Source organism: Helianthus annuus, chromosome 15 (genome assembly GCF_002127325.2).
Source record: "Helianthus annuus cultivar XRQ/B chromosome 15, HanXRQr2.0-SUNRISE, whole genome shotgun sequence".
Lineage (NCBI taxonomy): Eukaryota > Viridiplantae > Streptophyta > Magnoliopsida > Asterales > Asteraceae > Helianthus > Helianthus annuus.
In genome coordinates, this window is record NC_035447.2 from 113,032,266 (window position 1) to 113,104,354 (window position 72,089).

Genomic DNA, 72,089 nt, shown 5'->3' on the forward strand with positions numbered 1-72,089 from the left:
TAGCTAAATTGTATGTAAATGAAATTGTTTCATTACATGGAATACCTTTATCAATTGTTTCTGATAGGGATAGCCGTTTTACCTCTCATTTTTGGTCAAGTTTCCAAAACGCAATGGGAACCAAGCTAAATCTAAGCACCGCTTATCATCCTCAAACGGACGGACAAAGTGAAAGGACAATTCAAACAATGGAAGACATGCTTAGAGCTTGTGTAATTGATTTCGGAGGTAATTGGGATGATCACTTACCTTTGATAGAATTTTCTTATAATAACAGTTATCACACAAGTATCAATGCTGCACCATTCGAAGTACTTTATGGACGAAAGTGCAGAACCCCAGTCTGTTGGGCAGAAATTGGGGAAAAGCAACTATCTGGACCTGAGATAGTACAAGAAACTACTGACAAAATTATTCAAGTCAAGGAACGACTGAAAGCAGCACGTGATCGACAGAAGAGCTACGCTGACAACAGACGTAAGTCGTTAGAATTCCAAGTAGGTGACAAAGTGTTATTAAAAGTCTCTCCTTGGAAAGGAGTGGTAAGATTCATTAAAAGAGGAAAGCTAACTCCCAGGTATATTAGACCCTTTGAAATTATTAGAATAATAGGACCTGTAGACTATCAGCTACAACTGCCAGAGGAAATGGCAAGAATACATGAGGTATTTCATGTATGTAATCTCAAAAAGTGTCTAGCTGACGAATCACTCGTAGTACCTCTTAAGGATATAGAGGTTAATGAACAACTCAAGTTTGTAGAAAGGCCTCTACAGATTGAAGATAGAAAAATTAAGAATCTCAAGCACAAGAGACTAGTTCTGGTCAAAGTGAAGTGGGACTCCAAAAGAGGACCTGAATACACATGGGAGCTTGAATCAGAAATGCAAAAGAAATATCCACACTTGTTCCAGTAGATCTCGAGGACGAGCTCTAAAACAAGGTGGGGAGGATGTAATAACCCTCGGTAAAACCGACACCCTCATAATAGTTCTGACCCCCTAATATAGTCTCAATATGTCTTGCACCCCGTATGTGAAAACCGAGCCCAAAGTAGATTATAATATATAAAATAACTTAAAAACAATAAATATTAAGTTGAGGCGGGCCGCATAGACCCACCCCAACCATTTACGCGGGCCGTGTGAGGGTGTAACCGGACTCCGCTGAATTCTTTAGTTCATGCGGGCCGCGTATGATCCCATTTAAGTTTATGCGGGCCGCGAGAGACCTAGAATGTGGCGCAGCCCTGGGCCGCCACCTGGCCCAACACCCGGCAAGCCTACATAGTGACCCAGCTAAGCTACGCATTGACCGGAGGTCAACGCGGGCCGCGTAGGCCCTGTGCTCATGTTACACGGGCCGCGAGAAAGACAGAATCTGCAACTATAAATAGAACGCATCGGATCTTCAGTCTGTTTTGTTCATTTTCTTTCTTTCTCTCTTAATTTATGAAGTAGCGTTATTATAACCGGGCGTTATACCCACTAATTAGCGAGGTTCTGCTACGATGTAAGTATTATAACCCCTGGAGACGTATTAGATACACTGCCCGATTGATCTAGGGTTCCGTAACGGTTGTCGTGGTTCTGCCCGACGTAGTCGTTGGAATGCCGTCTCGGGGAGGGTATTACTAATGTTAAAATGGGTTATTATACTAACACACGTGCATTTGTGTAAATTATAGATTATTCCCAGGAAATCATTACTGAAAACCCTAAGACAGCAATGTGAGTTGATCCACTTTTTGTAAATCTTTTTGTTAATTGTTTTTACAAAACCTTAAATTTCCATGCGAATAACAGTTATTGAGTATTTGTAAGAATACAATTACAGACGGTAAATTTGGGGTTTTGTATACAAAATTTGCTACCACCTGGTAAAGGAGTAACATGACCATAAGTCGGAACGACATTACCGTGTGGTGGTAATTGATATAACTTGGAAACAAATGTAATTGCGGATGCGCCCTCAATACTGTTCACTGTGACCTTTTTACTTAAACTTGATTAAACTGGGATTCACTCACCAGTATTTCCCACTAACAAAATTTTTTCAAAACGCGTTTCAGGTAACAAAATGTGAAAGCCAAATAGAAGCCAGCTAGACAGCACTGAAGGCTTGGAAAAGTGGCAATAAAGTTACCTAAGAATAAAATAGATGTTTTTATTAAATAAAATAGGATTTATTCCTATGAAATTTATATGTACTGAAAACTTGGATTTTACCCATGTGTTTAATGTTATAAATTGTGGTGGTTTACTTTGATAACATATTTCCTAACTACGGTCCTGATGAAAATTTCTGCTGCCAAATTGAATAAATAAACGTGATACCACCGAAACTGGCTCGCGACCGCCCGTTCCCGGGGATATGGGATCGGGGGTTGTGACATAATTGGACAAACCACAATAATGAAAATGGCAATCAACTCATGTTTTTTTGACAAAACTTGCATGTTTCAAGAATATCAGGGACAGAAATGGTACAAATTTGAAATTTGGCGTGAACTAGCATAATTGGAAAAAATTCAGGGACGAAAATGACAGTTAAATCGAGAATTTTTATCAAGTTCTTGTCCTTCACACACTATTCAACTTTGTTTATATTAGGCTAAAGGGTATGGGGGTCATACTTGGGACATGTTTCGCCATGAATAGAAGGCGCTATACCACCCCCTTCCCTAATCCACCATGGTTTACATGGATTAAACCATGGCAACCATGACCCTCTTTTTCATTTTTCAAATAATCATTTCTTTTTTCTTTAGATAAAGATAAATTAAAATAAATAATGGGTTTTCTTTAGACAAAGATAAATTAAAATAAATAAGGGGACACTGGTTTGTGTCATAACCACACCCTTAGGGTAGTGATTTTGAATTGTAAATCAGAGGTGGGTGACATGGCACTGACATGAAGAGTTATGTTGATAATAAGGGTCATAACTACATCCTATAGCCTTATCTCTTGAGCAACCCATAAGTAAGGAGGAACAATTCTTCAAATGTTTTGGACAAAGACAAGGAAATTGAAAGACTAAAGTGGCAAGGTCAAAGGTTACCATCCAAGCTAATTGCTTTTGTATAACCTTTTTGCACACATAGAAACATAGAGGAGAAAATTTCCCTCCAAACTCTTCATAATCTTTAGCCACCACCCTCCTCAAGATGTGATATATTTTATAAAACTATCCAAAAGGTTTTTATAAAACTTGGTTCAGTTATATAAATGTTTCATCTTTTTTTATAAACAAATAATTATGCTTTGTACAACTATGCATAAAATATAGTAAATTAACATCAGGGTAAGGTTCATGCAAGAACCACCTTTATTGCGAGAACCGCGAGAACCAATGTGAACGCAAAAAAATACCTAAAAAATCCAAAAAACACACAATTTTTTTAAATATTTTTCTAAAAAAATCGCTATATTTCGTTACCAAAAAAAAACTTTTTGTTTTTCGAGTAACAGTTATGGATGCACATGTGCATATGTATCATTTCTTGGACAAATTCCGTAACATATTACCATTAGTAGAAAAATGCACTTTCATTTACATTACCATCCGCAATACACTACTTTTTACATTACCAATATTAAAAATGCACATGTGCATCATTATGTATAACCATGATATAACATATTTTGGTATAAAAAGTTTGTGATTTTAAATGATGAAGTAGACCCATATACATATGTTTTGGTTAGTTATATCTAGTGATTGATGGTTTGATTATATTTGTCATTTTATGATGTAATGTGTTGTTTGAATGGTATAAAGGGTGTTGATGTACAAGCAATAAAGTGAAATATTGGTAATGGTATTGTATTATGGATGGTAGGACGCAATATTATTGTATTACGGTTGGTAGGATGTAACGGTAGTGTATTATGGATGGTATGATAGATGAAAGGGAAAGTGTATTCAAAGTGGTGTACCAAAACACGTTATAACATGTTCATACATATAGATGTACATGTGCATTTCTAGTGTTGTTAATGTTATAACAAGTTCATACATATAGATGCATATGTGCATTTTTAATATTGTTAATGTAAAAAGTAGTGTATTATGAATGGTAGTGTAAATAAAAGTGTAATTGTCATATTAGTAATGTATTACAGAATATGTCAAAGAATGATACATATGCATGAATAATTGTTACTCGAATTTTTTTTTTGGGGGGGGGGGGGGGGGGGGGGTTAACGAAATATAGCGATTTTTTTTAAATATTAAAAAAAATTGTGTGTTTTTTTATTTTTTTAAAGTATTTTTTGGTTGTGTTCACACTTGATTCTTGTAATAAAGAGTGGTTCCTAACGAATCCTTCTCCATAAACATCAATAATCTATCTATATAATTAGAGGTGTTCGGAATTCGATTCGAATTCGACTCAATTCTAATTCGACACCCCTATATATGTTGCAAAAAAGAAAATACAAATTAACAATCACATGATTTAATTCACCTGCAATATATCATCAATCTATTTATGTCTTTTACACATCTAATATTTTACATACTAACAACACCAACAATCTTGACTGTGATATTGTATTTAAACGTGTTCTTGATGAGATTGCTTAGTGTGTGGCTAGGGGTGTGCAAAAAACCGAATTAACCGAACCATAACCGAATTAACCGATAAAACCGAACCGAAAAAACCAAACCAATTAAAAACCGGTGGGTCGGTTAATGGTTTTTTTGAAAACCGAAAGTAGCGGGTCGGTTATGGTTATCATTTTTCCATACCCACCATAACCAAACCGAACCGACATGTAATAAATCTTTGTAGAATTTAGGACTTTTCACCATATTTTTAATATTTGATGTTTTTTACTGAAGATTTTTAGTACTTATCGGTTTTTCATATCATTTTGTGATTTTGGTTGAATGTTTATTTGAATTTATGGAATGTATCATATCACTTTATTTGAATATTCGACAATAATTGGTATTACTATTATAGATTATTTGTATTTTTTAATACTATGTAATATACTAATATATACAAATATGCAATAACAATTTATTTCATGTTAAAAAAATGAAGTTATTTTTAGCTAAGCTAAATACACGGTTAACCACCCATAACCGACCCGCTATAACCATCAAAACCGAATAACCATAACCACCATAACCGATCGGTTATGGTTATGGTTATCCAATAACCTACATCGCGGTTATGGTTATGATTTTGGTCAAAACCGACCTAAACCGATCCATGCACACCCCTAGTGGCACCTACGGACCCCATTCCAATGGCACCATTCTGATATGTTGATCATTGAGCATATATATTGATCTAAAACCTTTGTGAAAGATCGTGTTGAAACTATCTCTAGTTAATAGAAATTAACTATAATAGTTGTTTAAGCTAACACAGATGAATATGATTAGGCCTGTAAACGAATCCAACGAACACGAACATAGGCATGTTCGTGTTCGTTCATTTAACTTTAACCGAACACGAATACGAACACGAACATATAATCGAACACATTTTTTTGTTCGTGTTCGTTCATTAAGAAATCGGGCATGTTCGTGTTCGTTTATGTTTGTTCGTTTAAAGCCTAAACGAACAGTTCACCGAACACAAACGAACATAAAAAAAAATAAATGAACATATTTGAATAAACATAAATTAACATGATTGAAGAAATGACGGGTGGTCCATAGGACAACCCTTAATGATGTTAAAAGACTAGTTTATCCCTCACTTGATCGCGTAATTGTCTTGAATGGGATGACTACAGTTGCTTATGTTTCAGGTACACTTTGGAGCTTAAAATGGAGAAAATATTGCTTTGGAGGGATTGGAGAGGAACGGGTCAAGCATGGAAGGAAAGAAAAAACAAAACACAAATTTCAGGGGTCCACCATAACTTACGGTGGCTACCGTAAGTTACGGTAGCCCTGAAATCCATGTTTTTCCACCGTACCTCAGTCTTGATCCACCGTAAGCAATCTGAAGTCCACCGTAACTTACGGTGGGTACCGTAAGTTACGGTGGAGGCGACGGACAAAAGTGTAACTGCTCATTAAAACCGTTTTTGGAGGTGTCTTTTCACATTATTCATCATTGGACGTTTTCTTTGCACTTTGGGGGCGATTTTGGCTGGTTCTTGTTGGTTCCAAACATTTCTAAACATTTGGTTTGTGTTTTCGATTCGTATGAACTTGCACTTTGATGTTATGATGATCAACCGAACAATGTCCGGCTAAATTTGTGGTGATCATCTTAGGTGAAGGTTTTCTTAGACTCTTGTGTGTTTGTTCCTTTATTTCTAGAATGATAACTTTGTGTTTGCTTTGATTATCATGGTGTATGAGTAATTGATTGTAGCTTGTTGATTGGTATTGCAATTCTAGTCTAACGTACGTTCTTGGTGTCGTTGACAATCGAGATATCACGGGAAGGGTTAGGGTTGGATATTGATTGATTGCAGTGGCGGATCTAGGAATTTTTCTATGTGGGTTCATTTTTTTCGATACTCTATAATCATAGGACCGGATATAAAAAAAATTCGGGTCGGTCCAACGATTCGGGTCGGGTATAATATTAAAACCCTAGGATTATTTTAGATTTTAAAAAAAATCGCAAAAAAAGGACTCAAACAGGAGTCAAACCGGAGACCTCTAAGTAGATAGACAACGCCTTAACCTCCCAGCCATCACTCAATTTCTGTAATGGGTTCGTTCATTCGTACTTTTCTACTAAAACTAACACTAACATTTTGAAACCAAGTGGGTTCGTGCGAACCCGTAACTTGTAATGTAGATTCGCCCCTGATTGATTGATCATCGGGAAACAACCTCGCATTCATATAATCCGAGTACTTTGTTCCCTTTTATCACAACAACTGTTTATACATGAGTTATGTCTATGTAACTCTTTCTAGTTGGAATTTCACACAAGTGTTAAAAGAAACTGAATCCTAAGATGGTCATTATTCTCATAATCTGAATTAAAAATCCAATCTTGATTAGTAAGTAGTTGATAATTTAATTTTCTAAAACAAACAATCCAAATCATTGATCTTTAATTTCTGCATATTAGGTTAATTGTAGTTAAATTGCAAAGCTATAGAATTAACACATTTTCCACATACTCCCTGAGTTTGATACCCATTTACCACTATCTATTAGGTGTTATTTGGATTAAATTTGCGTGTACTTCGACAGCACGTCAAATTTTGGCGCCGTTTCCGGGGAGTAGTGCGCAACGTGTGTTAATGTAGTAGTTTTGTTTGTTATTTTCGGGTTTACGCTGGTTGTGTTTAGTGTGCAGGTACTACAAGTGTATGCATACTAGAGGCTCTCACAAGTCGTCACCACTATCGTTTGATCCGAAAATTGAAAGAACTCTATGGCAAAACCGAGTCTTGTTAAGAGAGAACAAAATCATTGGTTTACCCACTTCACCCATTACACCAAGAAACATCATGCAAGAATCTCAAGTACCACTCACAACGGGTCAAACGACCTCGTCTTTCATACCTACTGCCACACAACCATCACCAAACAGCACCATACCTAATACCACTACCGAACCTACTCCACCACTTGAAGTTACACCAACCAATACCACGCAACCGATCACTACTCAAGTTGAACCCACTATTACCTTTAACCCCTCTACCACAATTCCACCATTTTCACATTTCTTTCCCCCAACTATGGGTCAGTCATCCTCTAATTTTACAATAGCACCAAACTCAACTATTGTTCAAGCTACTTCATCCTTTAGACCACTAAACCAATCGGGTTTTCAATACTCAACTCTTCCCTTTGGTCAATCTTCGGGTATTCAAGGGGATGGATATGATGATGGTTATGAAGAGGATTTTAGAGGGTATGAAGAGGAAGGCTTTTATTATGGGGGTGATGGAGGATATTTGGGACCTCAAGGAGGAGCGGGTCAACAAAGTCAACCGATTCAACAATTTCAAGACACGAGTAGATTACCGGTCGGGGTGCAACATATTAGACCGCAAGGGCCACAATTGCAACGCCCTACACCGCTACATCAAGTGCGCCCTCAAAATACACAACCACAATTTCAAAGACCGTTTCAACAACAACCGCCAATGCATCAATACCAATATCAACCACCATTTGCTCCTCAAGGGCCTATGCAAGGGCAAATGGGTCAACCAAGAGCACCATTGGGTCCCCTCAAAGACATCATCGAGAAGTAGTATGGGGAATTGAAGCTCACTTCCGGCCTATTATCACTAACAATCCTTCGCCGGTAGTGATTCCTCATCATGCGGATGGAAGAACTTTTGAAGTTAGAACAACCGCCCTCCAAAGTCTACCAAAGTTCAAGGGGTTAACAACGGAAGAACCTTACTTCCATTTGGAGACATACGATTCTATTTGCAACACAATTGGAGGCCAGGGTTCTCTTCGGATGATGTCAAGTTGGTTCTCTTCCAATTTTCTTTGGAAGACAAAGCAAAGAGATGGTTTCACACTCTACCCTCCGCATCGATCTTTACATGGGCCGATATGCAACAGATTTTCTTGGATGAATATTACACCTCTCAAAAGACTAATGATGCAAGGAGAGGTTTGAGAAGCTTCCAACAACAATCGGGGGAGATGTTTCATGAAGCCTTCGAAAGGTTTAATACGATGTTACGGAATTGCCCTCATCATGGGATCTAACTATGGGAGTTGTTGAACGCATTTCACGAAGGGTTGAGTTCAGAGGATGCACGTGATTTAATGTCGATCACTAATGGCACATGCGGTACGAATTATGAACATGTTGATTGGGCATTATTAGAGCAAATGGCGCTGAATTCCAAGAGGAAGGCTCAATCTTCAAGAAGGGCAAGGCATGTGACACAAAGGCCACAAGTGCATGGAGTAGAGAGTGGCAATGTTCAAACCACGAATCAAGTGTACAATGTGTGCACTAATTGCAATGAAATAGGCCACACGGCGGAAGTTTGTGTAGTGGGGGTGGTTGATGAACAAGTAGAAGAAGTGAATGCAATTCAAGGGGGTGGTTGAAATTTCAATATGAACTCCAACACATACCACCCCGGGTTACGAAATCATCCTAATTTCCATTATGGAAATGCGGCAAACCAAACTAACCCAAACTTTCAAGGAGCTCAAGGTAACTTTGCACCTCGCCAACAATACAATCAAGGCAATTATAGGGGTGGAAACAATTATGGGTACCAAGGGCAATTCCAACAAACGGGTCAAAGTGGTTCGGGTCAAAATTCGTCAAGCGGGAATGAAGTCATGGATATGCTTCGGGCTATGCAACAAGATATGCAAAAACGGAATCAACTCGATGAAGTCCGGATGCAAAAGGATGAGGTTCGTGACAAGAGCATCCAATCACTAACAACCCAAATGGGTCAATTGGCAACCGACGTGGCGGAGTTGAAGAAAAACAAAGGCCAACTTCCTAGCGACACCAAGGTAAATCCTTCCCATGGTCCGTCACGAGGTAATAATGTTAATATTAGTCATGTTAGTGTGTTGAGAAGTGGCAAAGAATTTAAAGCAAATTTGTCACCGGGTTTGGTTGAGGGGGTAGTTGAGGATGTCACGGGTAATGAAAGTGACGATGATGAAGTTTCACCGATTAAACCTAAAGAATCAAATGTTAAAAAACCGGGGTTGGGTGAAAATGAGAAAAGTGAAAAAGATGAAGGTGAACCGAGTCAAGTCCCGTTTCCATCGGCTTTACTTGACCCGGGTAAGAAAAATTTTATTGCATCAAGAGGTCCCCAAAAAGAAGAATTATGGGAGATGTTTAAACAAGTTAAAATTAACCTTCCACTCCTTGATGCAATAAAACAAGTACCCGCATACGCTAAATTTTTAAAAGAGTTATGCACACAAAAAAGGCAACAAAAGAAGAAAATGCCTAAGCGGGTAGACTTGACCGGGCAAGTAAGTGCGGTTTTGAATGGGGAGCTTCCTCCTAAGCTCAAAGAACCGGGTACGCCAGTAATCGTATTGGATAAAAAAGTAAAAATGAATGCAATATATCTTAGATTTACTAGATCTTGGAGCCAGGGTGAGCATTTTACCAGGGGGCTTATATGACCAATACGACTTTGGTCCGTTAGCAAGAGTAGAGACAACGGTTGTTTTGGCCGATTTGTCTCATAAGCTACCCCGCGGGATGGTTCAAAATGTGATTGTAAAAATTGATGAGTTTTATTACCCGGTTGACTTTTTAGTATTGGACTACTCATCCGTGGACCCAAAACAACAACAAAATGTTATTTTGGGTCGGCTATTTTTTAGCACCGCGCATGCTGTGATCGATTGTAGATTTGGTACAGTCAATATGACCTTTGGAAACCGGAAAATGCGTTTGAATGTTTTTACTAACAATTCTAATGTTGTTGGTGTTGATGAGTGTTTCATGGCAGATTTAGTCGACGGATGCAACCCGCATGAGTATGAGGAGGATGGTATGGATGTTTGTTTGTGTGATTTTTCTGAACAGGTACATGCTTGTGCACTACGGGTTGAAGAGGAAAAACATGATGCTATGGCTTTGAAGGAAGGTCGACCGCCATGGACTCATCAATTTGAAAGCTTGCCGGTGGAAATAAACTCGGGTACTAGGCCATCACTAGAAGACCCATCAAAGTTGGAGCTCAAAGATTTGCCAAGCCATTTGAAGTATGCTTTTCTAGGGGATAATGACACACTACCGGTCATTATTGCCTCTAATTTAGAAATGCCGCAAGAACAAGCTTTGTTGGAAGTTTTGAAAGAGAACAAGGGAGCTATTGGATGGATGATTGCCGATCTCAAAGGAATTAGTCCATCAATCGTCATGCACAAGATCATTATCACCGAAGATGCAAAACCGACAAGAGAAGCTCAAAGGCGATTAAATCCGAACCTAAGGGAGGTAGTAAAGAAAGAGGTAATTAAATGGTTGGATGCGGGAATTATCTATCCGATTTCGGATAGTGCTTGGGTAAGTCCTACCCAAGTTGTGCCTAAGAAGGCCGACATTCAAGTAGTCAAGGATGAGAATGGTGAACAAGTCGCCACCTGACCGGTTACCGGGTGGCGTGTTTGTATTTACTACCGTAAATTGAATGCCGCCACTTCTAAGGACCATTTCCCGCTACCTTTCATTGACCAAATTATTGAAAAATTATCGGGTCAAAAATATTACTGCTTTTTGGACGGGTACTCGGGTTATAATCAAATAGCAATACACCCGGATGACCAACACAAGACCACCTTTGCCTTTCGGCGAATGCCATTTGGCTTGTGCAATGCACCGGCAACTTTCCAACGATGTATGATGAGTATTTTCTCAGACATGGTTGGAGAGTCGCTTGAAGTGTTTATCGATGACTTTTCAATTTTCGGCACTAGTTTTGAATCTTGTCTCAACGAATTACAAAAAGTTTTAAAAAGATGTGTTGAGAAAAATTTAGTGCTTAGTTGGGAGAATAGTTATTTCATGGTGCAAGAGGGAATTGTGCTAGGTCATGTGATCTCGGAAAGGGGAATGGAGGTGGATAAGGCAAAAATAAGGGTAATATCATCTTTGCCACCACCGAAAAATGTTAAGGGTGTAAGGTCATTCTTGGGACACGCGGGTTTTTACAGACGTTTCATTAAAGGTTTTAGTGTTATCACGAAACCTTTATGTAATTTGTTGTTAAAAGATGTTCCATTTGACTTTACTGACGAATGTTTGCAAGCATTTACTGTTTTGAAGCCATTCGAAATCATGTGTGACGCAAGCGACACTACAATTGGTGCAGTTTTGGGTCAACGAGTTGACAAAAAGCCGGTGGTAATTTATTATGCGAGCAAGACTTTATCCGAAGCGCAACTAAATTACACCACAACCGAGAAGGAATTACTAGCGGTGGTGTATGCTTTGGATAAGTTTCGTTCGTATATTTAGGGGGAGCAAAGTGGTTGTTTACTTGGATCATAGTGCGGTCCGGTATTTGATGGAGAATAAAGATGCGAAGCCCCGTTTAATCCGGTGGGTATTGTTATTACAAGAGTGTAACACCCCAAAAACGGGTTTATTAATTATAATAAAGTAACCGGAAATAAACGGGTAAAATACTGTAGTGGTAAAAATAAACGCGGTAAATATTAGGATCTAAATAAGTAAGCCTAATATTAACTAAAAAGTGAATCAAAGCTTTGGAGGAAATAAAGCTTATAAAAGACCCGAGGTAACGGGGTGTAACACCCCGAAAATATTAGAAAACGATAATTATTTACACATGGTAAATATATTGGTTCTACCGAGTAATAATGTAACTAGGATTTACTAACCTAGTTAATCATAAATTGCTAAACAATAAGGAAGCTTGAAGCAAATTGGCCCGAATTATAAACCTATAAATGTTGAGGGACTAAACATGCGCAAGTGGGATCAAGTTCTTGTATTAAAACAAAAAAAATATAAAACACACATATGTGTGTGTGTCTGGCGAGTTCATCAGGAGCCAAAAAGGGGGGGTCTTGTTCACAACCCTAAACCACAAGAAACTCAAGAAAACAAGAGCAATCAAGCCAAAAGAATTGGGGCTTTAACAAAAATTGTGATCACCTAAGTTAGTAGATCACAAGGTATGTTGAATTTAGTCTTTTGGTTTCGGTTTGATTTCTTGATGAATACATGAAGTAGAAATCTGAACTTGCATGTTTGATTCTGGAATAAAGTCATGATAAATTCATGATTTAGAACAAACCCTAGTCAATAATTTGATGCATTAGTGTCAATAGATATGAGATTTATAATCACCCATTTATGTGTTAAATGGGTTTTGTAAAAAGATGATGAACACTAGAATTATGATTATTAATCTAGTGTTATTTGAGCTCCATGAAATAAGTCTAGGTGTTGATGTATAACTAGACATTTGAATCTGTGAAAAATGTTCAAAATTGGCTAAATGACTAGTTATGAAACTTGGTTATTGATTTAGCAAAAGTATGCCCTTTATGTGTTTGTTGAAATGCCTAAAGAAAACTAGATGTTGAAATTTTGAGTAAAAATGCATTTTGAATGTTATGGTGAATTATGCATTATATGAAATAATACGAGTTCTAAACAACTCATTGAATGAACTCTATAGGCAACGGAATTGAATCTTCAAGCGGACGAGCCGGAGTTGATGCACGCTTGAAGGAAAAGCACTAAAGGTACGTAACTTCGGTTTCGTTACATTATGCCATAAACAATAGTCTTAGAAATGTTAATGAGATTGTAGTGTCAATTGCGAGTTTGGTATGTCATAGAAGTGACGAAGTTCACTCGACAAACCAAACGCGGCAAAATAGTTAATTAGAAATGTTGGTTGATAGTATTGTTTAATTAGTCATGTATGGAATGTAAATAAAGTGATGTAACTCACTAGATAAAGAAACAAGTTAAAATATTGGGGGTAATGAATTTGGTATGTTGATAAAATGGTGAATTCCATTAGACAACCAAATGGGTCAAATAATGGTCAAAATGGTAGTGTTCGAAGTGACTTAAACGTCACTCATTAAATTTGAGTTATAAAAGCGTAAACCACGGAATGGACGTGATACGCTAAGATTGACAAGCCCGGAAATGGGTAATTATGGTTAGAAACCAATGTTGATGAATTATGTAAGTATGTAACTTGTTTCGTTACATTATGATAATTTGATATTGTAGTTATTCGAAGTTGGGTTTTAGAATAAGGATTTGTATTAGTTAAAGTGGCGATGATCACTACTTAATTGAACGGTCAAAACTAGATTAGAAAACGTATGGTTATTGTTGAAATGGTGGACTCCATAAATCGGCCAAACGGGTCAAATAAATGTGTGTTTAATCGATACTATGAAATTATTGAAAGATCCCTTGGCGATTGTAGATCATAAGAGCATAAACCATGGAATTGGTAATGAAACGCCAATGATCTTAAGCCCCGGAAGATGGGTAAAATAAGCCTTGTGGTCATAAAAATATTGATGATAGTTTTAGTGCAAAACTATGCGGGTCGAACAAATATATTAGGGATTTATAGACTTTCAGCCCGTAAACCAAATTTTCGTTATGATAATTGTAATAGACACGTCGGTAATTAAATTACATACGTATAGGAAAAAGAATCACCTAAAACGGACCTACGGGTAAAAAGTTATGGGCATTTGAAGTTAAAATTGGTGAATTTCGGAGCTGGCGGGAAATGTAGGTCAAAAACCTGCACCTGCTGGAAAATGGTTTCCCCCGCGCCACGCGACAGGATCCTTTGGATCTGGCGCGATACGCGGGAGTCCTCGCGACACGCGAAAAGTCGAGGGAGTTCTGGCGCGACACGCGACAGGACCAAAACTGAAATTTTATTTTATTTTTGATGATTCGATACTAGAACTTGTTTATATGCATTATATCAATGTCAAAACTAACTTTTTAAGTGGTTTTGACTCTAGGTAAGGATGGGGTCTTTCCGGATGGCGATCAAGCATGTTTTGAAGAACCGAACACGAACTTTTGAAGCTTACGCGTTAATTTAACTTTGTTTAGACAATGTTTATGTTGTAATCAATTCACTAATCGTGTTTTGAATGTTTAAACTAGTTGGTATTTAACTAGTATGTGATCACTTTAAAACTTCAATTTTGTACTTGTGTTGAAGTAAAATATTTTTTATATAAAATCATGCATATTTTTATTAAATTCAAATAGAAATTAGATGGTTGTTACAAGTTGGTAATCAGAGCCCAAGGTTGTCAACAAAGTGTTCGGTTTAAGCTTGATCAAACATCCGGTAAGAATTTATTATTTTAGTAAATTTTAGTGAAACATTAGAAAATGAATACGATTAGATGTGCATGGGAAGAGTGTGTAATACACTCAAACCCGGAAAGTGCACCAAACATGAATGGTCTAAGCAAGTTGTGAACTTGGCTAAACCAAAGCGAAAGATGCAAATGATATAAAATGAAATGTTTAACAACTAATATAAACATCCAAATTCAAGATGACTGATGAAGGAAATGATGATACGGTGCCGAAAGTCACCGAACAGATGAAAGAAATGTCTGGTGTAACCGGGGGCGAATTAGCATCTCAATTAACTGAAGAGATGGAAGCTAAAATTTCTGAGGAAGTCGGAAAGGCAGTAGAAGCCAGTCTACCGCAGTTCTTCGAGAGACTACAAACCACAATTTTGCTAGTAGTGGAGGATATGATGACTGAATTAAAAGATAGTCTCTCACAAGAAAAAGATGATGGGAGAGAGTCGGATGTGGACCCAAGACCCGTAAAGAAATCAAAGCCTGATACCCCGTAAAAGAAGGCAAGGTCTTCCCACACGACAGCCGCAGAGGCTAAAGCTGAACCTGATATCGTTTCAGGTATGTTTCTTACAAATTTAGTTTCAGCATAGATTTTATTCGATACGAGTGCGAATAATAGTTACATATGGGCATACATGAGTAGTAAAACGAGTAAATTACGTAAAAGGAATATATATATATATATATACACATATGTATAAGAAAATAAATAATGGTGAGCATGTGAAACCGGATCAAAAGTAATCACGGTAGATATTCCCATGGGAAGGGGTGCCCGCACACTTGAACCTGAGAATGTAACGAAAGATATGTGTCATAATAGGAAGGAATGTGTGCACACTCGAACCCAGGTACTTAGTAAAGTAAATAAATGATGTATTGAGAAGGAGTGTAATAACACCCGAACCCGAAAATTTGCAATAGTAAAGATGACAAGGGCAAGGTTATAGACTTGCCCAAAACAAATAAAACATGTGGAAACTTCGTTTATATAAATAAACGATGTGGATAACTTCCATACAACAATATGGAATAATAAAATGAAATAAATTGATTTGGTTATTGTTAAAATGGATTAAGGCTAAAAAAGTGTTGGAACGAAAATGGGTAAACCCCAAAAGCTGTATAACAATAGCAGTGGTCTCACCAAATAAGGCTTAAGAAATGGACCTTAGGGACATTGATAAAAGAGACTAATCGAAGGGTCACTAATAAAAGAGAAATGGTGTTCGAATCAAATAAGTAAAAAAAAAAGTGTATAAAAAGGAAAATGCAGACCAGACAACGGAAGCATTAAAACATTAGGATAAAGAACCCGGGTAACGGGTTGTAAATAAATAAATGTGTGAACCGGGTAACGGTAAGTGTAGGACAAACCGACATGTAAATGACGTTAGAAGTCATAAAATCGGAAAAATAGTTCGAAGGAAAACAATTGTGGCCTTAGACTACGGTCAAGGTCAAATAAAGTTCAAAAGGCAAAAGTAAATAATTCTAAACATAAAAATGGGAGCCTTGGTGCCATATACATATATAAATATATATAACGTTTGAACAAAAAAAGGAAGCCTACGAGGCTAAGTAAAAGAACCTACGGGTCAGTAATGTAAAGCGAGGAAACTGGTTGTAACTCCTTGCGTGAAATAATAACGTAAGGTAAAATTTGCGTAAAAGCGATGAGTTTCGCTAAGTTAACCGAATAGGTTAAAACTAAGAGATCATGAAAAGTCTGGTTGACAAAAGTGAAGGATTTCACTAAAAAAAGAAAAAAAAACATCTAAACGGGCAGGAATGATAAACGAATTCACAATTATTTAAATTGTGTTATTTCACAAAAAGGGCGAAGTCAGTACCGAAATAGCAACGGAAAGGAATAAATCCTTGGACGTAAATTCCTTGATATGGGAGATTGATATGGGTTAAAGAGAAGACGATAAACTAAAATTCGGTTTTAGTAAAAAAAAAATTAACGTTTTAACAAATATAAATATTATGAGAGAAATTGGATAGCACTAAAATAATAGGTGCATGAAGACACATTCGAAAAGAAGATTTCGATAATGAAAAGATTATCTAAACTTAAACATGACGTGATACGATCACGGTTAAGAAAAGTGATATAGAATATAATCATGTGTAGTGTGAGTTATGGGAATTGGAGATCATAAACTCACGTAAGTTTGGTTATGGCAACATGGTAGACCCGAAATTAACGAGGTATGAAGTGACGGTGAGTCGGTGACTAATCAGTCTAACCGATGGGACCATTCAAAGTCAATTTAGTGTTGGGATTTATACAAAACACTTGTCAATATAGAGTTAGTGTCGAGTAAATATGTTGGCAACTCATACTATTGAGTGGTCAAATGATAATTAGGACAAATAGGCAACAAGATAAGAAATACAAAACACAAGTTAAAGTCCATGAGGACTTACATGTGGAAGACGCATGCGTCAAGGCAAATGATAACTTTTGACTAAAAGAAATAAAGGCTGAAAAACAAAACTAAGTTAGTTTGGTCCAAACCAAAGAACGACTTGAAGAAGGTTTCGGGGACGAAACCTATTTAAGGGGGGTAGACTTGTAACACCTCAAAAACGGGTTTATTAATTATAATAAAGTAACCGGAAATAAACGGGTAAAATACTGTAGTGGTAAAAATAAACGCGGTAAATATTAGGATCTAAATAAGTAAGCCTAATATTAACTAAAAAGTGAATCAAAGCTTTGGAGGAAATAAAGCTTATAAAAGACCCGAGGTAACGGGGTGTAACACCCCGAAAATATTAGAAAACGATAATTATTTACACATGGTAAATATATTGGTTCTACCGAGTAATAATGTAACTAGGATTTACTAACCTAGTTAATCATAAATTGCTAAACAATAAGGAAGCTTGAAGCAAATTGGCCCGAATTATAAACCTATAAATGTTGAGGGACTAAACATGCGCAAGTGGGATCAAGTTCTTGTATTAAAACAAAAAAAATATAAAACACACATATGTGTGTGTGTCTGGCGAGTTCATCAGGAGCCAAAAAGGGGGGGTCTTGTTCACAACCCTAAACCACAAGAAACTCAAGAAAACAAGAGCAATCAAGCCAAAAGAATTGGGGCTTTAACAAAAATTGTGATCACCTAAGTTAGTAGATCACAAGGTATGTTGAATTTAGTCTTTTGGTTTCGGTTTGATTTCTTGATGAACACATGAAGTAGAAATCTGAACTTGCATGTTTGATTCTGGAATAAAGTCATGATAAATTCATGATTTAGAACAAACCCTAGTCAATAATTTGATGCATTAGTGTCAATAGATATGAGATTTATAATCACCCATTTATGTGTTAAATGGGTTTTGTAAAAAGATGATGAACACTAGAATTATGATTATTAATCTAGTGTTATTTGAGCTCCATGAAATCAGTCTAGGTGTTGATGTATAACTAGACATTTGAATCTGTGAAAAATGTTCAAAATTGGCTAAATGACTAGTTATGAAACTTGGTTATTGATTTAGCAAAACTATGCCCTTTATGTGTTTGTTGAAATGCCTAAAGAAAACTAGATGTTGAAATTTTGAGTAAAAATGCATTTTGAATGTTATGGTGAATTATGCATTATATGAAATAATACGAGTTCTAAACAACTCATTGAATGAACTCTATAGGCAACGGAATTGAATCTTCAAGCGGACGAGCCGGAGTTGATGCACGCTTGAAGGAAAAGCACTAAAGGTACGTAACTTCGGTTTCGTTACATTATGCCATAAACAATAGTCTTAGAAATGTTAATGAGATTGTAGTGTCAATTGCGAGTTTGGTATGTCATAGAAGTGACGAAGTTCACTCGACAAACCAAACGGGTCAAAATAGTTAATTAGAAATGTTGGTTGATAGTATTGTTTAATTATTCATGTATGGAATGTAAATAAAGTGATGTAGCTCACTAGATAAAGAAACAACTTAAAATATTGGGGGTAATGAGTTTGGTATGTTGATAAAATGGTGAATTCCATTAGACAACCAAATGGGTCAAATAATGGTCGAAATGGTAGTGTTCGAAGTGACTTAAACGACACTCATTAAATTTGAGTTATAAAAGCGTAAACCATGGAATGGACGTGATACGCTAAGATTGACAAGCCCGGGAATGGGTAATTATGGTTAGATACCAATGTTGATGAATTATGTAAGTATGTAACTTGTTTCGTTACATTATGATAATTTGATATTGTAGTAATTCAAATTTGGGTTTTAGAATAAGGATTTGTATTAGTTAAAGTGGCGATGATCACTACTTAATTGAACGGTCAAAACTAGATTAGAAAACGTTTGATTATTGTTGAAATGGTGGACTCCATAAATCGGCCAAACGGGTCAAATAAATATGTGTTTAATCGATACTATGAAACTATTGAAAGATCCCTTGGCGATTGTAGATCATAAGAGCGTAAACCATGGAATTGGTAATGAAACGCCAATGATCGTAAGCCCCGGAAGATGGGTAAAATAAGCCTAGTGGTCATAAAAATATGGATGATAGTTTTTGTGCAAAACTATGCGGGTCGAACAAATATACTAGGGATTTATAGACTTTCAGCCCGTAAACCAAATTTTCGTTATGATAATTGTAATAGACACGTCGGTAATTAAATTACAGACGTATAGGAAAAAGAATCACCTAAAACGGACCTACAGGTCAAAAGTTATGGGCATTTGAAGTTAAAATTGGTGAATTTCGGAGCTGGCAGGAAATGCAGGTCAAAAACCTGCACCTGCTGGAAAATGGTTTCCCCCGTGCCACGCGACATGATCCTTTGGATCTGGCATGACACACGGGAGTCCTCGCGACACGCCAAAAGTCGAGGGAGTTCTGGCGCGACACGCGACAGGACCAAAACTGAAATTTTAATTTATTTTTGATGATTCGATACTAGAACTTGTTTATATGCATTATATCAAAGTGAAAACTAACTTTTTAAGTGGTTTTGACTCTAGGTGATGATGGGGTCTTTCCGGATGGCGATCAAGCATGTTTTGAAGAACCGAACACGAACTTTTGAAGCTTCCGCCTTAATTTAACTTTGTTTAGACAATGTTTATGTTGTAATCAATTCACTAATCGTGTTTTGAATGTTTAAACTTGTTGGTATTTAACTAGTATGTGATCACTTTAGAACTTCAATTTTGTACTTGTGTTGAAGTAAAATACTTTTTATATAAAATCATGCATATTTTTATTAAATTCAAATAGAAATTAGATGGTTGTTACAAAGAGTTTGACTTAGAGATCCGAGACAAAAAGGGAAGTGAGAATGTAGTGGCGGATCACTTGTCTCGGATCCCGGTGGAAGGGATTGATGATTTGAGTGAAATAAATGAAAGGCTCCCCGACGAGTAACTCCTCGCCGTTTCCACCTTTGTTGCACTGTGGTATGCTCATTACGTAAACTACTTTGCCACGGGTGCCATCCCAAATCATTGGACCAAGAAGCAAAGACAACAATTTATGGTCCAAGTGAAGTAATACATTTGGGATGAACCAGATCTTTTCAAGATCGGGCCGGATCAAGTTATTCGGAGGTGTGTGCCCGAAACGGAGGTGTTGGAAATCTTGACTCATGCCCATTCATCCGCATGTGGAGGTCACTTTAGCGGGCATAAAACGGGTTATCGGGTTCTCTCATGTGGGTTTTATTGGCCCACAAGTTTCAAGGATGCATGTGAGTTCGCAAGAAATTGTGTAAATTGCCAAAGGATGGGAAGCATTTCAAAGAGGGATGAGATGCCATTACAACCAATTTTGGTTGTGGAAATATTTTATGTATGGGGCATTGACTTTATGGGTCCCTTCCCAAATTCCAACGGGTTTTTATACATTTTGGTGGCGGTAGATTATGTCTCTAAGTGGATTGAAGCCATTGCAACAAGAACAAATGACCACTCGGTTGTGTGTAAATTTATTCAATCCAACATCTTCTCCCGTTTTGGTATTCCGAGAGTTATTATTAGCAATGGTGGTTCACATTTCAAGAACTTTAATTTCGGGAAATTGTTGAAGCGATATAGCGTGAATCACCGGAATGCCACACCTTACCATTCGCAAACGAGTGGGCAAGTTGAAGTGTCCAACCGTCAAATAAAAGAAATTCTCATGAAGACTGTTCGTACGGATAGGAAGGATTGGTCGAGCAAGTTGGATGATGCATTGTGGGCGTACCGAACGGCCTACAAGACTCCAATTGGCACAACACCTTACCGGATGTGTACGGAAAGGGTTGTCACTTGCCAATGGAATTAGCGCATCGGGCACATTGGGCAATCAAGACGGTAAATGCGAATTATGATGAAGCGGGAAAGATGAGGAAGTTGCAATTGAGTGAAATCGAAGAAATTAGAGACGAGGCATATGAGTGTGCATCGGCTTACAAAGACAAGCTGAAGAAGGTACACGATGCAAAGTTGAGGAAGAAAACCTTTGAAGTGGGTCAAAAGGTTTGGTTGTACAATTCAAGGCTCAAGATGTTTGCGGGCAAGCTTAAAAGCAAATGGATGGGCCCGTATGTCATTCGGCGAGTTGGGAGGTTTGGTGATGTAGATATCCAAGATGAGCAAACAAACAAACAACAAACGGTGAATGGCCATCGGTTGAAGCCATACTTGGAGGGGAACGACATAAACAACTTGGAGCTTGACAAAGCGGGCTACATCTTACGCCCGGTCGATGAGGAACAACCATGAGAGGCCCAGGTTTGGTAGTGTAAATAGTTAGCATTTTGTTTTGTTTGTTTTGTATAGTTTGCACATTTATCGTACTCGCTTGAAGCTTGTGTTTGAAACAAATGTGGGGACATTCGGGTTACGAATCGTTCTAGCATTGTGTTGAGGACAACACGGGACTTTCGAAGGGGTAGGGTAATTTTTACATGTTTTTGAAAAATTTTAAAAACACAAAAAAATCGAAAAAAACTGAAAAAATATAAAAAAGACACTTAAAATTGCATTTTTAAGCGAATCAGGAATGCCCAGGTACCACTGTAAATTACGGTGGTACCGTAAGTTACGGTGGAAGTAAAAAAAATTTTGGGTGTTACGGTGAAATGCTACTGAGTTACGGTAGGTTTTGAGTTCCAGGTGACACCGTAATTTACGATGTCCACCGTAAGTTACGGTGGACCTGGCGAACTGATGGGTCGATTCTTGTACAGCAGTTACATAAAAAAAATAATAACAAATCAGTCACGTGAACCTCTCCCTATCCACTCGTTTTCTTTCACCTTTCTCCTCCATACATTCTCATCTATCACTTTCAATTACCCCACAAGATCTTCTACAAACCCCATAACCCTACAACCTTCAATCCTTCATATTTCTCTCAATTCTTAGCCAAATCAAGTGAAATCTAGGTCTATTTTGACTAATTTTTCACGTACTTGCTGATTTTGAGAAGAGATTTGTGAGAAATCGACGTTTTCTGGTCCGAATCATAAACCCTCGGCCCGAAAATTTTGGGGGTTTTTGAAGTTTTTGTTTCGCTTGTGTGCTAGCATCTTCAAACAAAGGTATGTGATGTTTATTTGCTACTTTTGATGATGCATTATGGAGAAAAAGGTTATTTGTGCTACTTGTTCATACACACTTGCTTGTTCATAGTTTTTTGTCATGAAAATGGTTACTTGAATATTATTATGGTTGTAGATGTAGGTTTGATGTTAAAGTAGTGAACTTTTGGGAATCTCTACATCGTAGAGACACCATGCCCAATTTTTGAGAAAATAATTATAAAATTTTTGTTCACTAACATATACAACCATAGTAACAAACAAGTGTGGGGATGTTTTGGAGAAAAGGGTCTAACTTTTGTGTTTGGTTGTGTTGTTTGCTTTGCAATGTGTGTAGGAAAATGGTAAGAACGAAGGAAAGAGCGGGAGCTAGTTCGTCTTCTTCGTCTAAAGGCAAAGGCAAACAGCCGGAATTGCAACCAAAGAAGAGGCAATATTTGGGGAGAGTTAGTGAAAGTGAAAGTTGGGAGGAGGAGATGATGGTGTTGGACCCGGCTGAAAAGCCAAGGTGGGAATCGGGTCCTGGATGATCAGCCGGATGAGTGGCAGCCTACACTATTCCATGACAGTATGAACCGGTTAAAAAATAAGGCTGCTGCATTCATCTGTGAGAGGGAAGTTCGAGAGGTTGAGTTTGGGCCTTTTAATGTGTTTGCCCAATTCCGCGCCCTAGGATGGGAGGCGGCGCTCAGCTGTTACGATAAGGATAGCAAGATTCTGTTTATGGATGAGATTCAAGAATAGATGGCAACCCTCAAATGCAACAAGTATGATAGGCCATCACAGATGAAGTTGAAGGGCGAGGTTAATGGGATCAAGGTGGAAATGTCGTTTGATACGCTACGGAAATTGGGGAAATACGACAATCTACCTGCTCATGATTACATGATCCCTAGTCTTGATGATCTGTTGGTTAAACCGGAGAAGCATCCGCATTGGAATGACATGTTAGCGACTTTGTTCTTGCCCGGTACTTATAGTGGCATCTTGTACCGGAAGAACTTGAAGATTGAAGCAAAATTGCTGCTAACCATTTGCATTTTGAATGTCATTCCAAGAAGAGGAAATAAGGAACAAGTAAGATACCCGGAAGTGCCAGTCCTTTATTCGTTGCTCAATGGGTCTCCCCGGTTTCCAATTCGGTATTTGATTATGAACCATCTTTGGATTTGTCGGAACAAATTGGGGAGGAGCATTATCCCGTATTGCCGAATTATCACGGGATTGATGAAGCAGTTTAAGGCGATCACGTCGGAGGATAGAGGAGCAGCGAAAAGGCACAAGCCTTTTGAGATTCAAAATATGGGTATTGGATGGACATACACTCAATCGGAAAGGTATCATAAGCTCAAATCGGAGGGTCAAAGATGGCGAGCATTGAAAGTTGATGCAAGAGCTCTTCTACCGGGTGAAGAGGATGAACCGGAGAGTGATGCGGAACCTCCGAGTGGTGATGAGGATTATGCAGATGAGCCTCATGGTGAGCATGTGGAAGTGGGCCAAGGGGGCCCAAGTAGGAGTTATGGTGGCGGTTTTTATGATTACACGGAGCGCTCATATGAGCCGAATTGGGCTTACGATGGCACTATGCAAGAGGTTATTGAGAACCAACGTCCTCCGGCACCCGTTTTTGAGTCATGGTCGGGTTCGGAGCGTACTTTATTTGATCAAAAAACGATGATGAGTGCTAGTATGGAGCGGGCCTTAAAGCATAACTTCGATTGTCAAGAATCATGGAATCGTGCACATGCTTACTCCTATGAGCTAGAGATGAATAACCGGTATGAAGATGATCAAGCGCTAAGGATGCATGCGGATTGGCATGCCGGGCGGCCCGTGGTTGTTGATCCACCTCCGGTGGATTATGCGTCTCTACCACTATACGATGGTAGTGTATCATATCCAACCCCGCCGCTCCATCATTCACAATGGCTAGACCCGCGTCAACAACAAGGAGCTTCACAACAAGGTGGAAGTGGTAGCGGTGCATTTGCTTTCGGAGAATGGAACGAGATGATGTCTTCCATTTTCGGGCCTCCTCAACCGCGCTACTATTAGTCATGTCGTGCTCCTTCTTGTATATTTTGTGAATATGTGTTGTTTTGTTATGTTTATGGTCGGGTGGATGAGTGGTGTTAGTTTGTGATGTTATGTTTTTGGTTGGAAGAGTTGGTGGTGTAATGTTCAAAAGAAGAAAAATATAAAAAAAAAATATAAAATGGAAAATATCAAAAAGAAATTTGTGGTTTGAGTGTTGAGCTTTCAGTTGGTGTTAAAGAGTTTTAGCGATCAAATCCTCCTAAAACCATACATTGGGGTCAATGTATCCCAAGTGTGGGGATGGGGGGAAATTTTTGAGGTTTTTGAAAAATTTTTAAATCAAGCGAAACAATGTGAGAATTTGAACACCTTGGACTAACCCCAAATAATGCACCGGCAACCCTTAATACCCTTTGTTCTTGGTGAGAGTTGAAGCCACATATGTAAATAAATAATACTTGTCTTTGATGAGAGTGGCAACGGGTGGGGTGCATTAGAACTTGTGCCTTAATACGGTTTGAGTCCTTAGTTGAATGTGAATGTAAAAAGGATAAGGGCAATTAGGTAGCTTCGTCTTGGTGAGTGCGAGTGTGGGATTTGGGGGGTTGGACCTCATTAATTATATATATGAGCATGGTTGCGAGAGGGGCGGGGGTTTGGACATTTAGTTGCCCATTTTGTGCCTAAAGCCTATCGTTTGTTAACCCCTTAGCTAGTTCCTAAAAATTTACCCGACTTGACCCGGTCTTATAGTGTAGTAGTAATTCTAGTAGTATGTAGATATATTTGTTGTTATATTGAAGATTTGCTTTGATAGTTTTGTTTGTTTGAAAAAGAAACGGAAAAAGCAATGAAAAAAAAAAAGATTGATGTTGCGTTGTCTTGGTCATAGTAGTTAAGTTTGGTATTTGTTTGTTTGTTTCTTTGTGTAATAAAAGACCGGGTTAAGTTTTCGCTACTTCATATATATTCCATTTCCTACCCATTCGCCTAGCCTCGTTACAACCTTTAAGTCCCTTTGATTTACATTCATATTTGGCACTTGTAGGAGGAGGACCGATTTAGGTACAAGCCTATAGTTGTGAACCACCCGTTTGCCTTTTGTGTGACTAGCTCATAGTTGCTAGTGCTTACTTGTTGCCGAGAGGAGAGACATAGCGAGGGGTGCGTTATTTTGGGTGTTAAGAAAAGGGTTAGTAAAGGGACTACATGTTTATGCTTGGTTTATGTTGATCGCTTGTTTTGAAAATGGTTTGATAAGTTGCTTGGGACAAGCAACGGTTAAGTGTGGGGATGTGACGGGCGGTCCATAGGACAACCCTTAATGATGTTAAAAGACGAGTTTATCCCTCACTTGATCGCGTAATTGTCTTGAATTGGATGACTACAGTTGCTTATGCTTCAGGTACACTTTGGAGCTTAAAATGGAGAAAATGCTGCTTTGGAGGGATTGGAGAGGAACGGGTCAAGCATGGAAGGAAAGAAGAAACAAAACACAAATTTCAGGGGTCCACCGTAACTTACGGTGGCTACCGTAAGTTACGGTAGCCCTGAAATCCATGTTTTTCCACTGTACCTCAGTCCTGATCCACCGTAAGCAATCTGAAGTCCACCGTAACTTACGGTGGGTACCGTAAGTTACGGTGGAGGCGACGGACAAAAGTGTAACTGCTCATTAAAACCGTTTTTGGAGGTGTCTTTTCACATTATTCATCATTGGACGTTTTCTCTGCACTTTGGGGGCGATTTTGGCTGGTTCTTGTTGGTTCCAAACATTTCTAAACATTTGGTTTGTGTTTTCGATTCGTATGAACTTGAACTTTGATGTTATGATGATCAACCGAACAATGTCCGGCTAAATTTGTGGTGATCATCTTAGGTGAAGGTTTTCTTAGACTCTTGTGTGTTTGTTCCTTTATTTCTAGAATGATAACTTTGTGTTTGCTTTGATTATCATGGTGTATGAGTAATTGATTGTAGCATGTTGATTGGTATTGCAATTCTAGTCTAAATCGTACGTTCTTGGTGTCGTTGACAATCGGGATATCACGGGAAGGGTTAGGGTTGGATATTGATTGATTGATCATCGGGAAACAACCTCGCATTCATATAATCCGAGTACTTTGTTCCCTTTTATCACAACAATTGTTTATACATGAGTTATGTCTATGTAACTCTTTCTAGTTGGAATTTCACACAAGTGTTAAAAGAAACTGAATCCTAAGATGGTCATTGTTCTCATAATCTGAATTAAAAATCCAATCTTGATTAGTAAGTAATTGATAATTTAATTTTCTAAAACAAACAATCCAAATCATTGATCTTTAATTTCTGCATATTAGGTTAATTGTAGTTAAATTGCAAAGCTATAGAATCAACACATTTTCCACATACTCCCTGAGTTCGATACCCATTTACCACTATCAATTAGTTGTTATTTGGATTAAATTTGTGTGTACTTCGACAGCACGTCAAGAAACAAGTCTAATATATTACATTTCATCCGAAAACACATCTAAATAAGTGTTCATAGATATAGTAATTAGTTATATTTATACTAGTCTAAGTACCTGTGTATTACACGGGTGGCTAATAAGAAAAATAACTACTTTAGCATTGTTAACGTAAATATTTTAATTATATATACGTTGAAAGATTAACGGGAATGACAGAGAGTACACCAGATAATTGAAATACATGAATACAACAAAAAATCACACCTCATTGAAGATCTCTTTATAAACAACATTAGTTGTTTTATTCACAGGTTTGCCGTTGTTAAGTATTAGTAGCTTGACTCGATCTCGTGTTTTAACCCTTGATAAAGCTACGTACAGTTGACCATGTGTGAAAACGGGTCGTCTCAAGTACAAACCAACTCTTGAAAGCGACCGTCTCTGTCTTTTGATGGCCACCGGCCCAAATGAACATAAACGAACATAAGCGAACGTTCACGAACGTAAATGAACGAACATAAAAAAATGTTCACGAACATAAATGAACGAACACAAGGTGTGTTCATGTTTGTTCATTTAATTAAACATTTAATTAAACGAACAAATTTTTTTGTTCATGTTCGTTCATTTATTAAATAAACAAACTTCCCGCCGAACAAGTTCATGAACATTCGGTTCATTTACAAGCCTAAATATGATTATCAAAAGTTTGTTTCAAACATTGCGATTTTTTGAAAAAAAAAAGATGGCGATTTTAGCTAAATTTAACCAAATTGTTTGTTTCGTTAATTGAATTACATGATTTGCGATATTTGTTTGAAGTGATCGAATATACTCTTTTTAACTTAAGAATTGATATATCTAATGTTATCAAACCCATGGTTGGGTTGTGAAAGGAGCTAATGAAGCTCAAATATACTCTTAGGTGTTTCTTTAAACATGACCAAACAGATGCAAATGATTGATTTTAAACATTTTTTGGTCATGAAGAAGTGAAGATGTATAAAAATTATCAGATGGCTTCTTTTTTTTAATTGTGATGGTATGTTAATGTTATGAAATACTTGTAAATGTCTAATATGGTAGAGTGAAGAATTGGATAAGCTTAGGGCTATAAACAAACCGAACTGAATGAGGCATTGTTCATGTTTGTTCATTAAGCTTTATCGGACAAATGAATGGTTCACGAACACATATGTCACACCCCCAAAATCCACACGCGGAGTATCACCGCTTGGGAGCGTGACTGACCAGGATCAAGCCACCAATCATATTGAACATGCAAGTAATAAATAAAAGTGTTTGTAATTCAACCAAACCAATATGAAAGGTATTCAAAACATAAGTGCAATATCAATGTTTAGCGGAAGCATATGAGTATAAGCCCAACATAAATAAAGTATGTAATGTCATAATGTTTAATTAAGCATTCACGATCCTTGTCCACAACGACCGCGCCTCCCAGTGCAAGCTCCATGTATACCTAACGACCTGCAAGGCATGTAACAGAGAGTCAACAACTAGTTGAGCGAGTTCACAGTAAGTAAGTTCGTAATAGGAAGTTTGTTTCGTAACATGTGGCTCTACTATGTATGTTCCATTAGTGGGGGCTTCCCATGTTTGCATATACACTAGACTATTTGTAACCATAAGGTTCTTCTTAACCCGAGAACAGTAGTACGTACAAGCTTTACGTAGGTTTTACGTAAGTGTCCTTCTTTACCCGAGGACAGTGGTACGCGTGGGGTTTACATAGGTTTTACGTAAGTGTCCTTCCTGACTCCGGAAGACAGTAGCATGTGTGAGTTTACGTAGGTTTTACGTAAGTGTCCTTCCTGACTCCGGAAGACAGTAGCATGTACTTGTTTACGTAGGTTTTACGTAAGTGTCCTGCTTAACCTGAGGACCATGGTAGATAGTCTAGTAACCGTGTAAGTACGAGAAATTGTTCAATCCCATCATTCAACCCATTCCCAATTCCCGGGAATCCCATGCCTTGGTAAAGAGTGTGAACTCACCTTGGTTTGCTCGGTATGCTAAACTATGTGCTCACAAGAAATCAGTCAAGTCCTATAGTTATGCATGTATACACAATCAGTTAAGCTCGCATGGATTCGCATGCAATATATGTCACGAAGTGTGTTTAAGCAATCATCGTCATGTAACACATAACAGTTATTTCACGTTCATCCAATCATGCATCATATGACAGAGTTCTTGGTCAATTCTATCATGGTTACTCAATAACACACTTTAAGGGTTATCAGGCTAAACAAGATCCACATACTTAACAAGGTTAACAAGCTTAACATGATTATCTTGCTTAACAGGAAATAATAATTAACCATGTAAATCAATTAACAGAGCTAACAAGCCATAAAGTTCGGACCTTGCATTCCTTATAAACAAACTCGGATCCAAGTGTTTCATTACCCAAAAGTCGGACCACATACATTTATAAAAAGTCGGACCACCTACATCATCACAAAGTCGGACATGCATTACATATGAAATCCGGACTTTATAACATCAAATATTCGGACCATCCCCTTATTATAAAGCTCAGACCATGTTCCTTATAATAAAATTCGGATCATATATTTTTAATTAAAACTCAGATCCAACATCATCATATAAAATTCGGACCCAAGGACTCTTCACAAGTTCGGACCATTAAACAATCCCTAAAACTCGGACAATCATAACTTCTTAAAACTCAGACTATGAATCTCCTCTAAAAATTCGGACCTTGAGTCTCTCATAAAGTTCGGACCTAGGTGTCTCACATAAAGTTCGAACCTGGGCTTCTTTACACAAAATTCATACATACAAGCATCATGAAACTCGGATTATGTAGAGCATCAAAAGTCGGACTAGGTAACAAAGCATAAAACTCGGACTATAGAAACTCATATCAACCATCCTTACAAAACTCGGACATGTGATTATCTAATAAACTCCGAACATAAGATTTTCAATACTTCGGACTCAAAACCCTAATCGCACAGAAACACAAGATGAGCAATGTAACAGTTGCAGCAATTCTACAATCACAACCCTACTTTCATTGTTACGAATCGACCTAACAGTATGGCAATTCAATCATATCAATGGCATTATAATACCCAGTAACCATGCACATTCATTCACAAACAATCATGTACTCATTCAAGCATAATCATATAAACACAGAACAATTGTTTGACTTTCTAGGGTTTGCATGAATCAAATAATCAATGATTAACAACAAATAACCATTAAACGTTTACCTTAGATTGATTCTAGATGAAGAGAGATCAAAAGTGATGAAGAGCTTGTGCCACCAAGAATGATGAAGAAGATGATTGTAGGAGAGGATTGTAGAGAAATGTTGAAGGTACGTATGATGATTGTGAGATGATTGTGACTTGTGAGGGAGGTTAGGGTTAAGGGTGATTAAGATTTCACTAACTACTCTACTCACCCATAAGTATCATCTTTTACATAAAACACACCCATCACAATATAATTTACAGTTTCATCACCAATGTTCATGTATTTGTCAAATCATTCGTAAAATAACACATAACCATGCAACAATCACAATACACTTTATTAAATCAAAACGTATACAGTTACAAAGCAAACAAATTGTATAAGTAAGCAACTAAACAAACAGTTAACGTGCAATAAATGCGAAAGTGGAATCTCGGAAACTCGAGTTGTCACAACATAGCCCAACGAAATTTTGTGTTCGCATCCGTCCGTTAAAGAAATTATTTTGTTCGTGTTCATTCATTAATTTTCGAACGAACACAGGGGAACGTAAACAAACACACACTAACAAGAAAACACAGACAAACATAAACATACAAACAAACAAAAATATATTAATTTGAAAAAAAAAACATCATTCTTACTCTCTCACGTATTCAACATAATCACCCAAAATAATATAAAGTTAAGAACCCGACATATCTATCAACTTCTACATAATAATCATAAACACAATCATCCCAGAATAATGTCTCTAAGAGTAATCATCAAAATTGGAAGCTGATGCAAGGAAGGAGATGGGGAAGCGGCTCAAGAATAATGTGAGGACTACGGTTTAAAATGTAAGCGTAACAATTAAATTAATATAAAACAAAAGAATAACTTTAATAAACGAACATGAATGAATGTAACTGTACAAACATTAATGAACATGAGGGACGATAAATGAATGGACATTACAACAACAACCATACCCAGCGAATCCCACATATAGAAAACTATTGTCAGGGTCTGGAAAGGGTGAGATATAGGCAAACCTTACCTCTATCCCTAGGGATAGATAGACTGCTTCCAAAAAGACCCCCGACATAAGTATCTAATGGTAGACGAGACAGACTAAGAGAAACAAAACATTGGAAAAGACCAAATAATAGGCAAAATAGGTGGTGACAAAGTAACATAATGAAGTAGATACAAAATAAAAAGGCATAAGACCACATATAAACATATGAGCAACAATCACATGCAAGTTCCACCTAAACGCTAAGACATAAACAAACCTGCTCCTATCCGCCTCTAACCTTAATCCTACATCTCCATAGACCTATATCCTGTATCATGTCCTCAGAGAGGTGCAACTCTAACAAATCCTGCCTAATCCGCACATCCCAAGTCATTTTGGGCCTACCTCTACTCCTCCTCCCATCCACAATTAAAGGTCCCACTGCTCTGACTGGCGATATCGTCTGCCTCCTCATCACATGCCTAAACCATCTCAATCTCCCTTTCTGTATCTTATCTGATATACTAGTTACTCCTAATATTTCCCTAACAACATCATTTCTAATCCGATCTAACCTTGTATATCCACACATCCACCTTAACATCCTCATCTCTGCTACCTCCAACTTGCGTGCTTGTGTATTCTTGATAGCCCAACACTATGTCCCATACAACATAGCAGGTCTAACTGCAACGCTATAAAACTTCCCCTTTAAATTAGTTGGGAACCTCTTGTCGCATAATACCCCAGTGACTGCTCTCCACCTACACCAACCAGCCTGGATGCGTGAGCTACATCACTATCTATCTCCCCATCTCTTTATACAAACGATCCTAAATATTTGAACTTAGTTGCATGTGAAACCCCTTGCCCGTCAATGGTAATCTGAGTATTGTCGTCACAGCCTACACCACTGACGAACGTAAATGAACGAACACATATAAATGAACACATTATCGAACATTCACGAACACAATTGAACGGGCACGAACTTTGTTCATGTTCATTCATTAAATTAATAAAACATAATTTCTTGTATATGTTCGTTTGTTTATTAAGAGAGCGAACATAAACGAACTTCTTACCAAACGGTTCACTGAATATTTGGTTTGTTTACAACCCTAGATAAGCTCATATGCTTAATTTGGTATTTTGCATCAATTATGAAACGATTGATTACCATCAATAAGTGCAGCATGTCTATCAATGAGGTTATATTTCATAAAGTCATATATATCATAACTTGCATGATTAGTTGATGTAGCCATTACGATCAATCACACAAAACAGTTGATCTTATGATCCAAATATGGATGTAATTCAGGGCCGGCTCTGGGGCCGGAAAATCCATGCCGACGCTCGAGGCCTAAAATTTCAAAGGGCCCGAAAAGTCTTTATAATCTTGTATATATTTATTAAATTATATATTTATTATATTCATCCGTTTATTATGTTAAAAAGTATTGGTGGTTTAGTCGAAAGAACCATCTCAAAATAATGTAAAGGTCTCAAGTTCGAGTCTTTGCTCCATCACTAAGTTTTTATTTTTTTAATTCATTTACCCTTAACCATAATTTCAGGCCCAATTCTTTTCGTCGCCTGAGACCTAAATTTTTTCGAGAGTTTTCAAGGACGGCTACTTCCATTTTTGGATGTAATATGGATGTAAAATTTATGACCTTAAATGGAGAATGTCAATTTTTAGTGACATGTGACTTATGTTCGAGTATTTAATGACTCCCTTTAAAAGTGCAATATTTGGCCCAATTTTTGTTTATTTATTTCGCGTATCTACTTTCACGTTTCATTTTTTTGTTTATTTATGTTTCTTTTTTCTTTTCTTTTTTCTTACGGTAAACTAACCTATTCTTATTTATAATCAATACATACATCTTGAAAGATTTGATCGATAACCTCTAGTACAGAGGGGAGGCTACAATGTATATTTCCCCTTGGAGACTCGACTTTTCACATGCCAACTTTATTTTTGCGTAAAGTCAGTTTTATTATATTTCAAGACATTTATTATTGGCGACTCTACTTTTGCGTGTCAACTTTAAAAAAAAAACTTTAATTTTGCGTGAAGTTGGTTTTATTATATTTCAAGACATTAAGTACGACGACAAAGGAAATTCCGTACGGCGACAAAGGAAATAAAGTGAACACATTAAAGTATTTCGCTTATGTCATGACTACAACGTATAAACATATATGGCAAATTCACTAACATACAAGTATAATCAAAAAATAGCCATTTTTCTCATTCTTAGTTGCACTAAAATAAGAGGTTTAAACAAATTGTGAACATTCTATTAAACCACATATAATAAGTACTAGTTTACTTTTAAATGAATAAAACACAGATATATGATTGATGTTGCTCTTCTTTTGTTCTCTTTCTATACTAAAGTTGCAAATTAAAGAGAAACGAGAAACGAACGGATTTTTGACGGAAAGCAAAGTCGGGTGGTGGTTACGATGGACAAGATTAAAGAGGAGTCGTTTCATTGGATAAAATATAGATCCCCTTATGTGAGCATTGATTGGGAGAGATGGAGAGATTTCAATGTACGTGATATAATTATGTAATGTTTTTGTTTGTTTGGGTTTTCTAGTTTCCTGCTAGCCCCTTTGTTCTATTTTATGGTTATCAATAAATTATTAGTTGCCATTCGAAAAAAAAAAGTTGTAAATTAACCAAGTTGAGTTTGGCTCCTTTTAACCTAACAGAACTTGAGCTAGGGCAATTCAATTTCTTTAGAGCCTAGAACAAATTCTGAAATTGGCTCAACCAACACTCGGTCACAAATAATCCTACACATTGTTATCCTTGCTTTTATTAAGATCGTATAATTTCCCATAAAAAAAAAAAACTAGAAAGCATAGTGTATAAGGGGACCCGGGGCGGTCCGTGATGGATGCCGAGCACGCGTGATCGGGAAAAACACACCGCCGCCCTTGTTTTTAACGCTTTGATTTCATAACGCGTCAAGTTTATCACGCATGAAGAACTTGATTTGAATTCAATTTGTTTTGTTTTTTTGAATGATTTTGATATTGTGTGGTAAATGATGGGCATTTCCACTAAAATTCATCACTAGTGATGGAATAATGCTCGATGACATGACGAAATTGATCGGATGTTATGAGTGATGAGCGAGTGGTGAGTGATGGGCGCCCCTACCCCCTAATGTAATTTTATGATGGTGAACATAAGTATGGATGATCTGGGAGGTTAATTGTACTAACTTGTCCATGATGGTGTGTAAAATGAGTATAGAATATCACATTCTTTGAAATTTGTAGTTTGGATGTGTAAAAAAAAACTTAATCGCTTCCTATCATTCTTCAAGCCCATGATAGATAATGAGGATTAAGATGCTCTTAGATATCAAAGTTTTTTTTTTTATTTCTAATCTAGCAAAGAATGACCATGGAAGAAGATAAGATCAAACTTGAAAAGATTATATAAATCATTAAAAGCTTGATTATACTAGTGATTCTTGAGTTTCTCCGTTTTCGCCCAATTTTGCTTTCTTTGTCAATCTTGAGTTATTTTTGTCCTTAAAATTCACAATAAAGTGATTGTCAACCTTATATTGGGTGATAATTTGACATAAAAACATGTGCGTTTTTGCTCATATCAGTGGTTCCTATAAAGCTTCGAGCGCCATATATATCCCATTCATTTTCATTAATTTAATCAAACAATTCATTGTCCTTTCATCTACCATTCATTAGATAAAAACAATGCGTTGTAGTTTCCAATTCCAAGGTTGAACGGACTGAAATTCATTGTCAAGAGAACCCAAACATGAAGAATGCCAATAGCATCCACATTTATATGGAAGTTAGATTTGCTTATCTAAAGGAAAGAATAACAATAAAGTTAGATTTATGTCCAACCCACTCCTAAGGTTCAGGCCCAACAGTAGCGAACTAAGGTTGTGAAGTTCCATTTGTTTAGCGCTGGTTAGTGAGGTCTGGCCCAATTCCACGCCAGCAGCATACAGGCAGAGGCTGCCCTGAGGGTGGGCGGGGAGGACCACGGCCCGATATTTCGAAGGGCACGTTATTTTTATAAAAAACCCGATATGTATATTTAAAAAAAAATAATATGGTAAACTTATATAAACACCAATATATGTTCATTTGCAAAAGTATTATTATGGTTTAGATTAGTTATTAGCACATTGGCATTAGATTGTATGAAAAACTAGTTTATAATATATATTCCGTTAAGGCCTAAGGGCACATTTTTTCGAGCTCGAACAGGTACACGAATTTTTAGGGCCGGCTCTGCATACCGGTACCGTCCCTCGTTACCCGGTCAACCACCACACAAATTTTATCCTTTTGACAACGAACAGACTAGAGAATTGAGTATACTTAAGGGAATTACTTACCCAAATGTCCAGCCAGAAATAAGTAGCAACCTCATCTGCCACAGCTGAAGACATGACGTATTTTAAATCTACACCAATTTGCGAAAGGCTACTATGTATGTTAATAATTTGTCTCTATGCCCAACTATAGAGATCTTTGCGGGTATAACCGACCACGAGTGCGAATTGTGATGGATTGCCCATATAGCCCTCCTCCAAGGCCATTTTTGTCCATTTTACCCCACCACCACTTAGCCAACATAACTATGTTAGTGTCTTGTCTTTTAGAGAACCGAAACCCAACCCATCATATTCAATCGATGTAATAGTTTTTTTTTCATGCCACCCACCTCATGTTTGACACCTCTTACGTGCCTACCCGTAAGAAAATTCATCTAAGTCTTTCAAGAGACTCTAAGAGCGAGGGGTGTGGGCTTGGATTTGTGGCGTGGGAAGTCAACCAATGTCGATTTAGCCACACCGGGCCAGCTTGGGTAGTGGCATTGCCCCTCTGGCGTGGCAATGAAGCCTGGCGTGGGGCGGGTTGGGTGACGATGTGGCTGGCTGCGATTAGCTAGGAAAATCAGACCGTTACCCATAGCCGTTTGGACTAGCCGTTGGCCATGGCGGTTACTGCTATGTAACTCAAATTTAAAAAAAAAAAAATACTATTTTTTACCTATAAATACTCACCCCAAACATCAATATTTTTCACATCTACTTTCTTCAAACACAAATCTTCATCCAAAACCAACCCAAAAAACGAAAATGGTTCATTGGACCGAGGAGGAGGAGCAAGCGCTAGTGACGTCAATCGTTGACGCACAACGAACGCTACGTCGTGGTCAAACCGCCTACTGGAAACGAGCATTTCAGGAAGCCTGGCGTGGGGCGGGTTGGGGTTACGATGTGGCTGGCTGGGATTAGCTAGGAAAATCAGACCGTTACCCATAGCCGTTTGGGCTAGCCGTTGGAAACTCGCGTCACAACTTGAACAAGTGTCAACATAAGTGGCGGGAGCTAAAACTGCACCTGGATCGGTTTAAAGCATGCTTCGACCGTTTCCCTGCGGGCGACCTAAGCCACGATGATCGAGTGTGTGACAACTGTCAAATTTGCATACATCCATACAATTATTAGATAATGATTAGTGCTTAATGACTGTGTTAAATTACAATTTATTTACTTGAATTGCTTCTGATTATTACCATATACGTACATGTGCATCATATATTGCTCAAAGCCATGTCATTATTGCATGAGAACTTTATTGACTCAAAAGATGCATGAAATACAGTAAGCACAGTTATCCGGCAAATCAGAAAAATGCTGACAGAGTTCAGTAGATAGACAGACATGGTATTGAGACACAGAATGAGCCAGAAACCAAATATTACACTAGTATAGTGTGTAGGAAAGTAAGGATCATAAAACTACCTTCCTAGTGATAGTTTAAGTGCCGGAAAGTGCCTAAAAACTCTCATACACTGCATAATTCAGCAAATTCAGCAAAAATTCAGCAATTTAACATACTTTTATCATGCAGAAATATGGTAAAATGGTCCTGAATGCTTTCCTAAGTGTCGGGAATTGAAAGTGTCACAAAAGGTTACGTAAAGAACACTAAACTGCAAGTTTAGCACTTTAACGAACCAGTATCCAATCGAACAACCGGACACTACCCAAAACATCAAATTTACACTAGAAGCATTGTTTTAACATTTCCAAGCTAGTTATGGTCCCCGAACATCATAACACCCCATGCAAAATATCTAGTAACTAACACTTATAACCAACACTTGGATTTGTGTAAGACCCAGTTTATAATACTAGATTTACTAACATAGGACCTTGCATTTCGTGCCAAAAATTTAGAGTTTACAAAAACTTTCAAGATTTGAAAACCACAACCAGTCACAACATTTACGTATTAATCCTACTAAACAATATTCCAGACAAAAACTACAAGTGTTTACATAGTCTTAAAACAAAAAGATCAAGTGCGGAAGCGTTGAATTGTGTGTTCGGTTCGACTTGATTGCTTGATCATCATCCTACTACTTGAAATACCTGGAAACTGAAAGTTTTAGACAACCATTAGTAATATGATCCTTGAATTTTAACATGATCGTAACTAGGTTCGAATTCATGTTCGAGAAATCAAAATTTAAAAGAAAATTTAACTTTTAAAACTGGGCTCTACCGTAACTTACGGTAGCACCGTAAGTTACGATGGCCGCTGGAAAGTTATGGTCTGCCGTAAGGCAGTAGAAATGCACCGTAACAATTTACTGGCTACCGTAAGTTACGGTAGCCACCGTAATTTACGGTAGCTGCTGTACATGCTTTCTTATTTTTGCAGTTTTGTCGATTCATTTCCTGCATCAATGTATTTTACTTTCGATCAAGATTATTAATTAACTAAGCTAATTACCCATACCCGGATTTTTACCAATGATAACACTTGACTACCCTCACGAGGGATTGCCTACGGAATAGTCTACAAGCTTGTTTCTAAGGCTTCGAGTTTTCCCTTTTTATGCTACTTGTCATGCTTAAAATTTCTGAACCTTAACTCCCATATTAAGAGTTAAGTTTCTCAACTAGCTTAGCGTGTCCACTACACGGCTTACGCTTGGTTTATAACCATTCTCATGTTTACTCTTAAACTTGTTTTGACCCGTTTGGATGCCGGAATTTAGGCACCAATCAAGGTATTTCAAGAATCCATTTTCTATCACTTGTTTTGACCCGTTTTTACTTGTTTAAGACGCAAAGTCACTTTCGTGACGTATTGGTCTATCTTGTTTACCATGTTTCAAAACTACAACATAAAACTAATAAATAATCTTAATGTAACGAAACGGTAATTTCGTACCTTTAGAGCACACTTTTCCCACGCGTATTCCCTCCGGCTTGTCCGCTTGACGATCCGGACTCCTTGCCTAGAGATTTCAAATTTATAATTTGTTTAGAACTCTTTTTATGAGTATTAACGCATCATTATGAACAATAATCAAATCTGCGTTTTCATCCTATTTTTAACATCTAAATCCTCAATTAGGCATTTCAACAAACACCTAGCGGGTCAGATTTTCTCGTAATTATTACCAAGTTCATGACTTGTAATTATCATCTAATTTCACTTCAATTAATCAACTTTGCACATATCTTAGCATCAATATTTCAGAAATTACTTCCTATGATCAAATTATACTAGAATTATCATTCCAAACCCTAGTGTTCATCATCATCTTGTAAAACCCATAACCTACCTTCAATAGGTTCATGGAATTTCCTGAATTTGGACATGAATTCACATGCAGTTGTCTAGGTTTTACTCCTAGACACTATATCATCACTAATCTAACCAAATCACAAACATGCATCAACAAATTTCAGATTTCCTAAATTCATGAGAATTTCAAGTAGAGAATTCTCATCAAATTTTACATACCTTTTAATCCTCTTGCGATGAGGATCACAATTCTAAGCTCGGATTTCGTTTTGGACCAGATTTGCACAGTCAATTTATGAGATTTATGGATGTTAGGGTTTGAGAGTGGGGGTGTCGCCCCTGCTTGTTCTTGATCGACCAAAACTCCAAATGGGGTGTTTGGTTTTTGTTTTTGTTACATCTAGTAACTTACGTTTCAATTTTGACATTATTGGCCCCTCCACTTTTGTTTAACATATAGTTTTAGTTATTTAACCCTATTTCAAGTTATTTTTAGACTTGTAATTAACTAGGTTATAATTTTCCTAGTTAGTAAGTTCTTGTTTATTTACGCTTTATAATTCTAATATAAAGTTTTATATTTTCAGGGTGTTACAATTTGAACTTTAAAGAAACTATATGGTTAAAACCTATGCTAAGACCCCCCCCCCACACCTATTTTCCGCTCCAACAAGGGTCCCACAAGGGGATATGATTTCAAGATTTTATTTGATTTGTTAGTACTTCCTTAGACACATTACACAAAGGGTAAAGGATTAAGATGGTTATAAGAAGAACATGAGGGGTTAAGAGTTCATTATCTTTCACACACCAACACACACAAAATCTTCTCTCCTCCTTCCTCCATGCTCACGACCACAACCATCCACCACACTACCTCCATTTTCAACCTTCTTCCATGCATTCCAAGGTGGTCTAGAAGTGTAAGAAGCTAAGTTAGGAAGCTTGGAGGCCTTGAAGCTTGAAGGACCTTCACCGGTTGCTTTTATCCACTCTATTTCTTCCATTGATCATCCCTAGCCTTGAGCTAGTGGTAAGAACCATGATCTTTCCATTTTACTTCTATTTTTGTGGTTAAAAGATATTACATAAATTTAATCTTGAAGAACACTAAAGATCATGAGAAGTAAACATGAACATAAGCTTAAATCTTAAAGAAATCATGTTGTTTATGTATTGATTTGCTTGATTGATTATTGTTTGCTTATGTAAATGATGTAGATCATCATATGATCTTGCTAGATCATGATTAAAAACATAATCTAGCAAGATGAGAGGATGAACATGTTAGAGATTCATAAATCATTCTCACACAAAGCATGAACTTGAAAGAATATATTGTTCTCTTGTAAAATAATGATTAGAATAAGATGTAAGTCTTATAGATCTAAAGATTTATGGAGGATTTCTAAAGAAACCAAGCTAAAAATATAAGTTTTGCTAAAATTTGGTTCTTACATAAACAAATCTTATTTTTAGTGGTTAAACAAGTGTAGAAACACTTTTGTAACAAGAAGAATACATAAAGAAATATTTTTGAAAAATATGATTACAAGTTGTAAACGTCTAAATCATTCAAGAATGATGTTTTTATATAAACAACCACACTTTAAAGGGTACCTAAACTTACTAAACACACTACCAAGTTACTACAAATTTTTACAAATATTCAAGTTCATGAAGTAGTAAAATATGCAAGATTTAGGCAAGATTGGTAAGTAAAGGTTGTTTGTTGATAGTTGTAAATTGATTGTGATGATTTTTACAAAAGAAAATGATATGCTAGAAAGCATGGAAACCTCCATTTTTAAGTGAAACTATGGCAAAATTTTCTAAAAATATTAACACTTAGAAAAATATTTTAAACAAATATTTACAAGTGTATCTTAACCATGAGCTTTCCATATAAAATTTGCCATAAATTTTGTTACAAAAATATAAGTATTGGAGGTCGGTTTTTATAAATAAAAGTGGCTAAATATATATATTTAGAATATATATATATACACTAGGTTATAACCTCGTGTATTACACGGGTTAAATAAATGAATTTCATATACTAAATAATAAAACAAAATATCTTTAAAAACCTCTTTTATTGCATGGGTTGAATAAATATAGTTTTATATATTAAATAATAAAAAGTTATATCTATAGGAACCATATTGTACGGATTGAATAAATGCAATTTTATATATCAAATAATAAAAAAGTTATATCTTTAAAACAACGTGTATTACACGGGTTGAATAAAGTAATATTATTTACCAAATAATAAAAAAAAGTTATATTTATAAAAACCCTCTTGTATTACACGGCTTGAATAAATATGATTTTATATACCAAATAATAAGAAAAATAAGAAAACCAAAATTAAATTTTCCGTTCAAAAAAAAAGAAAATTATATTTAAAAAAACTAATGGATATACTCGGTACGCGATAGATATGGTGATTGCTGAGATGATTATTGAAAAGAAAATACAGTGGTCAAACATGTTATTCAAGAAGCAAATAAGCAACCATTTGAGTGATAAAATATAAATTATATTTAAAAAAACCCGTAATAAATCTAATTTAAAAAATGAATACTTTGCTATTATTAGTAAAATCAATGATTTTAAATTTTTAATTTTGTTTGGTATTAAAAAGTGCATATTTTACATGTAATTATATTATGTCTTAAGTTATTGATGTCATCCAAATGTTTTTTGATTTTATGTCTAGCATTATGTACACTATGGTAAAAATTTAAAGTTTATTACAGATAATTACATTATCGAAAAGAATAAGAGTAAATTTTTATATTACAAATAAAAAGTAGGTGTCTATCATATGATATAGAAAATCAATAAATAATATTATAAATGAGAAGTATACATTAAATTTAAACTAAATAATAATTATCTATAATTAAGTAGAAGAGATTAAACAAATTAATATTTAGTAAGAGAGTTATCTATAATTAATTAGAAGAGATTAAACTAAATAATAATTATCCATAAGATATTAAACTAAATAATATTTAGTAGGAGGGTTATCTATAATTAATTAGAAGAGATTAAACTAAAATAATAATTATCCGTAAGACATGACCTAATATGATGACAAGTGTCCCACAAACGGTTTATTTTATTATATAGTATAGATTGAAGACACACATGTGTGATTACTTGTATATTATGTGTATTAGTTATATTATTTTGGTGCTTGAAATAATATATCTCATCAAAATACCAAAAATTACAATCCGAAATATTACCAAAATTCCAAGGAATAAATATACAAAGAATACCCGAAATACCGGTAGAACCGAACAAAGGAATATAACTCACAAAATATTCCAGAAATATTATTCATGTGTATATTTGTAACACCTCGAAATTTTGCGTCCAATAATGTATTGACACGTGTCTTGAGTTTGCACGTGGTATTAAATACTAAATAAAGGACTAAAGTTGACAAACATTGAAAGTATGTAAATTCGAGGGTTAAAAATGTCAACGAGGGATAAATATACTGTATAGTAACCCTAAATGATGCTCGTACCTTCAAACGAATGAATCATGGATCGTACGGAACGAATTGTGGAAGAAAGTGAGGAATTACAAACTACAGGGGCCAAATGTGTCAACATGTTTAAATTAAACCTCTGAGTGACCTTTGGGCATACCCGAGGCTATGTAATGATAAATTACACTCGCTAGAATGCGCGATATAAATTTCGCGAAGTTCCGATTCAAAACGAGAAAGTTATGATCGAATTCGTTAAAAAGGGGTTAAAAGTGTCAAACAATGAAAGTTAAGGCTTTTCGGATAGTAATTAAACTAACCGGGGACTTAACGGCGCGGGTAAAAGTCACGAGGCCCTTATTCGTAAATAATCGAGGCCCAAATCGCAAAGTTACCCCTTTGAAACCGAAAGGCCAGGGCAATAATGGCAAAAGATTTGAAAATCTTGAATTACAGGCCTCAGGCGGGCCGCGTTAGAGAAACAAGGAAGCTCACGCGGGCCGCGAGCCATGTGAAATCCGGTTCCTGACATAAGGATTTAGGCGGCCCGCGTAAGGGTAGCCTGATCCTTAATGCGGGCCGCGTCAGACCGCCAGATGCAGAAAACGTGCACAGGTTCACTGTTTGCTGTTTTAACCGACCCTGGGTGCAATTATGGCAGCATGGGCGCCCCCTAAACGTCCCCTAGCACTCAGGGACAGCTGCTGATCATCCATGAGCAATTATAGACTTAGTTGTGATGATCTTGTGCTTCCATTTTCACTATAAAAGGCCATGTAGTGCACACATTTGAAACACACCTCAAACCTGCTTTCTTGATCACCTCTGGAGCTCAAGAGCATTCTCCTAACATCTCTGGTCGTGCACCAAGCTTCTGTAAGTATGCCTAACCCTTTGTGGTTTAGTTTTCCATAGTTTTAGCTTAAAAGTCAATCCGTCGTAATTAACGATTGACTTTACGATAAATCACAAATGGTCCAGTGGTTTGTCGAATCAAAGGTAGTTATATGTTGGTAATCAGGTAGGCTTTAAACCCCTAAAAGGGCACCCTCTGATTCCCACTCTAACTAGTCCGAATGTCGAGTCAAACTTGCTTAGAAAAAGTAAACAGAATGCTATTTTGCGATATTATGCATAATCGGTAATGTAGATAGCATGTAACCTATTTTAACACTCATATAACATGATAATAAGTATATTAACTAGTCTAAGCTTGTTTGATCCGACCGTTTTCTGTTTTGACCCGGTTGGGAACCGAAAGTCGCAAAACTTTGACTTTTGCTTTGACTTCAGTTCTGACCCGTTTTGGTATGATTTAGATATGCCTTAGGACTCTCTTAGGACCAGGTTACATGATAGTATAACCCTCTGTGACCGGTTCGTTGTTTGTCCGAGTCTTTAGCACATTTCCGCTAAATGCTTAAAAGTTGACCGTAACGCCCTTTTTACTTTAAAAACGAGAATTTTGGACACGTGAAAGGAAAATAACCTTAGTTACTGATTTCTAAGCATGTCCCTAAAATTTCACGTCAATCCGAGGTCCAGAATAGGAGTTATGCTAAATAGCGCAATTACGGAAACTTTAGTAATTAAATGGCGCAATTAGCATAACGCCTATTTAAACCCAAATTTCGACACCAAACCTTTTACACACTGATGTAAAATAATATTTTGGGATTTTTAAATATTTTTAATAATTTTTAACCTGCTCATAACCTGCGGTTATGGCATCGGTTCGGTAAATACCGAATATACCCTTTTCGAGCATAACTTGAGTTCTACAAGGTATTTTGACCCGATTCCAGTTGCTACTGATTTTAAATAATAAATAGAGTATTTTTGAATTTATAAACTGTTTGGAAAACTCAGATTTCCTGTAGAACTCAGAAACCTCTTTTATAATCTTTAAAATGACCGAAATACCCCTACGGGGCATATAATGGATTTAAACTCGTTACGGGCATTATGGAAGGTATCCTACTGATACCACAACCTCTTTAAAGCATATTAACTAAGGAAACTTGTGTAGGACTCTTACGGTTACCCGTTACCCGTTACGCCTTTTGCGCACGGTCCGGTTTATGTAACTAGTTTACATAAACTAGCCGAAACGGGTCAAACCTTATTGTTTTGACCTCAAAATCCAGAGTGTGGTTATATTACCCATATAAAAACAAGTCTTCAAACTTGTTGGGTCCGAATCACATTCCATTCCCGGTTTTCGCCTTCCACGCGATTAAACCGTAAATATCCTTCGAAACTGAACGGTCTAAGCTAAGGCTAAATTAAAGACCCGTTAAGATTCTAATAGGTTGTTTAAACCTTCGTTCCAGAATAGGAGACCAGTAAAAGAAACTTGCATTTGTTTATTAAGGATTATTACTTGCTCAGGTAAATACTTTTAACTTATTTTCCGTTATACGGGCTTGGGTTACGGTATTTAAAATACCGCTTGGTCGGGCAATTGACCCCAACTCATTAGTAGTCGGGTGATCTCAATGTGACCCTTTAAAAATTGGTTTTGTTGGCTTTACGCCTTTGGGAGCTTAATGACCATGTCCCGGATATCCTTGGCATCATTTTACGAAATGGCCACGACCCCGACACACGGGTGTAGGCGTATACCCGTAATGTGTCTATATTATTAAAGGTATAACCGTTGGTTTTCCCGCCACGGCTTTATGCTTTGTGGCGTGTCTATTAACCTTTAACCCGGCACGACCCGGGCGACCGAACGCATAGTAAACATGTAATTCTTTTACAAGATTTAATTATAAATTACCCCAAGTTATAAAGAGTTTGTGCCATGTGCATTCAAATCAATTTTATTAAACATTTTACAAAAGTGTCGGTTGAATGTATTTACCATTGTAAACTGACGTATTTTCCCAAAAAGATTAAATGCAGGTACTAAGCGTAATAGGCTGGATATTTCTCTTTAGCATCAATAAAAAGTCTCGCAAGCTTAAGATGCCTACGTCTGTTGAACAATATTTACATTTTCATTTTGATCCCCTGTGGATTATATTTCGACGGTTGTGATACTCGGATATTACATTCAATAGTTGAAATATATTTATCTTTATGATTCCGCTGTGCATTCATATATTATGTGGTTTGACTATATTGTTGCCAACTACGTCACGATAATCCCCCACCAGGCCCACCGGTGATACACGTGGAAATCGGGGTGTGACAGGTTGGTATCAGAGCCAACGTTGAGTGAATTAAACACTAGTCTTTTGTGTTTAATCTCAATGACACAATTGCACATACTTGAGTCTAGACAAGAACATAGGACAAATTCAAATTGTTATTCCAGTTTGTCTTTTATTGTTTATTATGATTTAAAGATCTGTTAAGCAGGAAATATGCCACCAGCAATTAGAAGAGGAGGAAGAGGCAAAGGGCCGATCACTACTCATAATGATCACGAGGCCGGACCTTACAACATGCGAGCTCCTTCCAGTACAAGGAGTGAAGAACCTCAGAGACGTAGAAGAAACCTCTTTGAGCCAGCAAAACGGTCTACCTCACACAGTTCGACACCTTCATATCGTCACTCTTTCGGACCATATTCGGAGAACAATCCCAGTAACCCTCAACCCTCTTTTATACCTCTCCAGCGATCTGCTTCGCACCGTTCCTATGGCGATCCTACTCCTTTCTTTCAAGGCCGATTTAACCCGGCTGATTATGTCCAAGAACCAATAGGTTATAACCCTTTAGGACCTGAAGACCTTTTCTCCGAAGATAATGCAGTAGATATGGATGAAGACACGGATCCCATAGAACCTGCAAGGGGTACTCCCAACCACCCTATCGAGATCTCTGATGGGTCATCCTTCCATGGAACACCCTATCAGGGTCCCGACAGTTACCAGGCGAGGTTTAACCAGTGTGATTGGTACTTCACACCTTCTCATCACTTCTCGCCTCATGAGCAACAGCAGCAACAGGATCCCTCCGAGGATTCGCGTTTCGTGGCAGTTACGCCACCACCTCCTCCGCCACCAGTTCAGCAAGCACCTCCAGATCCGCCAAGGCGTAGGAGATCAGGCGCGCGGATGTCTACCCGAGGAGGGGAATTCCACTTTAGCACCCCTCGCCACTCGAGTGCAAGTCACTTTCCGCCAGTGCCTGAAGAACCACAGTTAGGGGAACCTTCTGGTCACCCTGCAGAGGTGAATTCTGCACCAGTTGCACCACCTCCGCCACCATTCGGATATGACAATCCGATACCAGCGTACGCCGGTTCCACCGCGTACAACCCGTTTGAGCAGCCGACTCACACGCACTACAACTATAATTACGATGCCGACCCATACGTGGTAGCGGCTAATTACAACGCCCTCCATCCCGACAGAGCTTATGGAAATCTTTGGGGAGTAGATTACTCAGCTCATGGGTATCCAGCACCTCCTGGACCTCCGGTTCAACAACCGTCACAGCAGCCACGTTTTTCTCCACCGGAGCAAGAAGAAATCCTCCACCGTCTAAACCGAGTGGAACGAGACTTTGAGCAAGAACGTAAAAGTAATCGTGGATTCCTTAAAGGCCTAGCAAACCTACTAAAAGGGAGGAAGAAACGAGACCATTAGTCTCTTTATGTACTTAGTATTTACTATTACAATCAAGTCCCTGCGAGGACAATTGCCTTAAGTATTTTAGTCCCTGCGAGGACATCTATCGTGTTTAGTCCCTGCGTGGACAATTGCATTTCAGTCCCTGCGTGGACTTATCTTTTTAGTCCCTGTGCGGACATCTATCTATGTATTTGGTCCCTGCGTGGACTTGTTTTCTGTAAACCTCTGCGTAGGTATTTACTTATTTAAAAGTCCCGTTTAGGGCAGTGTGTAATCATTATTATGATTAATGGAATGTTAAGTTTGTGAATTTCATTTTGTCATTTTAATACATTATTTGAAATAAATCAAAAACCGTTCCTTTTAAATTAATCTGCTTAAATAAAGAATCTAAATGGTGAAACCTAGCCTGGTGTCATTATAAGACCCGGCCAAGATGGTAAGACCTGATTAAAAGGTTCAGATTCCTGTTAACCTCTCTAAACACGTTAACATCCTTGACAGATGTGATTCGTTAAAATCACACACGTCATTCTTATATAAGAATCCTTCAAGGGATTCCAAGACCCAAATTAATGATTTATAAATCATGGGCTAAATCGTCAATAAAGATGATCAGTTATCAAACATCCATTAGTGATGTAGTGCCCACGGGCCATACTTATTGTCATATAAGACAAAAGACAGTTGTGGTCTATGACTCCCTGTCAGAAAAGGTAAAAGGACTACGGTTCAAACCTCCATGCCTTGATTCTCTGTAATCCCGGCTTATACTATAAAAACGTCCTTGTGACTAGGCTTTTGTGCCACTAGCAATATTAGTTGTAATTAGGATAAGTTATATTCAAATCCTAAATAAAAGTGAGTAACAAATTAACCAAATATGGTCTATGTTACCATGGTTAATGAATTGCCATAAAAGACAATTCCATAATAAAATCCTAAATAAAACTTTGTCATTATCTTCTGAACCAAGTGGAGTTAATAGTCATTCGAAGGAGGATGACAATGATAACGCCCAGATTCATTTAACGGGCGCTGAACTAAAAGCTTTGGTAGACAACGCTGTTAAGGCAGTCTTGGATCGTCAATACGAAGAATACACCGAGTCCCGAAGCAGAACCTTATCTACACCACACTCAAAGCCAAAAACCCACTCTAAATCTCATAGCAAACCACCCTCGACTCCGTCTAAGCCTAAGAAGGACGACGATAGACACTCATCCAATGAGAATAGCATCCACCCTAAGAAGAAAGTGGTCGATGATACACCTCGCGCCAGGGGTTGCATGTATAAGTATTTCGTTTCTTGCAAACCCCAAGATTTTACTGGAGAGAAGGGCGCGGTGGATTGTATGACCTGGTTAGACGAGATGGACACTGTTGTGGACATCAGTGGTTGTGCTGAGAGAGATTTGGTGAAGTTTGTTTCACAGTCGTTCAAGGGTGAAGCCCTAGCGTGGTGGAGATCTCTGGTTCAAGCCTCTGGGAATGCTGTTTTGTATAGCATGACATGGGAGGAATTTATGGCTCTCATCAAAGAAAATTACTGCCCTCAGCACGAGGTTGAGAAGATAGAGTTTGACTTCTTATCGTTGGTCATGAAGAACCTGGATTGCCAGGCATATCTCACGACTTTCAACACTCTGTCGAGATTGGTTCCGTATCTTGTAACACCGGAACCCAAACAGATCGCGCGCTTCATTGGGGGTTTGGCCCCAGAAATAAAGGCTAGCGTGAAGGCTTCTAGGCCTGCTACCTTCAGATCCGTGGCAGATATATCTCTGTCTCTCACGCTTGATGCAGTGAGGCAGAGATCGTTGAGGAATGCTGATAGTGAGAAGAGGAAACGTGAGGATGATGATTCACGTAGATCCAGCAAGAAGCGTCGGGGCAATCGTGACCACAAGAGGGGGTCAGAAAACAAGAAAAATGACCGACAGTCGGGCGACAAGCCCTTGTGCAAGGTTTGTCAAAAGCACCACTTTGGAAGGTGCAGGTTTGAAAAGAAATCTCCACCGAAGGCGTGTGGGATATGCAAGTCCTCGGAGCATAGGACTCTTGAGTGCAAGAAACTCAAGGATGCAACTTGTTACAGTTGCAATGAGAAGGGGCATATCAAGACGAACTGCCCGAAGATAGTGAAAAGGGCTGAAGATGGGAAGAAGACCAATGCGAGGGTCTTTCAAATGGATGTTAAAGAGGCTATTCAGAACGACAATGTTATAACCGGTACGTTCCTTATCAATGATGTTTTCGCAAGAGTCTTATTTGATTCTGGAGCAGATAAATCCTTTGTGGATGATAAGTTCTGCGAGTTATTAAAATTCCTGTTAAAACCTTGAATGTAAAATATGAAGTAGAACTAGCCGATGGGACAATGGGGACAGTTTCAACTGTTTTAGATGGATGTGTTATATCCATTAGGAATCACTCATTTTCTTTATCCATGTTACCCTTTAAACTCGCTGGTTTCGACGTAGTGTTGGGTATGGATTGGTTATCGCATAACCAAGCCCAAATTGTGTGCAACCAGAAACAAGTGGTAATCAAGACTCCGTCTGGAGAACCACTTACCATCCAAGGAGATACTCGACATGGATTGCCTGCACATGTATCTATGCTAAAGGCATCCAGATGTTTGAAGAAAGGATGTGTCATTTATATGGCACAGGTGACCATCGGTGAGGAGAAACCCAGAATTGAAGACATTCCAGTCATCTCCGACTATCCTGAAGTTTTCCCAGACGAACTGTCTGGTTTGCCGCCAAACAGACAAGTGGAATTCAGTATCGACATCATTCCAGGAGCCGCACCTATTGCGAGAGCACCTTATAGATTGGCACCCACGGAAATGAAAGAATTGAGGACGCAGCTAGATGATCTGCTAGCCAAAGGTTTTGTTAGACCAAGTTCATCTCCTTGGGGAGCACCAATCCTGTTCGTCAAGAAGAAAGATGGTTCGATGCGCCTATGCATCGATTACCGTGAGCTGAATAAAGTTACGATCAAGAATAGGTATCCTTTGCCCAGGATCGACGATCTGTTCGATCAGTTGCAAGGAGCGAGCTACTTCTCCAAGATTGACCTACGGTCAGGCTACCATCAATTAAAGGTGAAGGATGAAGACGTGCATAAAACTGCATTTAGGACTCGATATGGTCATTTCGAGTTCCTAGTGATGCCTTTTGGGCTCACCAATGCACCTACCGCATTCATGGATCTCATGAATCGCGTTTGCAAGCCTTATTTGGATAAATTTTTCATTGTCTTCATCGATGACATCCTTATCTACTCGAAGAGTCAAGCTGACCACGAAAAGCATCTTCGATGTATCCTCAAACTGCTTCATCAAGAAAAGCTTTATGCCAAGTTCTCTAAATGTGACTTTTGGCTACGAGAAGTCCAGTTCCTTGGGCATGTAGTCAGCGAGCGTGGTATCCAGGTGGATCCCGCTAAAGTTGAAGCCGTCATGAATTGGCAGGAGCCGAAGACACCTACGGAAATTCGCAGTTTCCTAGGTCTAGCAGGATACTACAGACGCTTCATCGAAAACTTCTCAAGAATTGTTGCACCCCTAACTTCTTTAACTAGAAAGAAAATAAAGTTCGATTGGGGCCCTAAGCAGCAAGAAGCTTTTGATATCCTCAAACAAAAGCTGAGCAATGCTCCAGTGTTGACATTGCCAGACGGAATGGAAGAATTTGTCGTATATTGTGATGCATCGCACACCGGTATGGGTTGTGTGCTTATGCAGAGGGGCAAGGTGATTACCTATGCTTCGCGACAATTGAAAGTGCATGAAAAGAACTACACCACCCATGACTTAGAGTTGGGTACTGTGGTGTTTGCACTAAAGCTTTGGAGGCATTATCTTTATGGCATTAAATTTGTGATCTATTCTGATCACAAAAGCCTTCAGCATCTGTTCAATCAGAAAGATCTGAATATGAGCCAGCGACGCTGGATGGAAACTCTGAACGACTATGACTGTGAAATAAGATACCATCCAGGCAAGGCCAATGTAGTCGCAGATGCCTTGAGCAGGAAAGAAAGAGTGAAGCCAATAAGGATCAATGCCAAGAGCATTGAAATAAAGAACAGCCTGAATGAACGATTGTTAGCTGCACAGAAAGAAGCTGTATTGGAAGCTAACTATCCAAACGAAAAGCTAGGGGTAACTGAAGAACAGTTATCTTATGGCAAAGACGGAATTCTGAGATTGAATGGAAGGATATGGGTTCCTGTTTATGGAGGTCTTCGTGACGTTATTCTTCAGGAAGCCCATAGTTCCCGATATTCCGTCCATCTTGGTGCTGATAAAATGTACCAGGACTTGAAGGCGAATTTTTGGTGGATAGGCTTGAAAAAGTCTATAGCCACCTATGTAGCAAAGTGCTTGACTTGTGCACAAGTAAAAGCCGAGCATCAAAAGCCGCCAGGCTTGCTACAACAGCCTGAGCTTCCCGAGTAGAAATGGGAGATGGTGACGATGGATTTCATCACCAAATTACCCAAGACAAAGAAGGGAAACGATACAATATGGGTAATAGTTGATAGACTGACCAAGTCAGCACATTTCCTACCCATAAAGGAGACTCATAGCTCCGATATATTAGCCCAGTTGTTTGTAGACAAGATTGTAGGCCTTCATCGAGTGCCGGTGTCTATCATCTCTGATAGAGATACCAGATACACATCACACTTCTGGAGAAGCTTCCAACAATATTTGGGTTCACGTTTGAATTTCAGTACGGCTTACCACCCTCAGACAGATGGACAGAGTGAGCGTACGATCCAAACGTTGGAAGACATGCTTCGTGCATGTGCAATCGACTTAGGTGGCAGTTGGGATAACCACCTACCATTGGTCGAATTCTCCTATAACAATAGCTACCACACAAGCATTAAGGCTGCACCTTTTGAAGCTTTATATGGTAGAAAATGTAGAACGCCCGTTTGTTGGGCAGAAGTCGGAGATGTCCAAATGACAGGACCTGATATAATATTTGAAACAACGGACAAGATTGTCCGAATTCGCGATCGATTGAAAGCTGCCCGAGACAGGCAGAAGAGCTACGCAGATTTGAAGCGTAAGCCTTTCAATTTCGAAGTAGGCGACAAGGTATTACTTAAGGTATCACCTTGGAGGGGGTGATGCGATTCGGTAAGAAAGGCAAACTAAGCCCGACATATATTGGACCTTTCGAGGTAATCGAACGAGTCGGATCGGTTGCCTACAAGTTAAACTTACTGGAAGAGCTTAGTGGTATCCATAATGTGTTCCACAACTGTAACCTGAAGAAGTGTTTCGCTGACGAATCACTGGTTATACCGCATACAGATGTACACATCGACGAGAGCTTAAAATTCGTTGAGAAACCTGTGTCGATCGAGGATCGACAGGTTAAGAAACTTCGCAGGAAGTATATACCTATTGTGAAGGTGAAATGGGATGCCCGTAGAGGTCCTGAGTACACGTGGGAGGTAGAGTCCACGATGAAGGATAAGTACCCTCATCTATTCCAATAAATCTCGAGGTCGAGATTTCTTTTAAGGGGGTGAGGATGTAACACCTAGAAAGTTTGCGTCCAATAATGTATTGACACGTGTCTTGAGTTTGCACGTGGTATTAAATACTAAATAAAGGACTAAAGTTGACAAACATTGAAAGTATGTAAATTCAAGGGTTAAAAATGTCAACGAGGGATAAATATACTATATAGTAACCCTAAATGATGCTCGTACCTTCAAACGAATGAATCATGGATCGTACGGAACGAATTGTGGAAGAAAGTGAGGAATTACAAACTACAGGGGCCAAATGTGTCAACATGTTTAACTTAAACCTCTGAATGACCTTTGGGCATACCCGAGGCTATGTAATGATAAATTATACTCGCTAGAATGCGCGATATAAATTTTGCGAAGTTCCGATTCAAAACGAGAAAGTTATGATCGAATTCGTTAAAAAGGGGTTAAAAGCGTCAAACAATGAAAGTTAAGGCTTTTCGGATAGTAATTAAACTAACCGGGGACTTAACGGCGCGGGTAAAAGTCACGAGGCCCTTATTCGTAAATAATCGAGGCCCAAATCGCAAAGTTACCCCTTTGAAACCGAAAGGCCAGGGCAATAATGGCAAAAGATTTGAAAATCTTGAATTACAGGCCTCAGGCGGGCCGCGTTAGAGAAACAAGGAAGCTCACGCGGGCCGCGAGCCATGTGAAATCCGGTTCCTGACATAAGGATTTAGGCGGCCCGCGTAAGGGTAGCCTGATCCTTAATGCGGGCCGCGTCAGACCGCCAGATGCAGAAAACGTGCACAGGTTCACTGTTTGCTGTTTTAACCGACCTTGGTTGCAATTATGGCAGCATGGGCGCCCCCTAAACGTCCCCTAGCACTCAGGGACAGCTGCTGATCATCCATGAGCAATTATAGACTTAGTTGTGATGATCTTGTGCTTCCATTTTCACTATAAAAGGCCATGTAGTGCACACATTTGAAACACACCTCAAACCTGCTTTCTTGATCACCTCTGGAGCTCAAGAGCATTCTCCTAACATCTCTGGTCGTGCACCAAGCTTCTGTAAGTATGCCTAACCCTTTGTGGTTTAGTTTTCCATAGTTTTAGCTTAAAAGTCAATCCGTCGTAATTAACGATTGACTTTACGATAAATCACAAATGGTCCAGTGGTTTGTCGAATCAAAGGTAGTTATATGTTGGTAATCAGGTAGGCTTTAAACCCCTAAAAGGGCACCCTCTGATTCCCACTCTAACTAGTCCGAATGTCGAGTCAAACTTGCTTAGAAAAAGTAAACAGAATGCTATTTTGCGATATTATGCATAATCGGTAATGTAGATAGCGTGTAACCTATTTTAACACTCATATAACATGATAATAAGTATATTAACTAGTCTAAGCTTGTTTGATCCGACCGTTTTCTGTTTTGACCCGGTTGGGAACCGACAGTCGCAAAACTTTGACTTTTGCTTTGACTTCAGTTCTGACCCGTTTTGGTATGATTTAGATATGCCTTAGGACTCTCTTAGGACCAGGTTACATGATGGTATAACCCTCTGTGACCGGTTCGTTGTTTGTCCGAGTCTTTAGCACATTTCCGCTAAATGCTTAAAAGTTGACCGTAACGCCCTTTTTACTTTAAAAACGAGAATTTTGGACACGTGAAAGGACAATAACCTTAGTTACCGATTTCTAAGCATGTCCCTAAAATTTCACGTCAATCCGAGGTCCAGAATAGGAGTTATGCTAAATAGCGCAATTACGGAAACTTTAGTAATTAAATGGCGCAATTAGCATAACGCCTATTTAAACCCAAATTTCGACACCAAACCTTTTACACACTGATGTAAAATAATATTTTGGGATTTTTAAATATTTTTAATAATTTTTAACCTGCTCATAACCTGCGGTTATGGCATCGGTTCGGTAAATACCGAATATACCCTTTTCGAGCATAACTTGAGTTCTACAAGGTATTTTGACCCGATTCCAGTTGCTACTGATTTTAAATAATAAATAGAGTATTTTTGAATTTATAAACTGTTTGGAAAACTCAGATTTCCTGTAGAACTCAGAAACCTCTTTTATAATCTTTAAAATGACCGAAATACCCCTACGGGGCATATAATGGATTTAAACTCGTTACGGGCATTATGGAAGGCATCCTACTGATACCACAACCTCTTTAAAGCATATTAACTAAGGAAACTTGTGTAGGACTCTTACGGTTACCCGTTACGCCTTTTGCGCGCACGGTCCGGTTTATGTAACTAGTTTACATAAACTAGCCGAAACGGGTCAAACCTTATTGTTTTGACCTCAAAATCCAGAGTGTGGTTATATTACCCATATAAAAACAAGTCTTCAAACTTGTTAGGTCTGAATCACATTCCATTCCTGGTTTTCGCCTTCCACGCGATTAAACCGTAAATATCCTTCGAAACTGACCGGTCTAAGCTAAGGCTAAATTAAAGACCCGTTAGGATTCTAATAGGTTGTTTAAACCTTCATTCCAGAATAGGAGACCAGTAAAAGAAACTTGCATTTGTTTATTAAGGATTATTACTTGCTCAGGTAAATACTTTTAACTTATTTTCCGTTATACGGGCTTGGGTTACGGTATTTAAAATACCGCTTGGTCGGGCAATTGACCCCAACTCATTAGTAGTCGGGTGATCTCAATGTGACCCGTTTAAAAATTGGTTTTGTTGGCTTTACGCCTTTGGGAGCTTAATGACCATGTCCCGGATATCCTTGGCATCATTTTACGAAATGGCCACGACCCCGACACACGGGTGTAGGCGTACACCCGTAATGTGTCTATATTATTAAAGGTATAACCGTTGGTTTTCCCGCCACGGCTTTATGCTTTGTGGCGTGTCTATTAACCTTTAACCCGGCACGACCCGGGCGACCGAACGCATAGTAAACATGTAATTCTTTTACAAGATTTAATTATAAATTACCCCAAGTTATAAAGAGTTTGTGCCATGTGCATTCAAATTAATTTTATTAAACATTTTACAAAAGTGTCGGTTGAATGTATTTACCAGTGTAAAACTGACGTATTTTTCCAAAAAGATTAAATGCAGGTACTAAGCGTAATAGGCTGGATATTTCTCCTTAGCATCAATAAAGAGTCTCGCAAGCTTAAGATGCCTACGTCTATTGAACGATATTTACATTTTCATTTTGATCCCCTGTGGATTATATTTCGATGGTTGTGATACTCGGATATTACATTCAATAGTTGAAATATATTTATCTTTATGCTTCCGCTGTGCATTCATATATTGTGTGGTTTGACTATATTGTTGCCAACTACGTCACGATAATCCCCCACCGGGCCCACCGGTGATACACGTGGAAATCGGGGTGTGACAATATTTTGGTAAATAATATTTTGAACATCATGGGAATGAAAATGGGATTTTCATGATTATTACAAGAATATATCATATTTCGACAAGGGGAAAATATATTAATTTTGGCATCTATGAATGTATATTTTTCTTGAAATTTTTAGAAGAAATATTATTTTTAAGAAATATATATTTTCTTACACACACACAAAATACAATATTTGAGGTGAAAGATATATTTTCTCAAATAAATATGAAGTATGTCATTTTTGGAGAAAATGAGTTTATATATTTTCTTAGATAAGCATGAAAATATATTATCCTTGAAACTTATGAGAAAATACAAATGTTTTTGGCAAAAGAAAAATTATAAATAATTTTTCTAGATAATATTTACTACAATATATATTTTGGAAATATATATTGTTGGACTTTTGTTAAAGATAATATTTCGGAATAATCAATATGAAAATTAAGTATAAAGAATATTTAATGAATACAATAAAAATACGTATCCTCGTACGTATAAACACACACATCGGAATACGACCCTAATACATTTCAAGACTAAACAAGTGAAAGATACCTCATCCTTGGGAAGGAAATACAAGTATAAATACTTGAAAAGTATTAAGTTAATATATATTGTTGTAACAATTATTCCAAAAAATTCAATAAATATAATTTAAGTTAAAATATTTATTTTAACAAATAATTATATGACTTGGAATAATGATGAAGACATTTGGAAACGTAACTCAAAAGCACTAATTAATACTAAGTCAAGGCACGACCAGCTCGTCTAATAAGACCATAGTACATTTTAGGTAGTCGTGTACGCCAGAGGAAACTTTGACTTACAGGCGTATTCGAAGAACGCAAAACAGTGAGTTCATGTCCCCCTTTTCTTTAAACTGTTTTGTTTATTAACGCCGGGGGTGAAATATATGTTACAAAATGATTACATACAATTACAATTGGTATGGTTAGCCTAGGAAAGTACAGTAGATCATGTGAATGGGTAGGCGCACATTTAAGACCATTAATCCTCGTATAAGGACCGATGAGCATGAGTGATAGATCTATTTGGGTGTAGCGAGCCCCATCCATGAGTCCGCCGAATGGGCCATGTGCTGACTATGTCTTACAACCGGAGGCCCGGTACAAAGTCTGCTAGGTTTGAGTCTTCCTGCACCATGTCACGTATATTAATGTATTAGCTACACATTAATTGATCTGTTTCCTTGTTGCTTTCATACCGGGATTTCAAGTACATACAAACATACTTACAATTGCTTCAAAGGTTTATTCACAAACACACATGTGACAACTCGTACTTTAGACTTACTGTGATGTAATGTTACGTGCTTATGCGACACTTTGAGTTAATGAATGTATGATGTTACGTGCTATGTAAACCGGATTTTTATAATTATGTGACTACGTGTGCTAATATGTGCTATTTGATTTAATGAGAGTGCATATGTATGTGAATCAAATAATAACCCAACCGCATACAAGCCCATTCGGTTTTACACCCGACTCGAAACCATGTGGGGTTTCCGCCCACATCCCTTGTACGCATATATAAACACATGCACATTATAGGGTTTTAGTTTTTACAACTTTTGCAACCAAGAGCACACACATACTCTCTCTCGATCGGAACCCAAGGCAGCCGACCCTCTCAAGTCTCGAAGTTTCTTGTAATCGGATCATCCCTCGTGCACACCCTAGAATCGGTTAGTGTTTATGGTTGGTTGTTTATACATAATGTCATATGATGGAAATGTTTGATGATGTTTAGTTCATGATAATCTAGGGCTATTGTATGTGATTGATGATGTTCATGTAATCGGTTCATGTATAGATCTGATAGCGTTGTTATAGCTTAAACGGATTGATAATCATATTAACAGAAGTAATCACACATAGGCTAGGGTGCATGCTAGTTAGAATCGGCTGGTTTGATGACCCGATTGCATGGTTGTTTGATTGAATTGCTATTGTTCTTGATGATAATAGGAAACTGTTTGAATGCGGTTGAAATTGGAATTAAAACTGATTTGATCTGTTTCTCCGAATTGCTGATTATGTTTGCTGAAATCACGGTGTTAATTGATTGAGATTAAGGAAAACTGTTACACACGGTTGCGACTCAGGTTGCGAGTCGAAACCTCCTCGTCTCGACTCGAGACCACAAACAGCACCAGCCGAGACCACGGTTGCGAGTCCCGTTGCGACTCGTAACCAGACCATGATGAACCGAGATCTCCATTGCGACTCGTAACCAGCTGTTGCGACTCGTAATCTCCGGTTGCGACTCGAGATCTCCGTTGCGACTCGAGACCATCATTTACACGCACACTGTTTTGGGCCTACGCTGTCACGGGCCCAACCTTATGACTGTTATGTTATTGGACTTGTTTACATAATTGCAAATTGGACTGCTTATGTTAAATGGGCCGACTACTTGGACTCGTTACTTGATATGAACTACTGATACGTTTATGTGATTTGCCATGCTCATACTTGATACCATACGTGATACAAACGTGCTACATACGAACCTAACTTGCATAGTAACCATGATAGGACGTTGTTGATTCCTTACTTGTATACTTGAGCATTATACTGTCTGCCGAGCAAACCCAGGTGAGTTCACACTTCTACTAAGGCATGGGATTCCCGGGTCGTGGGAATGGGATAAAGGTTACAATTGACTAAGAACGTACATATGCTTTTCCTAGACTATCACCTACCATGATCCTCGGATGTCAGGACGGTTCCGTAGGTTAGGATAACACCTACGTGGTCATATGCCAATTACTGCCTCGGATGTCAGGCACGCACGTAAAACCTACGTGTACGCATTACTTACTTCTATCCTCGGTACAAAGGATACGTACGTGAAACCCACGTACACCCCCGCGTCTCCTATCCTCGGTTGTGAAGGATACGTACGTAAGACCTACGTACACCCCATACGCGCTACTGTTCTCGGAAGAAGAACAGAGATGATACGAGTAGTTGATACGAATAGTCTAGTGGTCACATAACATGGGAAGCCCCCACCTATATAACTTACTATCGGCCAGTAGAGCCACCCTGTACTTACTGTTACGTACTTACTTACTGTGAACTCGCTCAACTAGTTTGTTGATCATTCTGTTACATGCCTTGCAGATCGTTAGGTACTTGGAGCTTGCACAAAGAGGAGCCGGTCGTTGTGGACAAGGATCGTAATACTTTGTTGAACACTTATGACACTTCAGTATATTTAATTTGGGTTTATAACAATGCTTCCGCTACTCAAAACAATGCTTGGTTTTAAAACATCGATCATGTCATGATAATCTATTTTAATGACTTTTATTATTATTTAATGCTATGTTTGATATGATTGATGGCTTGATCCTGGTCACGTCACGCTCCCAAGCGGTGGTACTCCGCGTGTGGATTTTGGGGGTGTGACAGATTGGTATCAGAGCCATTGGTTATAGAGAACTTGGTTTTAATATGGGAAAACGTTTTTATTAAAACCGGACTATAACCAGAACAGTGCTCTCAACGATCCACAACGACGCTTCGCTCCACATGCAAGACTCGACATTTTAGGTAATAAGGTTATTGTTTATTGCCTATTTGCTAGAATTACTTAGAACTTTGCTCGTGGTATGCTTAGACTACAATGCTCACTATTTGCTATTGCTTAAGAACCCTTACGTGCTTACGCTTTTCTGTCATCGCACTATTCGCGAACTTTTCTCACCTATTTCGCCTTTGACATGAAGATCAATGGCTGGAAGAATTAACATGACACAAGCCCAGTTAGAGGCTCTTGTTCAAGCCCAAGTTGCTGCGGCAGTTGCAGCAGCTCAAGCAGGTAGTATATCCTGCAGTATAGGCACACACTAGGATCCCTGGATCCTACATTCACTCTTGTATTTAACTTCGTCCTATTCGTACACAATAGGTCAACAAGCGCAGCAGCCTGTCTGCACTTTCAAGAACTTCATGGACTGTCGTCCAAACTCTTTCAGCGGCACAGAAGGAGCGGTTGGACTCCTCCACTGGTTCGAGAAGCTAGAATCAATATTCGAAATGTGCGAGTGCCCTGAGGCTCGCAAGGTCAAGTTTGCTACTGGCACCTTGGAAGGAATCGCGCTAACCTGGTGGAACGCGCAGGTGCAGATTCTTGGGTTGGCAGCTGCTAACGCCACCCCATGGAACGATTTTAAGGAACTCATCAAGCGTGAGTATTGCACGCGTGAGGATATTCACAAGCTAGAAGACGAGCTGTACAATCTGAAAATGGTTGGGTCAGAGATCGAAGCGTATACTAAACGGTCGAACGAGCTGGCCGTTCTGTGTCCTACTATGGTGGACCCTCCATACAAGCGCATTGAGTTGTATCTCAAGGGATTGGCGCCAGAAATTCAGAGCCACGTTACGTCGGCTAACCTCGAAAACATCCAGGAAATCCAACGCCTCGCTCATCGCATCACCGATCAGGCAGTGGAACAGAATAAACTGCCTAAGCGTGCCAGCGCTACTACTACAGTCACTCCTTCAGCTACTCCTGTTACCCTCAGTGACAATAAGAGGAAATGGGAGGGGGATTCAAGCAAAGCATCAGTTTCGGTTCAGTCCCAGAATCAGCAGCGGAAGACTGACAACTACCAAAGCCCTAACCAGCAGTCGTCAGGTAGCCACAGGCAGGGTGGATATCGCGGAAATCTTCCGAAGTGCAACAACTGCAACAAGCACCACAACGGTCAGTGTAACAAGGGTCGTTGTCAAAGATGCCTCAAGATGGGTCACGAGGCCAAAGACTGTAGAAGCCTTCGTCCTGCGAACCAAAATCAGCAGCAGCCTCACGCTCAGCCTAACCAACAACAGGGCAACAAGGGATGCTACAATTGTGGTGCTGAAGGCCACATCAAGAGACACTGCCCACAGCTCAACAGGAACCAGAACAACAACAACAACAATCAGGGCAATGGCAACAACAACAATGGAGGAAACAACAACGGCAACGAGGCAAGGGGCCGTGCATTCGTACTCGGTCGTGGCGACGCAGTGAACGATCCCAACGTTGTTATGGGTAAGTTTCTCCTCGACAATATTTACGTTACTGTTTTGTTTGATTCGGGTGCGGATACAAGCTATATGTCTGTGAAAATGTGTCAACTGCTAAAACGTGCACCAACACTTTTACCCACCAAACATGTAGTAGAGTTAGCGAACGGTAAAAGTCTAGAAGCCACGCACGTAGTTCAGGGTTGTAATCTTATCCTAGCTGGTCAAGCCTTCTCTATTGATCTCATTCCCATAGTTTTGGGAAGTTTCGACGTCGTGATTGGGATGGATTGGTTATCCCAACACCAGGCAGAAATCCTATGCAGCGAGAAGATTATTCGCATTCCTCGTTCTGGTCAGGAACCTCTTGAAGTTCAAGGCGACAAGAGTGGTGCTGTGGTTGGCATCATCTCATTCTTGAAGGCTCAGAAGTGCTTACGTAAAGGTCACACAGCCATTTTGGCTCTTGTTTCAGATGCATCAGTAAAGGAAAAGAAATTGGAGGATATTCCAATTGTACGCGATTACCCTCAGGTGTTTCCTGAAGATTTACCTGGCTTACCGCCTCATCGTCAGGTCGAATTTCAGATCGAGCTCGCTCCAGGAGCAGCACCCATAGCTCGCGCGCCATACCGTCTAGCTCCGTCAGAATTGGAAGAATTGTCAAAGCAGCTACAAGAGCTCTTGGAAAAGGGCTTTATACGTCCAAGCTCTTCGCCTTGGGGAGCTCCAGTGCTTTTTGTGAAAAAGAAAGACGGTACGTTCAGGATGTGTATAGACTACAGGGAACTGAACAAGGTGACGGTGAAGAACCGTTATCCTCTTCCACGCATAGACGACTTATTCGACCAGTTGCAAGGGTCGTGTTACTATTCCAAGATCGACCTACGGTCAGGATATCATCAACTGAGAGTCCGCGAGGAGGACGTCTCTAAGACAGCATTCAGAACTCGCTATGGTCACTATGAGTTCTTGGTTATGCCGTTCGGACTTACGAACGCACCTGCAGTATTTATGGATCTTATGAACAGGGTGTGCAAACCCTATCTCGACAAGTTCGTCATTGTATTCATCGACGACATTCTGATTTACTCCAAGAGTCAGGAGGAACACGAGCAGCATCTTCGTCTGATATTGGAACTCCTTCGAAAGGAACAGTTGTACGCTAAGCTCTCAAAATGCGACTTCTGGCTTCGTGAAGTCCACTTCTTAGGCCACGTGGTAAACAAGGATGGGATTCACGTCGATCCATCCAAGGTAGATTCGATCAGAAACTGGCCTGCACCGCGAACACCAACGGAAATACGCCAATTTTTGGGTTTGGCGGGTTACTACAGACGGTTTATTAAAGACTTTTCAAAGATCGCGCAACCACTTACGCTACTGACACAGAAGGGTGTTACCTACCGTTGGGGCAACACGCAGGAAACTGCTTTTCAGTATCTAAAGGATAGGCTCTGCAGCGCACCTATTCTTTCATTGCCAGAGGGCACAGATGACTTCGTGGTATACTGTGACGCATCAATACAGGGTCTGGGTTGTGTGTTGATGCAACGTGATAAAGTTATTGCCTACGCCTCTCGTCAACTCAAAGTTCATGAACGGAACTACACGACGCACGACTTAGAGCTGGGAGCTGTTGTTTTCGCGCTTAAGATATGGCGACACTACCTGTACGGTACCAGGTGCACGATTTACACCGATCACAGGAGTCTCGAGCATATCCTTAAGCAGAAGGATTTGAACATGCGTCAACGACGATGGGTCGAGTTACTGAACGACTACGAATGCGCTATCAAGTATCATCCAGGTAAAGCCAATGTGGTGGCTGACGCTCTTAGTCGAAAGGACACCTTACCGAAGCGCGTGCGAGCGCTACAGCTTACGATTCAGTCTAGTCTTCCTGCACAGATACGAAATGCTCAGGTAGAAGCATTGAAGCCCGAAAACGTCAAGGCTGAAGCCTTACGCGGCTCACGACAACAGATGGAACAGAAGGCAGACGGCGCCTACTATGTAACGGGCCGGATTTGGGTCCCTCTTTATGGCGGTTTACGCGAACTTGTAATGGATGAAGCTCACAAGTCTCGCTACTCGGTACATCCAGGGTCAGACAAAATGTACCACGACATCAGCACTACTTATTGGTGGCCTAGTATGAAGGCCCACATTGCTACGTACGTTGGAAAATGCTTGACCTGTGCGAGAGTCAAGGTTGAATATCAGAAACCAGCTGGTCTACTTCAGCAGCCTAAGATACCTCAATGGAAATGGGAAGAAATTTCCATGGATTTTGTTACCGGCTTACCTAGATCTCAGCATGGGAACGATACAATATGGGTCATAGTTGATCGACTCACCAAGTCTGCACACTTCCTGCCGATTAAGGAAACGGACAAGTTCTCCACTCTCGCAGACGTCTATCTCAAAGAAGTTGTTTCGAGGCACGGAGTGCCCACCTCTATTATTTCGGATCGCGATGCACGATTCACGTCAGAGCTTTGGCAAGCAATGCACAAATCTTTCGGCTCACGATTAGACATGAGCACAGCATATCATCCTCAGACGGATGGGCAGTCTGAGCGAACGATCCAAACTCTTGAAGACATGCTTAGGGCATGCGTTATAGACTTCGGCAACGGCTGGGAAAAACACCTCCCTTTGGTGGAGTTCTCGTACAATAACAGTTACCATACCAGCATTCAAGCCGCTCCATTCGAGGCATTGTACGGACGTAAATGCCGGTCACCCCTCTGTTGGGCAGAGGTGGGGGATAGTCAGATTACGGGTCCAGAGATTGTAGTGGACGCCACAGAAAAGATAGCACAGATACGGCAACGCATGGCGGCAGCACGCGACCGTCAGAAAGCCTACGCGGACAAGCGTAGAAAGCCTTTGGAATTTGAGGTCGGAGACCGGGTTTTATTGAAAGTTTCACCCTGGAAGGGTGTGGTACGTTTTGGCAAACGGGGCAAACTGAATCCGCGGTACGTCAGACCATTCGAAATCTTAGAAAAGATTGGCAAGGTAGCCTACAAGTTGAACCTACCAGCTGAACTCGGAGCAGTTCACAATGTCTTTCACGTATCGAACTTAAAGAAGTGCTTATCAGATGAAAACCTCATCATTCCTTTTAAGGAACTCACTATCGACGAGCGGTTGCAGTTCGTCGAGGAACCAGTAGAAATCACGGACCGGGATGTGAAGGTCCTCAAACACAAGAGAATCCCTCTTGTTCGAGTTCGTTGGAACTCCAAACGTGGCCCAGAGTACACCTGGGAACGCGAAGACAGAATGACAGAAAAGTACCCCCAGTTATTTGAAACCAATGCAACCACTACTGAGGCCGAAGCTACTACTTCGGAATTTCGGGACGAAATTCCAGATCAACGGGGGGAGGATGTGACACCCCAGGAAAACCAGTGAATGCTATAACTTACCTAGCTTCCTCAGTGAGTGCATACCAAATTTCGGGACGAAATTTCCAATTAGTTGGGGATAATGTGACAACTCGTACTTTAGACTTACTGTGATGTAATGTTACGTGCTTATGCGACACTTTGAGTTAATGAATGTATGATGTTACGTGCTATGTAAACCGGATTTTTATAATTATGTGACTACGTGTGCTAATATGTGCTATTTGATTTAATGAGAGTGCATATGTATGTGAATCAAATAATAACCCAACCGCATACAAGCCCATTCGGTTTTACACCCGACTCGAAACCATGTGGGGTTTCCGCCCACATCCCTTGTACGCATATATAAACACATGCACATTATAGGGTTTTAGTTTTTACAACTTTTGCAACCAAGAGCACACACATACTCTCTCTCGATCGGAACCCAAGGCAGCCGACCCTCTCAAGTCTCGAAGTTTCTTGTAATCGGATCATCCCTCGTGCACACCCTAGAATCGGTTAGTGTTTATGGTTGGTTGTTTATACATGATGTCATATGATGGAAATGTTTGATGATGTTTAGTTCATGATAATCTAGGGCTATTGTATGTGATTGATGATGTTCATGTAATCGGTTCATGTATAGATCTGATAGTGTTGTTATAGCTTAAACGGATTGATAATCATATTAACAGAAGTAATCACACATAGGCTAGGGTGCATGCTAGTTAGAATCGGCTGGTTTGATGACCCGATTGCATGGTTGTTTGATTGAATTGCTATTGTTCTTGATGATAATAGGAAACTGTTTGAATGCGGTTGAAATTGGAATTAAAACTGATTTGATCTGTTTCTCCGAATTGCTGATTATGTTTGCTGAAATCACGGTGTTAATTGATTGAGATTAAGGAAAACTGTTACACACGGTTGCGACTCAGGTTGCGAGTCGAAACCTCCTCGTCTCGACTCGAGACCACAAACAGCACCAGCCGAGACCACGGTTGCGAGTCCCGTTGCGACTCGTAACCAGACCATGATGAACCGAGATCTCCATTGCGACTCGTAACCAGCTGTTGCGACTCGTAATCTCCGGTTGCGACTCAAGATCTCCGTTGCGACTCGAGACCATCATTTACACGCACACTGTTTTGGGCCTACGCTGTCACGGGCCCAACCTTATGACTGTTATGTTATTGGACTTGTTTACATAATTGCAAATTGGACTGCTTATGTTAAATGGGCCGACTACTTGGACTCGTTACTTGATATGAACTACTGATACGTTTATGTGATTTGCCATGCTCATACTTGATACCATACGTGATACAAACGTGCTACATACGAACCTAACTTGCATAGTAACCATGATAGGACGTGGTTGATTCCTTACTTGTATACTTGAGCATTATACTGTCTGCCGAGCAAACCCAGGTGAGTTCACACTTCTACTAAGGCATGGGATTCCCGGGTCGTGGGAATGGGATAAAGGTTACAATTGACTAAGAACGTACATATGCTTTTCCTAGACTATCACCTACCATGATCCTCGGATGTCAGGACGGTTCCGTAGGTTAGGATAACACCTACGTGGTCATATGCCAATTACTGCCTCGGATGTCAGGCACGCACGTAAAACCTACGTGTACGCATTACTTACTTCTATCCTCGGTACAAAGGATACGTACGTGAAACCCACGTACACCCCCGCGTCTCCTATCCTCGGTTGTGAAGGATACGTACGTAAGACCTACGTACACCCCATACGCGCTACTGTTCTCGGAAGAAGAACAGGGATGATACGAGTAGTTGATACGAATAGTCTAGTGGTCACATAACATGGGAAGCCCCCACCTATATAACTTACTATCGGCCAGTAGAGCCACCCTGTACTTACTGTTACGTACTTACTTACTGTGAACTCGCTCAACTAGTTTGTTGATCATTCTGTTACATGCCTTGCAGATCGTTAGGTACTTGGAGCTTGCACAAAGAGGAGCCGGTCATTGTGGACAAGGATCGTAATACTTTGTTGAACACTTATGACACTTCAGTATATTTAATTTGGGTTTATAACAATGCTTCCGCTACTCAAAACAATGCTTGGTTTTAAAACATCGATCATGTCATGATAATCTATTTTAATGACTTTTATTATTATTTAATGCTATGTTTGATATGATTGATGGCTTGATCCTGGTCACGTCACGCTCCCAAGCGGTGGTACTCCGCGTGTGGATTTTGGGGGTGTGACAACACACATGAACTCGCTCAACTTTTGTTGATGTTTTCAAACTACATGTATTTCAGGAAAATAAGTATGGATCTGGCGGGCGTTGGAGTTCAAGGCATGTTGAGAATAAAAGATGTCATCCGTGTCTTAGAGTTTGGTTAATGTGTCTTATCCTGGATGAGACACATCTTTTAAAGCCTGGTTTTAACTAAAGTCTTTTGATGAGTCCTTATGGAACTCTAAACAAGTTATATGGTTTGTAACTCGGATTCTAAGTCTATGTTTCAAGTCGATGATGATGTAATATTTTAAAACTTAATCAATGGATGAACATCTTGGATTTATCATATAGTTGTTTGTTATGGTTGAATGCAATGATATTAAACAAGTCACACCAAATCACGCTTCCGCAAAAGTCAGGTGTGTGACAGAGTGGAGACCGCCAAAATCGAGTATAGGCACGATGGGAACCCAGAATTTCGTTGGGTTCCCCACTTTAATATTTATCGTACTTTGTAAACAAAATTAGAATTTATTATGAAGTTTTTTTTTATTTTTTTAGGATTTATTAAGTTGTTTTTTTTTTTAATTTTTTTGGGATTTATTAAGTTGTTTTTTTAGTTTATTAGGATTTTATGTAACTTTTTTTTAAATTAATTTATTGGTGTGGATTATTTTATTTATGTCAAAATATAAAATATATATATAAATTTCTACATGCACACCTACGCCGGCTAGCCCACGCCACTCCCACACCCCACTTTTTAGGGTGGTCTGGTGCAGACCATCTTCGCCACATGTCAACTCAAGCCCCAAATTCAAGCCCCACTCCCAGCAGTCTAAAACTTGGACCGGGTATTTAAACAATAAGAAGATGTATGTAAGGAGCGCATTTAGTACCGATTTCAAGAAGGTAATTCTCCCACCGCATGAAAGATGGTTTGCTTTCCAAAGAGATATTCTATTTCGGAAGATATCAACCACCGTTGGTTTTTTTTTTTCTTTTGACAAGGTTCGTATTTACCCCTAGCAAGCAACTGTTTGAAAGGAAGTGAACCTTGTTTGTAATGTAGTAATTCCGACACATTTTGTACCTTCGCATTAGTCACCCCAATACCATTGGTTTTAGTTATGGTTATGACTTAAAACTGAATCGAACTACATTGTGCATGCCCTTAAATCACCACTTAACTGTTGTGATTTTCGCATTAAGTGACTATAGGACATCTAAATCGTTATCATTCTTTTATTTTCTTTTCCATTGTAACTATTACCCTTATATTAATAAAGCTATGAAATGAACAGTAAGTTGGAAGAGGTATTTTAGGTTTTTATTTTTAATTCTTATCAAAATAAAAAAGTGTAGTGTAGTGTACCCGATTTATCAAACCGGTGTATTTTCGGCACCAGTATTCATCGGTTTTTACCGGTGACGTACCAGTATCGACCGGTACCGAAACGTACCGTATCAGGTATATTCGGTACCGGTACCCACTTTTAGGGATTTCGGTAACGATATTTTCGGTACCGGTTGATACCAAGCTCATCAAATCCTACTATCATTAAGAGATGAGCAAATGGTACCAGTACCTGATTTATCAAACCGATGTACTTTCGGCACCGGTATTCACCGGTTTTTACCGGTGACGTACCAGTACCGACCGGTACCATACCAGGTATATTCGGTATCGGTACCCACTTTTAGGGATTTCAGTAACGTTATTTTCGGTACCGGTTGATACCGAGCTCATCAAATCCTGTAGCAACGTAGCAATGCAAGTAATTGCACCGTTTGGATTACTTTTCATACACACAGTAAGTAAACTTTATTTCGTTTGAATGAGGTTTTATATACATAACAACTTATTTTGCTTTCTTTTTTGTCTTTTTCTGTAATAAATGAATTGTATCATTTAAAATTAGAATATTGATGAGCAAATCATATCAAATCTTGTAATCAAACCGGTATCGTATCGGTACCAAATTTACTATACCAAATCATTTTTGATACCAATTTGGTACCCACCTTTTGGCGTTTTCAGAATCGTTACTTTCGGTTCGACACCGGTCTATCATCATACCTGTATTTATTGATTTTTACTTTCAAATACCATACCATATTGTACCGAGCGTTTTCGGTGCCGATACCTAATTTCGATGATTTTCCGGATCGGTACTTTCGGTGTCGTTACCGGTACCGAGCTCATCCATATTTTAACGTGTTAGCACCGTAATAACTGAACTGAAAACAACCGAATTTCCAACGTGTAGGACGTGTGGGTCCTATTATTATATATTAGGTTATTTAAAATCCTTTTTTAGGACGGAGTGACTATCCTTACTACGCTATTTTTATTATTTATGTTTTCATATTCGGTATCTGTTTGTCGTTGCTGACACACCTTTTTTAGTTATTGGGTCCCCGCCGCAACGCGCAGACGGAAAATCAACTAGTTTAGTTTAAACTTCAATATAGTTTTAGTATCGAAATATATTATAATCTATTACTTTTACACCTAAATCATTATTATACTTTTCGTTTTCTTTTTGAATATTACACACTAGATTATTGCCATAGCCGCGCGTTGCGGCGACGATATCTTAGTTGGTTTTAAATGGCGACATGTTATGTGATGCATTAACTATATAAAGTGTTTCGATGTATCTGATCTAACTCGGTGTAACATGTATAGGCATTGCGGCTACATTGTACGATGATGACATTAATGTGTGGTGTCTGCACGTGACGTTACGCGTTTTTTACTGTCACCCTCGTTACGTTTGCGATATTAACGTAATTAGACATAGATAAAAAGAGTATGTTTCGTTCGTTGCGGTGTAGAGTCGTGAAAGTAAATTTAGATAGCGACGTAAAGTCTTAAAAGTAATTAGGCATTAATATGGTTAATTAGACGTAAATACTTACTTAAAGAATAAGGGGTGTTGGTTTCAATTTAGAAAATATAAGGACCAACCTTTGTTTTTATGATATATTAAATAAATAAATTTAAAATTATGTGTAACTAATTAGTTTTAGCAAGTCAAATATGAGTATTATCTCAAGAAAAAGATTATATTTATATGTGAGTGAGTATCATCACATAAATTTAAAACACTCTTTGGAAAAATAGTGGGGCATACAAACCACAAAAGCACATTTTCATTTTCTTTTTGTTTACTCAAAGATTAGTTATATATAAACACAGGTTGTGGTGGCTGTAGCCAGTGGCGGATCTAGGATTCACGCCAAGCCGTAACGTTTTATAAATAAGCCGTAACGAAATCGAAAAAACATCAATTTTTTCCAAAATTTACACTAAAAACGTCAAATTTTTTCGCGCCAAGCCGTAGCGGGGGTTGCCCCCCGGTACATGCTACATCCGCCCCTGGCTGTAGCCACCGAACTTTTGTTTTAATATTATTTAAATTCTCCACTTTATCAATTTTCTAAACCATATACACCTAAATCATTATTATTCTTTTCATTTTCTTTTTGAATATTACACTTTCTCCACTTTATCAATTTTCTAAACCAAATACACCTAAATCATTATTATTGTTTTCATTTTCTTTTTGAATATTACACTTTCTCCACTTTAACAATTTTCTAAACCATATACATCCCAAAAGGATCGAAAAAATATGAAGTCTTGGGGTACAACAAAACCGGTTACAGGTCTCAAACCCAAAGCCAATGAGATAGTGGTAGAGTGGTTGAGAAAAGACTTAGTGTTCCTTGTGACACAGGTTCGACTCCCACTCTTCCTATTATTTTCTGCAGCCACCAGATTAAGGGCGAATACGGGTGGTGCCGGTTCGTCTTGGATGGGAGACGAGGTTTTACCGATTATTCCATTGTCGTGCCTTCGGACGGGTGGAGGTCGGGTTTCCGCGCATCTAGGAGAGCAAATGGGCTGGCGGCGATCGAGGAGTAGTCGACCTTGACCACAGCATCCGGTGTCATGGTGGTTTCATTGCCGTAGAAAAAAGGTCCCAAACCCAAAGTACTCTAAAGTCTAAAACAGGCCTTACTTTTTTTTATAGACCCACTTGGTCGGTTTTAGCTTGAGCCCAGCTCTTTTTTGAGTTATGCATCCAAAATTGTAGATTCGCTTGTGTATAAACTTAAACCTTGATCACATCTACTTTATTATTTTTTTGAATTATTTCATCCAAAACTGTAGATTCGCTTGAGTATAAACTTACACCTTGATCACATGATCACATCTAGTTTATTATTTTTTGAATTGTTTTATTCCAAATCTCGAGCTCATCTAGAAAAGAAAAAGTTATTATATGGATTTATAGGGTTAATTAGTTAATCTGGTTGAACCGCCTGATACAACCTGGCTAAACCATTTCTGAACCTAACATGGTATGATTTGAAAACCGGTTTTTAAAACATTGCGCCAATCTATATTAGTGCACGAGTGGATCGTTCGTTGACACCTCGGTATATGAACTACCTCACACTTGGTATATTTTTTTTATAAATTGACGTCGCTTACTTTTTCGTTATTTTATAATATAATTCAATGTTTTCAAAATATCTAAATATACTGTTGCGACATGCTTATATTGATCTACGTTTAATATTCTAAATATTATTTTGTATCGTGAACTATAACGAATGCATGTATGGTACCAGTATCGTAACAAACGGAACTGGTATCGGTATCAGTACTAAGGGAACTGTAACTGAAATTCATTTTTATGGTTTTCGATCATGTAAAACACGTGTCAACATCCTTTTAAGCATATTACAACTTTGTTTTTTTTCTTTCATCAACTATAATGAGCGCCAATATTGTACCAATACCGTAGTTATTAATTCAAATGAAACTGACCAAATTCTCGCCACAACGAGCTGGAAATATTACCAGTTTGTATATGTTTATACAAAAGGCAAAGAAGTATGTGATCGGCTATTTTATCGTTAACACAAAATGTTTCATGTTCCTACTTACAATTTCATGTTTCACCATTTCAAACCCCCCCCCCCCCCCCCCCTACTTTACTTTCTCTAAATATACCCGGCAACATGGAAAGAAGAAAACCATATCACCATTTCCTCAGTTAACTCATCACATTTCTGGGTCTTCACTTCCTCAGCCTCCACCGAAAACCGACAAATGGGACATGTTTTTTGACAGAAATCAAACCACTTATTGACACACACCTTATGAAACTCATGCCCGCAAGCAAGAACGCGTCTTTCTTGATCTCTAGCCTTCTCGAACCTCAATAGACACACACAACATGACTTGTCGTCCTCAAAACCGGCGTACTCATTTGCCCTTGTGACTCGTAGACTGAAATATGGACGTATCAAAGCGAACAATTTGCTGATCATCATGAATTGTCACATTTGATAAATGGAAGAATGAGGTTGATATAAGATTGGTGTGAGCTAGTAATGAGTCAATTTGTTGGTCACAAATTTGCTTGGTTTTGAAGGGTGTGTGATTGTGAGTTTTCAACACATGAGAAGTTGCACCTACAAAGAAGGCTTATTTGTGACCACATTCTTTGTATTTCTAACATTAATAAAATCTTATTTAATTAAGATTACGAAAACTTTTCCAATATAACAGGGAAAGAAATTCATATCATAATATTATTTGGTGAAAACA

General features: G+C 38.6%; 2 long non-coding RNA genes across 2 annotated transcripts; both read left to right on the forward strand.

The window, feature by feature from the left end:
• Positions 1 to 12,474: 12,474 nt before the first annotated feature.
• Positions 12,475 to 14,539, forward strand: LOC118487663. The gene is made up of 3 exons (XR_004882542.1): positions 12,475 to 12,609; positions 13,119 to 13,185; positions 14,449 to 14,539. It is a non-coding gene; the product is annotated as an uncharacterized LOC118487663 (long non-coding RNA).
• A 3,301-nt stretch (positions 14,540 to 17,840) lies between these two features.
• Positions 17,841 to 19,968, forward strand: LOC118487664. Its single transcript, XR_004882543.1, has 3 exons — positions 17,841 to 17,977; positions 18,487 to 18,553; positions 19,817 to 19,968. It is a non-coding gene; the product is annotated as an uncharacterized LOC118487664 (long non-coding RNA).
• Positions 19,969 to 72,089: the final 52,121 nt, after the last annotated feature.